Consider the following 71,804-nt stretch of genomic DNA (forward strand, 5'->3'; position numbering starts at 1 on the left):
ATTTAAACTGTGTGTTTTCTCTTGGGTGTTGTGGGTTTTTGTTCCGTGTCGGTATGTTAACCGTTGGACTTCACGAGTCGTGTTTTGTTTGTATTTAGAAACTTTAATTAAATAAAGTCATGTTTCTTTCACACGCTGCGCCTTGGTCTACTACTCCTTACCCAGACGATCGTGACAGTGGGAAATGGTCGGTGGGGACTTAAAGAACAATCATGTCAAATTTGTTTATATGTTGTGATGTCATTAATGACAGTGGAACAACATAACTGTATCTCTGGGGGTGTACACTTCCCAGTTATGAGGTTTGCATCTAATTGTTGTATAAAATGAATGATTAAGTATAATAATACTTTTGTGAAGATAACAATGTGATTTTAGCATTCCAGATGAGATGATTGTTTTCCATATTGGTTTGTTCTCAGTCAGTGGCCATGCCCAGATGAGCACAAACATGATGGAACGTAACATTTTACCCCGAGGGCATAAAAAGCCTTGAAAAACAAATTAACATTAGACCAGGAAGCCCCACAGCTTAAAATGGTTGAATTTCTACCAGACCAGCAGAGGTAAAGCGTGAGCTAAACGTTACAAAATGGTTAAACTCTACAGACCAGCCGACATGCAGCGTGAGCTGAATATGGCAAAATGGTGAAACTCTGAAACGCTCAACCTCTACACGAGGTGAAGAAGAAGACAATGCACTAGACCTTATCATTTCAGTCTGCAGCTGGCATGTATAGTCGTCTAGAGAACTTTCACTAAAGACACGAGTTGGGAAGGACAATCCCTCTCCGACAACCGTTGGTACATCAGAGGTATCCATCTAACCACCACTACGACCAGAAACTCTACCAAGGACATTGGGATCTCTGGTGGGCAAGCCAGTCCTACATCATCAACTCAACTATCGGGGACAGCTACACGTAAATACATGTTGCATTTCCAATCAGAATGAGCGGCTATTGAGTTCTAAGCATTTGTATTTCCGTGAGCGTAGTTTCCAAAGTAACAATGATATTTTGAATCTCTGTCTCTCTCTTCCACTCTGACCCTCCTTCTATGCAAGCATTCATGCTATTGTTCATCCAGTCCACTAGGGACCTGTTCTCATTATTACGTTAGTAATCAATAACCTGTGTGTGTGTGTGTATTCTGTGTTATTATCTAGTTAGTTAGTAAATAAATAATTAAGCCAATTTGTGTATTGCTGATTCATAAATAAGGTTAGGGTTATTGCAGGTTCAAGGATTATGTGACGTTCAGAATGAGACTGATAAGAGGTAATTATTTAATAAGTGACTGTTATCGATATATAACATATATATCTTCTAAGAGTTTAATTCGGAAGATGGTAACTCGTTAAACAACTTATATTCCGTGGTGCCCCAAATTCCTAATGAGTTAATTGTTACATGATTAATTTAATCGAGTGACAATTAACCATAGTTAGTTGATTCGATAAATAACAGTCACCCTATTAATGAAAGTCATGTCACGACATAGGAAATAAATGTATTTGCTTCACAAAATTGAAATGCAATTTTGGATTGACCAATATTTTCAAATACATGCAACTTAAAAGTTTTATTTCACGAAATTTTGATTTGAAATCTTCTGGACATCAGGGCAGTCTTGAGGGAATCTTATTTGAATCAGAAAATGATATTCATATGATAGGTAAGCTATACAAATCCTTGCAGAGAGCTTATCCAACTGACAATCTCTTAGAAAAAGTATTAACTATTGGAAGCAAGACTTAAAAAGAATTGATATTGGCACAAGTTGGAGGGAATGTTGGAACATACTTAACAAAATTACAGATAACGAAAATGTATGCTTAATCCAGTATTATCTAATGTATAGAATTTATTATAAACTGGGTGGTTCCAGCCCTGAATGCTGATTGGCTGACAGCCGTGGTATATCAGACCGTATACTACGGGTATGAAAAAATCAACATTTTTACTGCTCTAATTACGTTGGTAACCAATTTATATTAGCAATAAGGCACCTCTGGGGTTTGTGGTATATGGCCAATATACCACGGCTAAGGGCTGTGTCCAGGCACTCCGCAATGCGTCATGCTTAAGAACAGCCCTTAGCTGTGGTATATTGGCCATATACCACATCCCCTCGTGCATTATTGCTTAATTATACAAGATACAAAATTCACAAATTCCATAGCACAATGGCATTGTGCTGGGTTAAGTGTAAAACTAACAATGAGTTATTAATCCATGCCTCATGTGAATGTTATAAAGTCAAACAATTATGTGCGGAGTTAGAAAGTTGTCTGTCAGAAGTATTACAATGTAAATGTACTTTTAATCCTTCTGTCTGCATATTTCAAGACATGGCATATAAGGGTGTAGTGAGATACCCAGATGGGTTGGAAGACCCCTTTCTTGTCAACCATCTTGAAAAAAACGTATACTTAAAAACTGGAAATCAACCAGTCCTCTGTCTTCCTCTGTCTCTTGGAGTATATTTTTAATACAATGGAAAGGTCAAATGCTTTATTATCTACATTTTGAAAGTGTGTGGGCGACTGAGGGAAACATGAGGCCATGCAGCGGAGGTTGATGCAGCGCTGGAGATAGGGGGGTGAGCTTGTGAGTCTGGGCAGGTGTGAGGCAGTTGATGTGTGTGTGATGTCGTTTGTATGTGTATGTTTTGTCTTTAAAAATTACATAAAATCTTTAAAAAATACAAATAAATAATGATTAATGAGTACAAAGATATTTTAAGTGACCGGGACTGCACAATAACAAAGTGATGCTGGACTAGCGACGTTCCACAGATGTCGCAGCCACATTAATGTCCAGAAGTAGAAGCAGTGGTGGAAAAAGTTCCCAATTGTCATACTTGAGTAAAAGTAAAGATACCTTAATAGACAATGACTCAAGTAAAAGTGAATGCCACCCAGTAACATACTACTTGAGTAAAAGTCTAAAAGTATTTGGTTTTAAATATACTTAAGTATCAAAAGTAAAAGTATAAACCATTTCAAATTCCTTATATTTTTTATTGAAGGATAGCCAGGGGCACACTCCAACACTCAGACACAATTTACAAATGAAGCATTTGTGTTTAGTGAGTCCGCCAGAGGCAGTGGGGATGACCAGGGATGTTCTCTTGATAAGTGTGTGAATTGGACCATTTCCTGTCAAAATGTACCGAGTACTTTTGGGTGTCAGGAAAAATGTAAGGAGTATAAAGTACATTATTTTCTTTAGGAATGTAGTGAAGTAAAAGTAAAAGTTGGCAAAAATATAAATGGTAAAGTACAGATACACCAAAAACTACCTAAGTAGTACTTTTAAATATTTTTACTTAAGTACTTTATACCACTGAGTAGAAGGGGTTCTAATGACTTTGAACGGGAGCTAATGAATGTTTCGCCCAGTGATGTAGTCCCCTGTGCTCGAGTCAAGAGTACAAGTTGGAGTCACCAATGGTCGACTCACCGAGTTGAGTTATGAGTCCCTATGAATGAAGTCCCAGTGCTCGAGTCCTGGTCCAAGTGCTCCAGTCTGAGTCACTGGGTCCACATTACCACAAAATAAAGATATAGTGTAGTGGCAAGAGGGATTTACTCAAATTGTTTACTATCCCTTTTCCTTTCTTTCTGTGGCACCAAATGTTTGCATATAGGCTACTGGTAATGTTACCAGGGCCACGTTCAGTTGCAAAACCTTCTTGAATGTTGTTGATAGAAATTCCATGAATAGAGCCAACGTTATTCCTTATTCAACATGTCAGAGGCATGTTTGTTCTACATAGAATATTTATATCTAAACGTTCCAAAATGTTGCGTCCTCCTGAACGCACCCCAGGTTGTTAGCTAATGAGGTAACATGCCTGAACAAGGTGTAGCCTACACTACTGGTTAACGGTGCGGTCTGCAAGTAGCCTAGTTTTAGAACGGCCCGTGATATGCCTTATGAATGTAAAATGCGATCCGCCAATGCACGATATAAAATAAAAAAAACGCCTGAACAAGGTGTAGCCTACACTACTGGTTAACGGTGCGGTCTGCAAGTAGCCTAGTTTTAGAACGGCCCGCGATATGGCTTATGAATGTAAAATGCGATCCGCCAATGCACGATATAAAATAAAAAAAACGTAGCACTGGTATTATGGGTCATAGAATCACAACGTTTTCTCCGAGGAAAAGAGGGAGACTTGGCTAGTTCGTTGGCTACAGAACCTGGCTATGAAAAGCAGGAAAGTGCGAAGGTTGATAGAGACTACAAATTCAAAAAGTTTCTACACTCAAGGGAGAGAAACATAGCTAGACTGTTGTTTTACTATTAAACGTAATGCTGCTATTGTTTTTAATTTCGTAAAGCATCTTGTGTTTCTTAAGCAGGCTGCTGTTGACTGGTTAGCTACGGGGAAGCAAGAGAGTCGCCTATATGCGATGTGTATACTCGGAGGCGTCTGCTCACTCTCATCGCTTGCTCCCCCGCAGCTCGCCAGCTGATGTAGGTTAAACTGTGTGTGCCGGGTGTGGCGCATCCTTCCCACTGCTGAACAGAACTGCGTTTTTAATTGTGCTTATCACTGAAAAGCTCTCAATCTCTCCAAAACCCCTTGTCCAGTCCACTCAGTAGTCAGATTTTAGTCACAGAGATAATTTTATTTTTTTATCAACTGAAAGGAAAAATGATTTTAGTTTAGTTCTAGGTTTTTCTGGGTCTATTTAGTCTTTTATAGTCTTGTCAATTGCCATTGACGAATATTTGAGTCACTGTTTCTGTTTACGAAATTAACACTGCTCGTAGACCTGGGCATAGCCATACAACATGACATCATCCTGGGCATGGGGTTGCCATACAACACTGTGAGAAAGAAGGGAAAAAAGCTTTGGTTACAAACATAAAGGTACATGCACAGAACACATTTATGGATAAACACTGGAATAGAGAGAAGAGGTGGGGGAGAGGTAGAGGGTAGAGTAGGAGAAAGGAGAGATAGAGAGAGAGAGAGGTTGAAGGTGGAGTGGGGGAGTGGGAGTGAGGTAGAGAGTAGGGTGGGGGAGAGGAGAAAGAGGGGATGAATGTGGAGTAAGGGAGAGGTAGAGGGTAGGATGGGGGAGAGAGAGAGGTTTCGATGGTGGAGTGGTGGAGAGGAGGGTCGATGATGGGATGGGGGTACGGTACCTACTAAATGTAGCGTCATGGCAGTCTTGCCTGTGGCACATTCCCTTAATGCATCTGACCAAGGCCTGCACAGTGTAAAGATTGTAAACAGAGTTGTTTTTTTCCCAGTGTCCTCTGCAGGCTTGAGACTGAAGCTCAGCTGGTTCTCAACACGCTGCTTGCCAGGTCACTATGCTCTCTGTGTCCCATGAGCTATGAGAGAGGAAAAGAGAGATTGACAGACAGACCAACAGACAGACAGGGAGAAGAGGCAATACAGGGTTTTGAGTGAAACACGTGGACCGTAACGAAAGAATACCGGTAGTTGTCTTGCAAATAAGTTAGGACCTTAACAGTGTCCTTTGGGGCACTCTTTTTAGAACATTGACATTAAACAATGTTATCACTAGATGGAGCTGGAGGGGATAGCTGCCGTTTTACGGGATCCTGACTAATTGTGCTATTTTGTGTTTATTTTTTGCTTTGATTTGAACTATTTTTGTACATGTAATGTTTACGCCATCGTTTCCTATGACCAAAAATAACAAAGGATACCTGACGAGTGGATAATCCGCCTTTACCCTCTGTTCTACTGGCAAATGTGCAATCACATGAACAGAATTAACTGGATGAGCTCCATTCGAGACTATTCTATAAAATGGGACATTAAAAACTGTAATATAATATGTTTCACCGAGTCGAGGCTGAACAATAACATGGATAATATATAGTTAGCTGGGTTTTCCGTGCAGCGGCAAGACAGAACAGCCGCCTCTGGTAAGATCGGGGGGTGGGGTGTGTCTCTTTGTCAACAGCAGCTAGTGCGCAATCTCTAATATTATGGAAGTCTCAAGGTTTTGCTCGCCTGAGATAGAGTACCTCATGATAAGCTGTAGACCACACTATTTACCGAAAGAGAGTTTTCATCTATATTAGCTATCTATTTACCACCACAAATCGATGCTGGCACTAATCCCATAGTGGCTGGGGATTTTAATGCAGAAAACTGAAATCGGTTTTACCTTATTTCTACCAGTGCGAAACTTGAGGAAAAAGAACTCTAGATCACCTTTACACAGAGACTCATACAAAGCACCATTTGGCAAATCTTACCATAACTCTATCCTGATTCCTGCTTACCAGCAAAAACTTCAACAGGATGTACCAGTGACACGCTCAATACGGAAGTGGTCAGATGAAGCCGATTCTAAGCTACAGGACTATTTCGCAAGCACAGACTGGAACAAACACACACACGCATATCTTCCGGGATTCATCCGATGGCATTGAGGAGTTAAACACATCAGTCACCGGCTTCATTAATAAGTGCATCGACGACGTCGTCTTCACAGTGACCGTACGTACACTACCGTTCAAAAGTTTGGGGTCACTTAGAAATGTCCTTGTTTTCCATGAAAAATACATTTAATGAGTTTGAATAGAAAATATAGCAAAATGCATAGGAAATGTAGTCATTGACAAGGTTAGAAATAATGATTTTTAAAGGAAATAATAATTGTGTCCTTCAAACTGTGCTTTCGTCAAAGAATCCTCCATTTGCAGCAATTACAGCCTTGCAGACCTTTGGCATTCTAGTTGTCAATTTGTTGAGGTAATCTGAAGAGATTTCACCCCATGCTTCCTGAAGCACTTCTTACGTACCATACGGTCAAGCTGTTCCCACAACAGCTCAATAGGGTTGAGATCCGGTGACTGTGCTGGCCACTCCATCATAGACAGAATACCAGCTGACTGCTTCTTTTCTAAATAGTTATTGCATAGTTTGGAGCTGTGCTTTGGGTCATTGTCCTGTTGTAGGAGGAAATTGGCTCCAATCAAACGCTGTCCACAGGGTATGGCATGGCGTTGCAAAATGGAGTGATAGCCTTCCGTCTTCAAGATCCCTTTTACCCTGTACAAATCTCCCACTTTACCACCACCAAAGCACCCCCAGACCATCGCATTGCCTCCACCATGCTTGACAGATGGCATCAAGCACTCCTCCAGCATCTTTTCATTTGGTCTGCGTCTCACAAATGTTCTTCTTTGTGATCCGAACACCTCAAACATCGATTCGTCTGTCCATAACACTTTTTTCTAATGTTCCTCTGTCCAGTGTCTGTGTTCTTTTGCCCATCTTAATCTTTTATTTTTATTGGCCAGTCTGAGATACAGTGGGGAAAAAAAGAATTTAGTCAGCCACCAATTGTGCAAGTTCTCCCACTTAAAAAGATGAGAGAGGCCTGTAATCTTCATCATAGGTACACGTCAACTATGACAGACAAAATGAGAAAAAGAAATCCCAAAAATCACATTGTAGGATTTTTAATGAATTTATTTGCAAATTATGGTGGAAAATAAGTATTTGGTCAATAACAAAAGTTTCTCAATACTTTGTTATATACCCTTTGTTGGCAATGACACAGGTCAAACGTTTTCTGTAAGTCTTCACAAGGTTTTCACACACTGTTGCTGGTATTTTGGCCCATTCCTCCATGCAGATCTCCTCTAGAGCAGTGATGTTTTGGGGCTGTCGCTGGGCAACACAGACTTTCAACTCCCTCCGAAGATTTTCTATGAGGTTGAGATCTGGAGACTGGCTAGGCCACTCCAGGACCTTGAAATGCTTCTTACGAAGCCACTCCTTCGTTGCCCGGGCGGTGTGTTTGGGATCATTGTCATGCTGAAAGTCCCATCCACGTTTCATCTTCAATGCCCTTGCTGATGGAAGGAGGTTTTCACTCAAAATCTCACGATACATGGCCCCATTCATTCTTTCCTTTACACGGATCAGTCGTCCTGGTCCCTTTGCAGAAAAACAGCCCCAAAGCATGATATTTCCACCCCCATGCTTCACAGTAGGTATGGTGTTCTTTGGATGCAACTCAGCATTCTTTGTCCTCCAAACACGACGAGTTGAGTTTTTACCAAAAAGTTCTATTTGGTTTCATCTGACCATATGACATTCTCCCAATCCTCTTCTGGATCATCCAAATGCACTCTAGCAAACTTCAGACGGGCCTGGACATGTACTGGCTTAAGCAGGGGACACGTCTGGCACTGCAGGATTTGAGTCCCTGGCGGCGTAGTGTGTTACTGATGGTAGGCTTTGTTACTTTGGTCCCAGCTCTCTGCAGGTCATTCACTAGGTCCCCCTGTGTGGTTCTGGGATTTTTGCTCACCGTTCTTGTGATCATTTTGACCCCACGGGTGAGATCTTGCGTGGAGCCCCAGATCGAGGGAGATTATCAGTGGTCTTGTATGTCTTCCATTTCCTAATAATTGCTCCCACAGTTAATTTCTTCAAACCAAGCTGCTTACCTATTGCAGATTCAGTCTTCCCCAGCCTGGTGCAGGTCTACAATTTTGTTTCTGGTGTCCTTTGACAGCTCTTTGGTCTTGGCCATAGTGGAGTTTGGAGTGTGACTGTTTGAGGTTGTGGACAGGTGTCTTTTATACTGATAACAAGTTCAAACAGGTGCCATTAATACAGGTAACGAGTGGAGGACAGAGGAGCCTCTTAAAAAAAGAAGTTACAGGTCTGTGAGAGCCAGAAATCTTGCTTGTTTGTAGGTGACCAAATACTTATTTTCCACCATAATTTGCAAATAAATTCATTAAAAATCCTACAATGTGATTTTCTGGATTTTTTTTTCTCAATTTGTCTGTCATAGTTGACGTGTACCTATGATGAAAACTACAGGCCTCTCTCATCTTTTTAAGTGGGAGAACTTGCACAATTGGTGGCTGACTAAATACTTTTTTCCCCCACTGTATGGCTTTTTCTTTGCAACTCTGCCTAGAAGGTCAGCATCCCGGAGTCGCCTCTTCACTGTTGACATTGAGACTGGTGTTTTGCGGGTACAATTTAATGAAGCTGCCAGTTGAGGACCTGTGAGGCGTCTGTTTCTCAAACTAGACACTCTAATGTATTTGTCATCTTGCTCAGTTGTGCACTGGGCCCTCCCACTCCTCTTTCTATTCTGGTTAGAGCCAGTTTGCGTTGTTCTGTGAAGGGAGTAGTACACAGCATTGTACGAGATCTTTAGTTTCTTGGCAATTTCTCGCATGGAATAGCCTTCATTTCTCAGAACAAAAATAGACTGACGAGTTTCAGAAGAAAGTTATTTGTTTCTGGCCATTTTGAGCCTTTAATCAAACCCACAATTGCTGATGCTCCAGAACTCAACTAGTCTCAAGAAGGCCCGTTTTATTGCTTCTTTAATCAGCACAACAGTTTTCAGCTGTGCTAACATAATTGCAAAAGGGTTCTCTAATGATCAATTAGCCTTTTAAAATGATACACAACGTGCCATTGGAACACAGGACTGATGATTGCTGATAATGGGCCTCTGTACGCCTATGTAGATATTCCATTAAAAATCAAACGTTTCCAGCTACAATAGCCATTTACAACATTAACAATGTCTACACTGTATTTCTGATCAATTTGATGTTATTTTAATGGACAAAAAATTTGCTTTTCTTTCGATAACAAGGACATTTCTAAGTGACCCCAAACTTTTGAACGGTAGTGTACGTATCCCAACCAGAAGTCCAGCCACACAGGCAACATCTGCACTGAGCTAAAGGCTAGAGCTGCCACTTTCAAGGAGCGGGACACTAATCCGGACGCTTATAATAAATCCCACTATGCCCATACAGGACTAAGATCGAATCCTACTACTCTGGCTTTGACGCTCTTCGGATGTGGCAGGGCTTGCAAACTATCACGGATTACAAAGGGAAACCCAGTCATGAGCTGCCCAGTGACGCGAGCCAACCAAACAAGCTAAATGCCTTCTATGCTCGCTTCGAGGCAAGTAACACAGCACCAGCTATTCCGGACTACTGTGTAATCACGCTCTCCGTAGCCGATGTGAGTAAGACAGGTTAACATTCACAAGACTGCAGGGCCAGACAGATTACTAGGACGCATACTCAAAGCATGTGCTGACCAGCTGGCAAGTGTCTTCACTGACATTTTCAACCTCTTCCTGACCCAGTCTGTAATACCTACATGTTTCAAGCAGACCACCATAGTCCATGTGCTCAAGAACGTCTATGTAACCTGCCTAAATGTCTACCGTTCCATAGCACTCACATCTGTAGCCATGAAATGCTTTGAAAGGCTGGTCATGGCTCACATCAACACCATCATCCCAGAAACCCTGGACCACTCCTATTCACATACTGCCCCAACAGATCCACAGATGATCTCACATACACAAATCTACAACATAGTACACCCATCCCAAAGACGACGTTTTAACCCTGGACCATACCATCCTGACCATCTTCTAACCCTGGACCGTACTATCCGAAAGACAACCGTCTAACCCTGGACCGTACCAGCCTGACGTCCTTCTAACACTGAACCGTACCATCCTGATGACCTTCTAATCCTGGACTGTACCACCCTGACCACCTTCTAACCCTGGACCGTAACATCTTGTCATCATACAGGTGAAACAGTCTTTGAGTATACAAATGATGTAGTAAAATATCAACACATCAAGTAAGTCTCACTCCACTTTTAAAATCCAAACACCTAATTTCCCATACTGGTTTGATTATTTTCCATAAGTAAATTACAGTATATATTTCATAAATATGGTTAGATTATTTTCCGTAGGTAAATTACAGTAGATATTTGATAAATATGGTTTGATTATTTTTCCATAAGTAAATTACAGTATATATTTGATAAATATGGTTAATCATGTGGTAAACTACAGTCATTATGTGTAATTAATTGGGTCAGTCTTTAAATCTGGTAATTCTATAACTACAAGTATGATGTTAGTGTTGATCTTTGTATGTATTATAAAATTAATGTTTTTTTTTAACAGATGTTTTTTTCTGTAAGTAATAGTTAATGTGTATTGATCATTATGTTTGTTGGTTGTTTGTTGATTTGGTAGACCTAATAACTAGCACATGAATTACATAATTATTGTGTGTAAGTCGTACCAATAACAGCTCACTTAACCTTATTTTCATCGTATTTTTATCATTTTACAAAATAGATCAACATCCTAATGACAGATATTTGACGTTTTCCATTTCTACAAATAGGAATGTTAAGGAAATGTTAAGAAATGTTTTTTTTCTTTTAAAATGCGTACTTGTAATATTTATTTAAAAAAATACTAACCAACCCTAAGTTATTTCCCTCCTTACTGTTAGGTGACATACACTGAGTATACAAAACATTAACAACACCTGCTCTTTCCATGTCATAGACTGACCAGGTGAATCTTGGTAAAAGCTATGATCCCTTATTGATGTCACTTGTTAAATGTCACTATTTTGACATATTGTAATTAGACCATGTTGCTTATATAAATATATATATACTGACTCACTGTCACTCAGTTGGTTATAAGCAAGTTTTTTCTTTTATTTTTTATCTAAACATTGAAGATATAAATGTATTTGCCTTTTGCAGATTCTAAAGATAAATATATTGGAATTCTTCGCAGGAGCTCTAGCACATTCAGTAGCTTATATAGTTTCAGTTCAAACAATCAATACATCTAATTAAAAATATCATGCATGTTTTAGAGAAAAGACAATACTGCAAATATAAATAAATATTAAGAACACTTATTCTATGTGTCCAATGATTGCTTTGTTGTAATAATCATCAATGAAGTCAAAAAGTCAAAAACCCATGTCCCTTGACGCAGATTGACATTTATTGGGATGAGTCTTGTCCTCGAGGCAATGCTGAGGGGTTTCCCCTAGATGGGCCAGCCGCGAAGTTAAAACTGGCTATATTGTAATTGTATGATATATTTGGACAAGAGGCTATTCAACAGTGGAATAGAACTGACTGCTGTCTACACAGAGACATATGCTGAAACACACTTTGCCATCACTCTTTCAATTATTCCATGTATAATTCTCACGTATGATTCCAGGTGTATCTGATCTTTCACTGTAATCTTTCAAAAGGTTTTCTGCTTGGCCATAAAGACCCTTAGCTTCATTGTAGACAGCACTAGCTGCTTTCTCTGCTGCCTCCTGTACTGTCTCTGCCTCCTCTGCTGCAGTAGCTCCTACTATCCCTCCTCTTACCGCTCCTGCTGTTGCGGCGGTTCCAGCAACAACTCCTACAGCTATGCCTATCCCTGAACCCACTCCCATGGTCGCCCCTGTCTCTGCTGCAAGTGCTGGTCCTGCTACCTCCGCCGCGACTGTTGGCACTGTTTTCATTGAAGCTGCCATCTGACGTTTGACTAAATGAACCAGGGGTTTTGTAGCGAGTGTGAGTGGGATCCCTGTCACCAGTGCCACCCCAAGGAACGCTCCTACCACTACACCTGTTGTTATCCCTGAGAGTTTGATCAGGAGCTTCTTTCTCGCTCTTTCTTTAGCCTGTTTTCTCATCTCTTCCTCTGACATCTGGCCTTTTAACTCCTTCCTAAGACTCTCTATCTCTGCTTGTATTAATCTCTCTGCCTCATGCAGCATCTCGTTGGTGTAGCATCCTCCTCTGTTCTCTCTCACCATCTTCTCTATGGTGTTGAGTAGCTCTGCTACTTGGTACTGGTTGCTGTGCTGACCCTGCTGATTGGTGTTCCAGTATTTGTTGTCGATGACGTGACAACGGCCACCACATTTCTCCACAAGCTTGTTCAGTTCATCATTCTGTTGGACAAACTTCTCAATGGTCAAACCATTGAGCTGGTCACCATGAGTGAAGAGGACTGTGGCATATTTGAAGGCCTCTGGAGAAAAATATTTCTCAATTTTCGCTACAGCTTCTTTTTCGTGGACTGTATACCGTTCCACTTTCAGTACAATGAGAAAGGCATGCGGCCCCGGAGCACACTCTGTTATACATTTGACTATTTTAGGTTTCAGCTCCTCTTTAGGGATGTCAGTGTCAAAGAATCCAGGTGTGTCAATCAGGGTGATGTTTCTTCCTTTGATGTTCTTGGTCTGCGCTTCACATATTTGTGTTGGGCGGAGGTGGAGGAACTGTCTACGAAATACATCATCTTGTCCGAAGATTGTGTTTCCAGCACTGCTTTTACCTCCTCCGGTTTTCCCAGCAGCACAATCCTGATGTCTATAGGGACGGTTCATAATTATAACTTGAACTGGATCAATCATATAGAAATAATGTATATGATTTAAAGGTGGGGGTGAATTTTTGTAACTCACCTTGCTCTGGTCGAGCACCCAATACGAACCCTCTGAGATGCAAAGCATTCTGGGCAGTCTGAAAAGCCTGTCGATTAGAACAAACAATACAACTGCAATGAAGGATTGTGACTGTTATTATTAAACAAATCTGTAGTTATGGATGTTTTACACAGTATTATATAATGGCTTCAGAGAATCTGAAATGTGATTGGCTGAAACATATGAAACCTATTGTCACGATACCAACATTGTACAAACGATACGATATTAGGCCAAGTATCACGATACCAAGTAGTATCGCGATACCACGGTGGAAAATCAGTGGCATAGCATCCTGTTCGCCCCGTTCCCCGGACACTTGTTAACGTTTTCTATACGTTCTCCAAAAACCTGTCACTAAAATTCACACTGTACTCAATTACATTTTACTTTACACTGTTCAGTGTATAATAGAATACTGCATATAATGGCTAATTTGCTCATATTTCCAAAGGCCTACCTGTGATTTGGCTGGAGGAATGGGAGGAAGGAATGTACATGCATAATGATCTGCATGTCATTGTATCAGTAAGGAGAAAACACTGCATGAAACCTTCTTTACTCTTCAATTAACACAGACACACACACTCTCCCTCCATTCCTTACACACTCTCTCTGTCACCCTCACTCTCAGAAACACAGCACACCACTCTCTCTCTCTCTCCCACAAACACACATACACACCACTCTCTCTCTCTCTCCCACAAACACACATACACACCACTCTCTCTCTCTCTCCCACAAACACACATACACACCACTCTCTCTCTCTCTCCCACAAACACACATACACACCACTCTCTCTCTCTCTCCCACAAACACACATACACACCACTCTCTCTCTCTCTCCCACAAACACACATACACACACCACTCTCTCTCTCTCCACAAACACACATACACACCACTCTCTCTCTCTCTCCCACAAACACACATACACACCACTCTCTCTCTCTCCCACAAACACACATACACACCACTCTCTCGCTCTCTCCCACAAACACACATACACACCACTCTCTCTCTCTCTCCCACAAACACACATACACACCACTCTCTCGCTCTCTCCCACAAACACACATACACACACTGCTCCCAACTTTTACAACATTAGGCACCAAACAGAATTGAAGGAGCACCAGAAATAAATTGATTTTGATATTGTTGAGGCTTACAGGTTGTTAGCTAGCTAGGTAACACGACGGAACAACGTTGCTTGTTATCAAACCAATAATTAGCGACCCGGGATTAGTTTAAAATGGCCCGCGACATGGTTTTAGAAATTATATAAATTGTGTGCGACTCCCAATAGAAAGAAATCTCCTAAAATATGGGTCATATTTTTTTAACCGTTTAGGCTGGAGATAAGCCATTTTCTTTGCTGTAAAGCTACAAGCATGCCTGTCCATTACCCTCTCTGACACTCAGAGTGTGATACTCTGGCTCCATGGACTTTGATTATTTGAGCCAGGGTTGTTCATTTTCATTGTTTGGGTGTATTTCTATGTTGGGTTTTGGGTGATTTTCTATGGTTGCATTTCTGTCACGTTTATTTCTAGGATTAGTCATATGACTCCCAATCGGAGGTAACGAGTGTCAGCTGTCGGCTCGTATCTCTGATTGGGAGCCATATTTAAACTTGTGGTTTCTCCTTGGTTTGTGGGTTTTTGTTCCATGTTTCTGTCAGTGTTACAGAGGACTTCTTACTATCGTCATTTGTTGTTTTTTGTGGTTGCTTTATTAAATAAAGTCATCATGTTTCACTCCACGCGCTGCGTATTGGTCCGCTTCTTCAGACGATCGTGACAGAAAAACCCACCATCAAAGGACCAAGCAGCGTGTCAAGCGGCAACAGGACCCAGCTCCAAAGGCTTCCTGGACATGGGAGGAGATTTGGACGGAAAGGGGTCCTGGAATTGGGAGGAGATCCTGGATGGGATGGATCGCCGTCCATGGAGCGAAACGGTGGAAGAGGCGACGGCAGAGAGGAGCAACGGCGTCAGCAGGGCCATCATCGTTGGAAGGACGAGAGGCAACCCCAAAAAGTTTTTGGGGGGCACAGGGCTTGGGCGACGGGGCTAACGGAGGCAGAGAAGGGGCGAATTCAAGAGGCCACCAGGTTCACGGGGGTCACTGGCCAAAGTAGGGAAAGGAGATGGAGGCACGGCGTGAGAGACTGAGGTGTGTATCCAGTCCGGTCCGGCCGTTCCAGTTCCGGGGTAGAGCCAGTGGTGTGTGCCTCCAGTACGGTCCGGCCTGTTCACGACCCCCTCGCACCAAGAGATACGGTGCGCCCGCCAGCCCGGCCCGGCCTGTTCCGGCCACTCGCACCGGGGGATACGGTGCGCCCAGCCCAGCCCGGCCTGTTCCGGCCACTCGCACCAGGGATACGGTGCGCCGCCAGCCCAGCCCGGCCTGTTCGGCCACTCGCACCAGGGATACGGTGCGCTTCGCCTAGCCCAGCCCGGCCTGTTCCGGCCACTCGCACCAGGGATACGGTGCGCCTCGCCAGCCCGGCCCGGCCTGTTCCGGCCACTCGCACCAGGGATACGGTGCGTGTCGCCAGCCCTTTCCCACCAGTGCCTACACCACGCCCAAGCCTCCTGTGTGTCTCCCGAGTCCTGTGCGTCCTGTTGTGCTCTCCGCACTAGGCTTAATGTGAGTCCCCAGGGTCCAGCATGCCCTGTTCCGGCTCTCCGCACTAGCCCTAATGTGCGTTCCCAGGGTCCAGCATGCCCTGTTGCTTCTCCCCGACACTAGCCCTGAGATGCGTGTCCTCAGCCCGGTACCTCCAGTTCGGCACCACGCATCAGGCCTACGGTGCGTCCCCGGGCCAAGCATGCCCTGTTGCTGCTTCCCGCACTAGCCCTGAGATGCGTGTCCTCAGCCCGGTACTCCTCCAGTTCCGGCACCACGCATCAGGCCTACGGTGCGTCCCCAGGGTCCAGCATGCCCTGTTGCTTCTCCCCGCACTAGCCCTGAGATGCGTGTCCTCAGCCCGGTACCTCCTGTTCCGGCATCACGCACCAGGCCTACGATGGCCTCGCGGCCAGAGTCTGCCGTCTGCCTGAGGTCTGAACTGTCCGTCTGCCAAGCGCCGCAGGGAACTGCCCGTCTGTACTGAGCCTGCAAAGCCGCCCGTCTGCCATGAGCCTTCAGAGCCGTCCGCCAGACCGGAGCGCTAGAGCTCTCCGCCAGACAGGAGCAGCCGGAGCCTTCCATGAGACAGGAGCAGCCAGAGCCTTCGCCAGACAGGATCAGCCAGAGCCTTCCGTCAGACAGGATCAGCCAGAGCCTTCCGCCAGACAGGATCAGCCAGAGCCTTCCGCCAGACAGGATCGGCCAGAGCCTTCCGCCAGACAGGATCAGCCAGAGCCTTCCCGCCAGACAGGATCAGCCAGAGCCTTCCGCCAGACAGGATCAGCCAGAGCCTTGCCAGCCAGGATCCGCCAGAGCCGTCCAGCCAGGATCCGCCAGAGCCGTCCAGCCAGGATCCGCCAGAGCCGTCCAGCCAGGATCCGCCAGAGCCAGCCAGCCAGGATCCGCCATTCAGTCCGGTGCTGCCCCTTAGTCAGGTACTGTCCCTTAGTCCGGTGCTGCCTTTAGTCCGGTGCTGCCCCTTGGTCCGGTGCCGCCCCTTAATCCAGTGGGGTTTAATTGGGGGTGGTCAGGTGGAGGGCCTACGGAAGCGGATAGTGACTAAGGTGGGGGTGGGGACCACGACCTGGGCCAGAGCCGCCACCATGGACAGACGCCACCCAGACCCTCCCTAGACTGTATGCTGGTGCGCCCGGAGTGCGCACCTTAGGGGGTACTGTGATACTCTGGCTCCATGGACTTTGATTATTTGAGCCAGGGTTGTTCATTTTCATTGTTTGGGTGTATTTCTATGTTTGGGTTTGGGTGATTTTCTAGGTTGCATTTCTGTCACGTTTATTTCTAGGATTAGTCATATGACTCCCCAATCGGAGGTAACGAGTGTCAGCTGTCGGCTCGTTATCTCTGATTGGGAGCCATATTTAAACTGTGTGGTTTCTCCTTGGTTTGTGGGTTTTTGTTCCATGTTTCTGTCAGTGTTACAGAGGACTTCACTATCGTCATTTGTTGTTTTTTGTGGTTGCTTTATTAAATAAAGTCATCATGTTCACTCCACGCGCTGCGTATTGGTCCGCTTCTTCAGACGATCGTGACACAGAGGCTGCATGACAGTGAACTTGCAAAGTCTACTCAGACTGGTCTGTGCTCTTGGTTATAACAGGCGATGAAATTATACAATGTAACAACATTGCTCGCTTTGCACGCTGCTCCAATGTAATAAGTGTACATATCTAACAACAGAAGACTCATCAGGGTCTGGGTCTGCATCCCCGCTCGCCATCACGGCTAAATTATATATTTTTTAACTGACGGAGGAATAGACGCGCATGAAGAGCGGACGGAGAGAAGCAGGTGAGTGAGGGCTGTTAGGGGATGCAGCTGGCTGATTACAGCTAACAAAGGTGATACGTGCATGAAAGAGAAGTGGATATTATTGGACCAGTGCTTACAAGAGACTAGTGGCTTTAGCTTCAATTCAACTGAATTTATGAACAAAACAGACTTTATCAACATTTTATAACAGGCGCCAGCAGGTTCTTTAGATTGGTAGGGCTGAAAAGGTCAGTAGTATTATATAACTAAGGTATTCTAAAATGTTAGTATAATAAGAATCATGACATTTTGGAACCGTGATATTACCGTGGTACCGGTATACCGTGCAACACTAATTTAAGTTAATGGACATTTTGTGTAATTCTTTGAGACCTTCTTAAACGTCCCTCTCACCTTGGTAGAATCTCTGTCATTGGGATGGACGACAATGCGGATAAGGAAGGGGGTTCTGCTCGCTCGGTTCTGCTCGTACCGACGGATCTCTTCTAGCAGAACCTGCGTTGCCACGTTTGAGGGAACTGGAGAACCTCACCAGTTCCAACTACAGGGAAGGCAACGGGCAGGAAGCCCCGGTTCTCACAAGAGGTCAGGACTTTCCTCACACCCTGCCTCAGAGCCTGAGAGAGGACCAAAGGTTAAGGGTTAATGGAGGTTCAAATGTCATAACACACACACACACACAAGGGGACACACCTGTACTGCTGGTCCTTGGGAGTTGTTGTCCCAGTGTGCACAGCTGAGGAAGAAGACACGGCCAGAGCTGAGACCAGACAGTCCATACACCAGGACGTTGTCACCAGGTGCAGTCTGTCCCCCTGATTCCCTCAGAAACGCTTTCATCAGCCCCGGTCCAGCTGCCTTCGACAAGACATTACCAACACGGGAGGAGAGAGGGTCACTACCAACCATGGGGGACACCAGGGCATCCACCTTCAGAGAGACACACAGAGAAGAGGAAAGAAAGAGATAAAGAAATAAAGACAGAAACAGAAAAAGGAAGAGAAAGTGTAAAAGAGAATGGGAACATTGAGTCAGTATGAAGTCAACATAATTCACAGAATGTTGTTGAATCAAGAATGTGGCCATGTCAGTGTCTCTCTCTCACCTGCTGCTTCTCTATGGTTCCCTGGATGATCTCCACCTGGACACAGACCTCTGGAGCGGCTGCTTCCCTTGCGGAGGCAGAAGTGGTGTCTCTGAGGAGCATGTGTAGTGGTAGTGGTGGTGCTGGACTCTCCCTCCCAACCAGAAAACTCCCTCTTACCCTGTAACAGCCTATCACAGGCCTCCTGCATGGCTTTCACTGCCTCTCCACTCACATCAATCAGAGTGACCTTGGTAAGGATGTGCTGTTCCCTCCCAAAGTCCCTCACTGCAGAGACTATGGCCTCAGAGCACACCTTCAGAGGAACGCCGAATATCCCTGAGCTGATGCAGGGCATGGCCAGGGTCTGAAGCTCCAGGGTCTCTGCCAGATCCAGGGCTGCCATTACTGTCTTCTCCAGCAGAGGGCGCTCATTCCCACCTACGCTTCCCCCTACTGGTCCCACCGCATGCAGCAGCATCTTACAAGGCAGATTCCCTCCTGTAGTCTCTACCACTGTACCTGTGGGTACTCTCCCTATCTGCCTAACCAGATCCCTGCTGGCCCGCTGTACCTCAGGCCCCCCAGCCCGGCTCAGAGCTGCAGCCACACCTCCAGCGTGATCCAGATCCTCATTGGCTGCGTTCACCAGTGCGTCCGCCTGTTCCTTGGTGATGTCACCCTGACAAACCAATACCCGCAGCCCTCCCTGGAGGCAATAGCTGGTGGCTGCGACCGTCTCCTCACATCTTGGTCCGGCGCCCGCTTCACCGACTACGCCACCATGGTTCTGTTGAGGGCGTCCCACAACTCTTCCACTGGACTGGTCTATCAGAAAGTCCCCGATCTCCTCCCTCAGCTCCTGAACCTGCTTCAGGTGGCCCAGCAGCTGCACTCTACACCCAGGACCGTACCTGGCCACCACCCGGCAGCTGCTCTGGTTCATCTCCTTCACCTTCTTCTCAAGATTGGACTTCAGTTCAGCTGGGAGGACACCGTTGGGCAGGTCAATCTTCTCCTCCCCAAACTCACCCAGCAGATCCTTCTCAGCCTGGTCCAGTTTCCCAGAGGAGAGGGCGAATAGACGGAGCTCTGTGTCCCCCAGCTCTACCTCCACCTGGCCTTCAAACCCCAGCAGGCTGCTCAGGTGCTCAGGCCTCCCATACTCCTTCCTCAGAAAGAACAGGAGGTGGAGGGACACCTCAGGCACCACCCGCTCCATCACCGTAGATATTTTATCTTGAACCAACTGTCTGGCTATCCGGACTTCACTTGAGAAGCCCTCCAGCACCATCTGAGCTGAGTCAAGGCGCGTCACCCTCACCCCTGGAACAACCTTACCTAGATCCTTCTCTATCACTTCCCCTAGAAGACGGAGCTTGGCCTGTCCCGGACGACAGATGGTGTTGATCTTCTGCTTACATAAGCTCAGACAATGAAGTACATGTTCTTGACCACCAGGTGGCAATGTCTCCACCGGGAGGGAGTGGCGAATCTAGAGATGGAAAACAATTGCAGGTTATTTGCAGGGTAATTCCACTGTGATACTGATTACCATACGTCATTATTTTTCTATTCAAATAGGTTTATGGATATATTATTGAATCCAGCTGCTTTCTGGGATATCTGATGATTCTCCATTGTAGTGACTGGGGTGGTATTTTTCTGTTTACTTTAACATGATTTTATTTAGTTAAAACTACTTTTTCCTCAATATTACAAAACCACACATTTATAACTCACAGACTGGCAAACATTCATGTGTGGGATAACAGTACAAATACAACAACAGTGCATTGACGTCTGTGTATTTTGACCTCTGATAGATTAATTATTAATGACTAATTATTACACCCTGAAACTGTGTATAATGTGTTAGAAATGTGTGAGTGTAGGACCAGTAAAGGCTATGGCATTGAGCCACTATTTAGCAATGTGAGTAAGAATTAGGCCAGACAACAAAGACAACTGAGAAACTAAGATAAAGAGGCCTCCCAATTTAGGGAGGGGAGAAACTGTTATGAAAACATGGTGCAGAATATTGTGAGAACAGCAATAACTGAGTAATGCAGGGAGTAGGGTATGTGTGTGTGTGTGTGTGTGTGTGTTTGTGTGTATGCATGTGTGTATATGTGTGTGTGTGTGTGAACTGATGGTCAGTAGAGCAGTTTTAGAGTGGAAAACTACAGCCCGCCTACAGAGGGAGGGATTTTTTTGTATGACGTATGAGTATAAAGATGGACTCTGAAATTGTGATGGCAGAATTCTCAATGAATAAATATCTCTGACTATGCAGACCGGGACTCTGGCCGTTACTTAAATCCCAAAAGACTTACAACCTTTTGGGAGACGCACAGAGACACTAAAATAGTTTGTTAAATAATTCACGTAACAGCTTGGTCCTTCTGAGCCGGACTCCAATACCCTGTTTCTGTCATTCCAGGTAACTCTGAAAACCGTCGACGGACGAATTATACATTCGTAAATAGAAAGTCCTGCCCTTTGACATTAAGGGTTAAAACAGGCCAGAGGACACCTGATTAATGACAGAGACGGTGACGGAATCCAAACCTACATTGAATCTCGGCTGCAAGGATAAGGTCAGTAGTCTTTATTCATTACTTGGTGAAATTGATTTGAGAACTTGCTAAAATATTGAAAAGTAGCAAATTGATCAATGCGTAGCCATTTTAAGTGAAATGTAGGGGACTGTCAGGAATTATCAAGATTACATTGTGAGGATAGACTCCTCCGTAGAGTAGGAGATAATTCTGGGGGACTAGTCAACCTGTTGGTGGGTCCGTAATGATTCACGGTAATAGGCCATTACCAAAAGAAACTACCCGGTGTTGAAATAGAAGGAACTATTAAAAGTACACCTATGGGATGTAACCTGTAAGAGATTATTGAACAGTCAACAAATAATCTGGGTTAAACAAATACAAAAAGTACACCAGAAGGAATTAAAATAGCATGTGTGAGAAATAGAATATTAGTCAAGTCAAAAGTCACAAACAACTGTAGATTTTGCTGTATCTCTATCCGTTCTGGAGCCTTATAAACTCCAGGTTACCGATATAACACCAATAATCATGTAAGGTTGTTTACGTGTGAGACCTAATGTTTGCTCAAAAGTCACATCTATGAATAATTCCAGGTGGTTGTATAGAGAGGGAGAACCCATTCCTGTTGTATGAGGACTGTCAGGAATTATCAAGATTGCATTGTGGGGATAAATCCCTCTGTAAAAGTATGAGATAATTCTGGGGACTAGTCAAGATTACATATACAGGAAGGGGTGATTCAGGTGTTGTTGTTTAAAGCTATTTTGAATTACTTGTTAAATTGACTTGTTATATAGAAGAGGTGGCTAAGGGATTTTAACAGTACCAACCATGGGGGCAAATCCTCACAAGAGGTCCCAGAATTTACTGGGGACGAGAAATACTTGATGTAATTAAAATGGAATCCAGGGATAGAAGAAATCTCCATTATGTAACCAGGTGGAGGGAGAGGTATGGTTTTGAGGATGTCTAGACGCAGATAAACTCGAATCCATGCTTAAACAGATACATAAGGTGTGTAAAGGAGAAATAAGCAGTGAGAGAGAGAGAGAGTAGGAGGGGCCAGTACCCACTGATAGCCTTCCCTAATCTATTGGCGGGAATGAAAGGGGGCCCCAGCAACCTTAGATGTATACAGTAATAATAATAATATGCCATTTAGCAGACAGGCCATGAACACAGAGGACGTGGCCAGAGCGGTAGAAGGAATGACCCACCCCAAAACAGGAATAGTAAGGTTTGGGCTGCCGTTAGAGGGCAGTGGGTTTCAGGGGATGCCCAGAGGACACTTTTGCCATGGGCCGATCACGGAGAGTATGTTGGGAAAATAACTGAATTGTGTAATAGCCTCAGGGTTCAATTCTTGGGCCGACACTTTTCTCCGTGTATATCAATGATGTCGCTCTTGCTGCTGGTGACTCTCAGATCCACCTCTACGCAGACGACACCATTTTGTATACATCTGGCCCTTCATTGGACACTGTGTTAACAAACCTCCAAACGAGCTTCAATGCCATACAACAATCCTTCAGTAGCCTCCAACTGCTCTTAAACACTAAGTAAAACTAAATGCATGCTTTTCAATCGAACGCTGCTGGCACCCGCCCACCCGACTAGAGTCACCACTCTCGACCGGGTCTGACCTAGAGTATGTGGACAACTACAAATACCTAGGTGTCTGGTTAGACTGTAAACTCAACTTCCAGACTCATAAAGAATCTCCAATCCAAAGTTAAATCTAGAATCGGCTTCCTATTTCGCAACAAAGCCTCCTTCACTCATGCTGCCAAACATGCCCTCGTAAAACTGACTATCCTACCGATCCTTGACTTCGGCGATGTCATTTACAAAATAGCCTCCAACACTCTACTCAGCAAATTGGATGTAGTCTATCACAGTGCCATCCGTTTTGTCTCCAAAGCCCCATACACTACCCACCACTGTGACCTGTACGCTCTTGTTGGCTGGTCCTCACTACATGTTCGTCGTCAAACCCACTGACTCCAGGCCATCTATAAATCACTGCTAGGCAAATCCCCGCCTTATCTTAGCTCATTGGTCACCATAGCAGCACCCACCCGTAGTCTGCGCTCCAGCAGAAATATCTCACTGCTCATTCCCAAAGCCAACACCTCCTTTGGCCGCCATTCCTTCCAGTTCTCTGCTGCCAATGACTGGAACGAATTGCAAAAATCTCTGAAGCTGGAGACTCTTATCTCCCTCAATAACTTTAAGCATCAGTTGTCAGAGCACCTTACCGATCACTGCACCTGTACACAGCCCATCTGAAATTAGCCCACCCAACAACCTCATCCCTATATTGTTATTTATTTTGCTCTTTTGCACCCCAGTATCTCTATTTGCACATAATCTCTTGCACATCTAGCATTCCAGTGTTAATACTATTGTAATTATTCTGCACTATAGCCTATTTATTGCCTTACCTCCATAACTTGCTACATTTGCACACACTGTATATATATTTTCTGTTGTATTTTTGACTTTATGTTTTTTTACCCCATATGTAACTCTGTGTTGTTTTTATTGCACTGCTTTGCTTTATCTTGGCCAGGTCGCAGTTGTAAATGAGAACCTGTTCTCAACTGGTTTACCTGGTTAAATAAAGGTGAAATAAAAAAAATAAAAAAAAGAGAGACATGCAATCCATCATGAGCAGAATTTTTTATTTTTTTATTTTTTTATTTCACCTTTATTTAACCAGGTAAGCCAACAGGCCCTCCGATTTGACACACTGAACTCTATCTGAGAAGTAGTTGGTGAACCAGGCGAGGCAGTCATTTGAGAAACCAAGGCTATTTAGTCTGCCAATAAGAATGCGGTGGTTGACAGAGTCGAAAGCCTTGGACAGGTCGATGAAGACGGCTGCACAGTACTGTCTATTATCAATCGCGGTTATAATATCGTTTAGGACCTTGAGCGTGGCTGAAGTGCACCCGTGACCAGCTCGGAACCGGATTGCATAGCGGAGAAGGTACGGTGGTATTCGAAATGGTCGGTGATCTGTTTGTTAACTTGGCTTTCAAATACTTTGAAAGGCAGGGCAGGATGGATATAGGTCTGTAGCAGTTTGGATCTAGAGTGTCACCCCCTTTGAAGAGGGGGATGACCGCAGCAGCTTTCCAATCTCTGGGGATCACAGACGTTATGAAAGAGAGGTTGAACAGACTAGTAATAGGGGGTTGCGACAATTTTCGCGGCTAGTTTTAGAAAGAAAGGGTCCAGATTGTCTAGCCCAGCTGATTTGTAGGGGTCCAGATTTTGCAGCGCTTTCAAAACATCAGCTGTCTGAATTTGTGTGAAGGAGAAGCGGGGGGCATGGGCAAGTTGCAGCAGAGGTGCAGAGTTGGTGGCCGGGTTAGTGGTAGCCAGATGGAAAGCATGGCCAGCTGTAGCAAAATGCTTGTTGAAATTCTCGATTATTGTAGATTTATCGGTGGTGATAGTGTTTCCTAGCCTCAGTGCAGTGGGCAGCTGGGAGGAAGTGCTCTTATTCTCCATGGACTTTACAGTGTCCCAAAACTTTTTGGAGTTAGTGCTACAGGATGCAAATTTCTGTTTGAAAAAGTTAGCCTTTGCTTTCCTGACTGCTTGTGTATATTGGTTCCTAACTTCCCTGAAAAGTTGCATATCGCGGGGGCTATTTGATGCTAATGCTGTACGCCACAGGATGTTTTTGTGCTGGTCAAGGGCAGTCAAGTCTGAGGAGAACCAGGGGCTATATCGGTTCTTAGTTCTGTATTTTTTGAATGGGGCATGTTTATTTAAGATTGAGAGGAAATTACTTTTAAGGAACAACCAGGCATCCTCTACTGACGGAATGAGATCTATATCCATCCAGGATACCTGGGCCAGGTCAATTAGGAAGGCCTGCTCGCTAAAGTGTTTTAGGGAGCGTTTGACAGTGATGAGGGGTGGTCGTTTGACCGCGGACCCGTTACGGACGCAGGCAATAAGGCAGTGACAGACAGGACAGAGCCAAGAAAGAAGAGGAAGATGCAGAGTACCTAATTGCCACTCTGGGAGAGATGGCGGGTAGAACTAGAAACTTAGGAGAGAGAGGAGATAAGGCAGGAAAGAGTGAAGGCCACGGGGGGGGGGGGGGGCTTTAACTGTAACAAGGGAGGGCACTTCGCCAAAGAATGTGAGGCCCCGTGTAAATACTGTGGCAAGATAGGCCATAACTTTTCCCGCTGCAAACATAAAGGAGAGGGCAAGAAGGGAAACCGGGAGAGAGAAAAGAGAAAAAGAGAGAAGAGCGAGAGAGAAGTCCATCCCCCAGCTTTGAGCGTGATGAAGAGGAAGATAAGGCGTGACTAGTCCTTGAGGGAGAAATAGTAGACTCTAGTGGGGGGAAGACTAAGGAACCCTTTGATCCAAATTGTGAGGTGTTTGAATTGGCTACTATTGACTTAGCACTTCAACAGGAACAGAAACCTTATTTGACATTGAGAGTAATGGGTAAGACAATTAAATTCCTTTGTGATACGGGAGCCTGCAGGACAGCAATCTGTGCCACAGACAAGCCAGATGGAGTCAGGATTGATGGGGAGAAAATCATAGTGCGATCTGCCTCTGGTCATCAATTTATTGAAAGGTTATCAGCCCCAATAACCCTGTAACGATCCCGGCAGTCTGAGTCGGGTCCTGTCTGTGGACTAGTTTTTCTGCTCGTGATCTCCAGTTTCCCGAGGGTTCTGGAACGCTCCGGGGAGCTCTCTTGAGTTCCGCACCTGCATCCCATCAGCAATCTGCACACCTGGTCCTGATCATCACCCTTCTTAGGCTCTGGCCTAACATCCATTCCCTGCCGGATCGTTAGCCATGAACAGTAGGTTTACCAGAGTATCAGTCTTAGAGCTTCTAGCGTTAGTTTTGTTGTTTTGCACCTTGTTGGTTTGTTGTTTACTTACCTCCGTTTGTTCCATCTGCAGTCACTCGTCCGGAACCTTCATCCAACCTCTGCCTGGTGGTCGGCGGCTGCCGAGCCATGATTGGATCAACCACTGCACCCCCAACAACTAATCAACGCCGCCCGCTCTGTTCCCTGGATTATTCAGCATCACTCTTGACTTTGTAAATAAACACTCACCTTCGTTTCAACTTACCTTGTCCTGGTCTGCTTCTGGGTTCTGGCTTTGTAACTCGTGACAGAACGATCCGCCAGTAATGAACCCAGCGGACCTGGACTCTGTTCGCCATGCCATTACCCATCAGGAGAAGATGTTGGGCCATCATAGCACGGAGCTACAGGAGATCGCGTTGGCAGTTCGGAACCTTTCTACCGGTCTGACGGAGGTCCAGAACCAGCGCAAGTTTCGGTGGAGGATCCACTACCGGTTTCACCCATCTCGCCTGCCGCGTCTGGAGCTGTGTCCTTCCGTGAGCCCAAGGTTCCGACGCCGGATAAATATGAGGGGAGCTGGGAAGATGCCGTTCTTTCCTTATGCAGTGTGGGTTAGTGTTCGATCTACAGCCCTACTCTTATGCCACAGACAAGGCTAGGATAGCCTTTGTGATTGAGTTGCTGCGTGGTCGAGCGCTGGAGTGGGCTTCAGCCGTTTGGGAACGACAAGACCCCTGCATGGCTTCATACCAGGGGTTCACGGCCGAGATGAGGAAGCTCTTCGACCATTCCGTCCGAGGAAGGGACGCAGCTAGGCGCCTGTTTTCGCTTCACCAAGGAACTCGCAGCGTGGCCCGACTTCGTGATCGAGTTCAAGACGTTGGCTGTGGAGAGTGGGTGGAATGAGGAGTCTCTGCAAGCGGCCTTTTACCAGGGTCTGTCGGAGCAGCTCAAGGATGAGTTGATCTCCTATCCGGAGCCTAGTGACCTGGACAGCTTGGTAGCCTTGTCTATTCGGGTGGATAATCGAGTCCGTGAGCGAAGGAGGGAGAAGCAATGGGGTCCGTCCAATCGATCAGCTTCTCAGGTTCCAGTCGGGTCGGGGATTGGACCAGAATACGTCGATCATCGTCCACCACACAGGAGTAGTGGAGAGGTCCTGTCTCCGATTCTGAACCAATGCAAGTAGGGCGGCACGGGTTAACCAAGGAGGAACGCCAACTCAGACGTAGGACTAACTGTTGCCTCTACTGTGGTGGTTCGGGACATTACCTCGCCACCTGTTCCCGGCGGTCGTCAAACTGCGCGGCTCGCTAAAGTTGGGAGGACTTTTAGCGAGCCAGTTTCGACCTCTCAATACCTCTGTCAGACCCCGTTTCCCGGCTACCCTTGTGAACAGGAATCAGAGCTTAGCGATTAACGCTTTTATCGATTCAGGTGCCGATGGAAGCTTTCTTGATGCCGAGTTGGTGGAACAGCTGGGGGCTTTCCAAGGAGCAATTGCCGGAAGCCATTGAGGCGACCACTCTGAACGGCAGTAGTCTGGCACGTATCACGATGAGGACTGAACCGGTTAAGATGCTGTTGTCGGGGAATCATTCGGAGATGATTTCATTCTTCATTCTGCCGTCTTCCCATGTTCCTCTGGTCCTTGGATACCCCTGGCTGAAGGAACACAATCCCACGTTCGATTGGGTGACGGGCAAGGTAACGAGTTGGAGCCTTGATTGTCATGCTAACTGTCTCAAGACTGCCTGTCCCCATTCGGTTCCCAGTCAGGTGATTGAGGCTAAACCCCAGATTTGTCCCTGGTTCCCGAGACATATCACGATTTGGGGGAAGTGTTCAGTAAGCAGAAGGCTCTGTCACTCCCTCCCCACCCGACCATATGATTGTGCCATCAACCTGTTCCCTGGAGCTGTCTACCCCAAGGGAAGGTTATACAGTATCTCCCGCCCTGAACGTGAGGCTTTGGAGACCTACATCAAGGAGTCCCCTAGCTGCTGGTCTCGTTCGTCCCTCGTCATCACCCCTGGGGGCAGGATTCTTCTTTGTGGGTAAGAAGGATGGCTCTCTTCGACCGTGTATTGATTATCGGGGGTTGAATGACATCACGGTCAAGAACAAGTATCCCCTGCCCTTGATGAGTTCTGCCTTCGACTCCTTACAGGGTGCTACGGTGTTCACCAAGCTAGACCTACGCAATGCGTATCACATGGTCCGGATCAGAGAGGGAGACGAGTGGTTGACGGGTTTCAATACACCGATGGGTCACTTCGAGTATCAGGTGATGCCGTTTGGACTGACCAATGCTCCAGCGGTATTCCAGAGTATGGTGAACGGCGTCCTGAGAGATATGATCGGTCTCTTTGTGTTTGTTTACCTGGATGACATTCTGATCTTCTCGAAGGAACCTTCCGACCACGTCCAGCATGTCCGGCAGGTTCTGCAGCGATTGTTGGAGAATCGCCTGTTCGTGAAGGCCGAGAAGTGCGAGTTTCACGCCCACACGACATCCTTTCTCGGGTACATCATCTCCAGGGGGAGATTAGGATGGACCAGGAGAAGGTTAGAGCGGTTCTGGAATGGGCCCAGCCCGGTGCGAGATTGCAGCTCCAGAGATTTTTGGGGTTTGCGAATTTCTACCGCAGATTCATCCGGGATTACAGCCGTGTGGCCGCTCCGTTAACTGCCTTGACTTCCAGTATCAGGAGCTTCAAGTGGAATCCGGAGGCGGATCGAGCGTTTCTGGATTTGAAGAGGCGAGTCACCAACGCACCGATTCTCTCTCAACCGGACACGGCCCGTCAGTTCGTCGTTGAAGTGGAGCCGCGTCTGATGTGGGAGTTGGCGCCATCCTGTCGCAGAGCGATGCTCCACGGACAGTAAACTCCATCCCTGCGCCTACTACTCTCGTCGCCTTTCGCCTGCGGAGAGGAATTACGATGTGGGTAACCGGGAGCTTCTCGCGGTGAAACTTGCCTTGGAGGAGTGGCGCCACTGGTTGGAGGGGCGGAGCAACCGTTTATTGTCTGGACTGACCACAAGAATCTTGCTTACGTGCAATCGGCTAGACGTCTCAACTCCCGTCAGGCCAGGTGGTCGTTGTTTTTCGGACGATTCAATTTTTCCCTGACGTTCCGACCTGGATCTAAGAACGGCAAGGCAGACGCCTTGTCTCGGATGTTCTCCAAGACGGAGGAGAGTGGGTCCAAGACCGAGACAATTCTCCCCCGGAACTGCGTCGTGGGAGCTGTTAGGTGGAAGATTGAGGAGGAGGTGATGGCGGCCCTTCGGGACGCAGCCCGGTCCGGTAACGGTCCACCCGGTCGGTTGTTTGTGCCTGAGTCGGTTCGTCCTGCGGTCCTCAAATGGTCCCACGCCAGCAAGATGGCTTGTCACCCTGGCGTGGCTCGGACGATGGCGTTTCTTCGCAGAGCGTTTTGGTGGCCTGCCATGGCCGAGGATACTCGGGGTTATGTTGCTGCCTGTCCAGTGTGTGCGCAGAATAAGAGTACCAATCGGACCAGCTCTGGACTACTTCACCCCCTTCCTATTCCCGGCGACCATGGTCGCATCTGGCCCTGGACTTTGTCACTGGGTTGCCCGCTTCTGAGGGGAACACGGTCGTTCTGACTATCGTGGACAGATTCAGCAAGTTCGCCCACTTTGTGCCAATTGCCAAGCTTCCTCTGCCTCGGAGACGTCCGAGATCCTGGTTAGGAGGTTTTCAGGGTCCACGGGTTGCCCAGTGATATCGTTTCCGACCGTGGCCCTCGGTTTACCTCTGCTGTCTGGAAGTCCTTCTGTTTGGCCATTGGAGCTACAGTCAGTCTCACATCTGGTTTTCACCCCCAATCTAATGGTCAGGCGGAGAGAGCCAACCAGAAGATGGAATCCACGCTACGCTGCCTGGCCTCTTCCAACCCCACCTCCTGGGTCTCTCAGTTGCCTTGGGTTGAGTATGCCCACAATACTCTCCCTACATCTGCCACTGGGATGTCTCCCTTCCAGTGCCTGTATGGCTACCAACCTCCCTTGTTCCCTTCTCAGGAGAAGGAGCTCTCAGTGCCTTCTGTTCAGGCCCATATTCGTCGTTGCCACCGGACCTGGCATCGGGCCAGAAAGGCACTCCTTAGAGTTTCGGACCGGTATCAGCTCCAGGCGAATCGTCGCCGGATCCCCGCTCCCACCTATACCATCGGAGATAGGGTCTGGTTGGCCACACGGGATCTTCCCTTTACGGACTGAGTCTAGGAAGTTGTTACCGAAGTTCATTGGTCCGTTTGTGGTGGAGAAGGTGATCAATCCAGTGGCAGTTCGACTCAAACTACCGAGGACGCTCAGAGTCCATCCCACCTTTCATGTCTCCTGCCTCAAGCCTGTTTTCCTCAGTCCTCTGTTGCCTCCTCCGCTCCTCCTCCTCCTCCTCGGATGATCGGAGGTGGTCCTGCCTACACGGTGCGGCGCATCATGGATTCCAGACGGCGGGGCCGGGGTTTCCAGTATCTCGTGGACTGGGAGGGGTATGGTCCTGAAGAGAGGAGTTGGATTCCGCGGCGACAGATCCTAGATGCTGACCTCATTCGTGACTTCTACCGCCTCCATCCTGGCGCTCCGGGGGAGTCCGCCCGGTGGCGTTCGTCGGAGGGGGGGTACTGTAACGATCCCGGCAGTCTGAGTCGGGTCCTGTCTGTGGACTAGTTTTTCTGCTCGTGATCTCCAGTTTCCCGAGGGTTCTGGAACGCTCCGGGGAGCTCTCTTGAGTTCCGCACCTGCATCCCATCAGCAATCTGCACACCTGGTCCTGATCATCACCCTTCTTAGGCTCTGGCCTAACATCCATTCCCTGCCGGATCGTTAGCCATGAACAGTAGGTTTACCAGAGTATCAGTCTTAGAGCTTCTAGCGTTAGTTTTGTTGTTTTGCACCTTGTTGGTTTGTTGTTTACTTACCTCCGTTTTGTTCCATCTGCAGTCACTCGTCCGGAACCTTCATCCAACCTCTGCCTGGTGGTCGGCGGCTGCCGAGCCATGATTGGATCAACCACTGCACCCCCAACAACTAATCAACGCCGCCCGCTCTGTTCCCTGGATTATTCAGCATCACTCTTGACTTTGTAAATAAACACTCACCTTCGTTTCAACTTACCTTGTCCTGGTCTGCTTCTGGGTTCTGGCTTTGTAACTCGTGACAAACCCTAAAACATGACCAATCAGGATGAGAGGCAACCATTCCCATCCTGATATCTAAGCTGTGTCCGAATGAGAGGGGAATGAAAGTACACATAGTCAGAGACAATATGGTGGTCTGTGGGGAAGGGGAGCCATGTTATTGGTATAGGCAAGATTTGTTAAGGGGGGGAATAACTGATATTCCCCGAACCTTGATGGAACTTGCTGATGATGTAGTACCAGGCCCCACTAAAATGTCCCCCGATGACCTACACTGTACTCTCTGGTATAACAAACACCCAGGTCCAGATGCAATCTATGAGGAAGCATTATTTAAAACCACAGAAAGGACTATAGCCTTGAAATGGTTTCACTATGACAACACCCACGCAGCAGTGGAGGTGGAACTAGGGCCCCAAAGTTCAGGGAAAGATGGAGCCCACATGTGTCCCTAGCAAAGGAGCCAGCAGAGGACTGGAAAGACATGGGCCAGTGGGTATCCAAGGGTAAGAGGATCACTGATTGGGTCAATATTGTGAGTGGCGATCAACACAGCCCATCCACAGATAGTACATTTAGATGAGAATAGCAGATGCTGAGGAGAGAGGAATACCTGTTGACAGAACAACAGGAGTCAGACTTAAAAGAAGTTCCAGAGCATTTGTGGTCCCGGGGTCCAGCAGACATAGGATTAATAAAAGGGGGTAATTCCAGTACAGGTGATACCCAAATCTAATCATAGGCCATATCAGAAGCAATACCCTATGAAACCAGAAGCAATAAAAGGTTTGCAGTTTACCAAGAGCAGATTGGGAGGGACCTTGAGGGAGGGCCAATTCCCGGGGGAGATAGTGAGGCCAGAAACAAAGGTGCAGTGTCCTGGAAATCACAGTCTGTTTTGTTTTTTTCAGTTCTGCTGGGAGTACATTTGATGATGGGGTTTTGTGTTGAATTAGAGACAGTGAGACTATTAGTCAATACCTAGGAGAGAAGAGAGGTTACGGTAGCAAAGACAGACAAGAAGGAAATGGTAATAGTGGAGACAGGAGTGAGTGGAAGTGTTACAATTGTGACAAAACGGGACATTTTGCTAGAGAATGTGAGGAACCGTGTAGTTACTGTAAATATTTAGAATAATGGTAATGTTTGGTATACTATGGGATGGAATTTCAATTGCCTCTGAACTCTGTTTTAACTTTCTGGTGTTAATTAATCATCCACACTGGTAAATTCTAAAGGCATGAGAGGAGGACTTTAAGATATTTTTATTTATTGGTAAAATAAACTAAGGGATGGCAATTGGATGATAAATTACCAATATTACCTAAGTGATTGTTTAGGTAGGTGGTAATATTGACACATGGGCAGTGACATGTGTCAAAAGGAGGGATGGATGGTAGAACAGATTAGACAACACTTTGTTGCACATGGGATTACTAATTATTAAAAAATAATAATAATAACAAAAAAAGACTTTTGTTCAAGATGTGTTATCTGTGCTCAAAATAATCACCAGGGCAGACAAAGGGCACCTCAGGGTGAGTATCCTCCGGCTAAGTACCGTTTCCAACAATTGGAAATGGATTTTATAGAGTTATCACGGAGTGAAGGAAAGAAATTTAGAGTAACCCCAGATAAAGATGGGTTATCCCCCTTTGAGAAAGTGTTTGGAAGACCTTACAGAATGCCACAGTTGGCAGGACCAGACAGGCAGACATAGAACTAGAGAGCACCCTAGCAGAACACGTGAGAAGATAATTTATTAACCACACCCGTATGTCAGAGGTTTTGTTCCCCACAGGTGAACTAAAGGAGAAGGTGACCCACTCTATCTAACCAGGAGACTGGTGAGCATCCAGTCCCTAAAAGAAGAAAAACTGGAAGCAGGCCTGTTGGGAAGGGCCCTACCAAGTCCTATTGGTTACTGCCTTTGCCAGCAGAATAGCTGAGAGATCCATCTGGGTGCATGTCACACACTGCAAAAAGGTAAACCCAGTTACACCTGACGAACAAACACAGAGTTAGGAGAAAGAACCGATCACCATTAGGGCTCGGGGGTTGGCTCCTTAACGAAGATTCCCTTACCCTGTCTGATCATCCCTGTGTGAGTTCGATAGAAGGTGAAGCAATGGGTTGGCCTCTGGCGTCTGACATGTTCTCAGGGCGAGGGTGGGGATTCACAGGTCTCCTGACGGTAGGTAGCTGTCTGATTGTGGGGGCCATATTCCTAACACACTCAGGCCCTCCTGATCAGCCAGAAGTAGTAGTTAACCTAACACAAGTTGATAAAATAATACCTGAGCACAGTCTACGAAGGCATAGGAGACAGCTAGACGTAGGGAAAGGGGAAGTACTAGGGACTTTAGGGAAGGACATCACCATATGTATGTCACCATGTACATCCTGGGACTATGTAGTTGCTCATACCAAGCGGGGGGGGATATGTCAATCTCCATACACAGTTTAGGGACAGTTGTAGTATTGTGAAAGCAGGGAATTACCAGAAAATGGCAGTGCGACCCATATAAGGGTAGGTACTGTCTGAAAGTCTGAATTACGCTAAAACAGGTTACAGACCTGAACAAGTGAGATATCCTCTTCAACTGGGGCACCCTATAGAGTAAACCTCTCTGAGGGAGGTACTGAGACCGGGGCTGTGGTGAAGATAGTGCAAACTATAGACCTGAAGGAAGTAGTACAGGTGGAGACGGGGTGTAGAAATCTTGACCTGTGGTTGGAATGGATTCAGTATATGGCAAGAACTATGTCTAAAGAGGACTGTTATGCCTGTGGGACAGCCAAACCAAGGTTAACAACTACTCCGTTCCCCTTGACAGGCTTTAACTCTCTGTCAGGTTTATCCTCCATGATTAAATTGTTCAAGCCACCTGGGAATGTGGTGATGGAGTCTTGTAGTAACTTGCACTATCTGTATCCCCCGATAACAAAGTCACCCCGACCTAGGTTGCCTCCATTTGAAGTCAGGGGATTCTTATTGTTTTTCTAGGACTAGTAAGATAGGATACAGGGTAGGGCATCTTAGCTCCTGCTCCCACACAGAGAATGTCACAACTAAAGAGACCATGACTAATCTCTCCTCTTTGTTGCAGCCGGAGGCTTTTAGGAGCCAAAACCAGGCCCGTGCTGACATCTGGTGGTTGTGTGGTGATAACAGATTGTGAACTCACCTACATACGCAAACAATGGTGAGTTGTCGCGTAGAAAGTAGGACCTCCTCCTGGGATCCTTTGATGAAAGGATATATATTGATGGGATAGGAGTACCTCGAGGGGTTCCAGAAGAATTCAAAGCTAGGAATCAGATCGCAGCTGGGTTTGAATCAAGTCTTTTCTGGTGGTCAACAATTAATAAAAGCGTAGATTGGATAAATTATATGTACTATTGTCACGCCCTGGCTCTAGGGACTCTTTTATGTTGAGCCAGGGTGTGTAGAGTCTATGTTTTGTGTTCCTTGTTTCAGTTTCTAGTTCATGTGTATCTATGTTGGCCGGGGTGGTTCTCAATCAGAGGCAACGAGAATCAGCTGTTGCTTGTTGTCTCTGATTGGGAACCATACTTAGGCAGCCTGTTTGGCACAGTGTATTGTGGGATCTTGTTCCGTGTTGGTTTGTGTATGTACCCAAGGACTTCACGTATCGTTTTGTTGTTTTTGTTTGTGTGGTGAAATATAAATAAAAGATGTTCGCATTCCACGCTGCGCATTGGTCCACTCCTTTCGACGATCGTGACAACTATAACCAGCAAAGATTTATAAACCACACTCGTGATGCAATAAAGGGATTAGCTGAGCAGACAGCGGCAACTAGCTTAATGGCATGGCAGAATAGAATAGCTTTAGATATGCTTTTGGCTGAGCGGGGCGGAGTTTGTGTTCTGTTTGGATCTATGTGCTGTACTTTCATCCCCAAACAATACAGCACCGGACGGGTCCGTGACCAAAGCGCTTCAGGGACTAACCACGCTGGCGAACGAACTGGCTGAGAACTCTAGTATTGATAGTTAACTGAACGGTTGGTTTGATAACATATTTGGTAAATGGAAAACTATTGTTGTAACTATTCTGGGTGAAGTTATAGCTTCTATGGGTATACTTGTTCTTTGTGGATGTTGTCTTATTCCCTGTGTCCGAGGGTTGGTGAGCAAGGCGATGGAGAAGGCGGTTTCCCAACATATGGTGAGATACGGCCCAATCCCGGACTCTGACCTAAGGAATGAAGGTTATGACCTACCAGCCTTGGTGGAGGACGACGACGATCCAGTTTGAGACTGGATGTTTTCCTAGAACTATAAATCTCTAGTTTAAAAGTTATTGTAATGATCTTTTGTGTATTAAAGTCTCGTTTTAAGTATGATGTACTAGTTACCATTGCTAAAAAGTAACGTTACGCTTTTAATCATGGGGTAACCCTGATGAACCTGTAATGTTTTTATATGCAAACCAACTTATATACTTCAATGAGTGTGATTCATTTCTATAACAACATATATTTTGTATGTGTGTAATATTTAGTCAAAGGGTGGAATTGATAGATTAATTATTAATGACTAATTATTACACCCTGAAACTGTGTATAATGTGTTAGAAATGTGTGAGTGTAGGACCAGTAAAGGCTATGGCATTGAGCCACTATTTAGCAATGTGAGTAAGAGCTAGGCCAGACAACAAAGACAACTGATAAACTAAGATAAAGAGGCCTCCCAATTTAGGGAGGGGAGAAACTGTTATGAAAACATGGTGCAGAATATTGTGAGAATGGCAATAACTGAGTAATGCAGGGAGTAGGGTATGTGTGTGTGTGTGTGTGTGTGTGTATGTGTGCATGCATGTGTGTATATGTGTGTGTGTGTGAACTGATGGTCAGTAGAGCAGTTTTAGAGTGGAAAAATACAGCCCGCCTACAGAGGGGAGGGATTTTTTTGTATGACGTATGAGTATAAAAGATGGACTCTGAAATTGTGATGGCAGAATTCTCAATGAATAAATATCTCTGACTATGCAGACCGGGACTCTGGCCGTTACTTAAATCCCAAAAGACTTACAACCTTTTGGGAGACGCACAGAGACACTAAAATAGTTTGTTAAATAATTCACGTAACAACCTCTTACTATGGAAGATAAATGTCATTTCTAACAGGATATGGGACTCAGCGTGTACTGTGTAGGTGTGTCTGTTTAGTCTGGCCTCACCTCCTGACTGCTGACTGGAGAGGTTGTTGTGGGTGGAGGCTCCAGGCTGCCTCTCAGAGTGAGGGAGAGAGGTCCTCCAGGCATCTCCAACACATGATTAGGTTTCTGAAGTACCCTCTCCTGTACTGGAATAATTACAGAGTCATATTAAGTTGTTGTTGTTTTTGTAGTTGTAATGTAGTAGTAGTAGTAGTAGTAGTAGTAGTAATAATAACAACAATAACAACAATAATAACAATAATTATACGTTTTACTGTATTTATGAATCATTTTGCATTTAGTCCAGACCTTGAAGAGTTAGAGGCATAGGCCATAGACGCCTGAGCAATGGAGCAAACGTAGCAGCTGCTTCCCCACTTTCAAAATAGGTTGCAAACATATGTTTCTGCACCCCCACTTTCTTAACAGAAAAGTATTATATGATCCATTGGGTAATTTGTCGTTTTCAATGATTAGTCATGTTTTGAGCTAGTCTGTATTAAAATATATATGTCCATTTTATATATTATATAATAATTAACAGATTGCATTTTGCACCCCCTCCCCACGTCTCCTCAAGGTGAATAGTTTTACCCACTAGAAAGTTTTGCTTTGCTCCCACACCACTGTTTTGGTTCAGTGCTTTCTGTACTAGTTGCACACAATGATGTATATAACCCCTGGATTACTGATCCTATGTGTTGGCCATTGAGAGGCTTTGAAGCCACCAGTCGGCCATATTGGCATTCCCCAGTACGAGCAGTCCTCCATAGGAATACATGGAATTCTACAGTATTTCAATTAAATGTTTCAAGGACAAAATTACATGTATTTAAGTATTGTTGTTGTTGTAGTGGGGACAGGAACATTAGTACTCTCTAAAAATATACTTTAAGGAAACTGTTTTTATATACTTCTTCTTCTTTTTTTTCTTTTTAGCTCACATAATATAATTTAAAAGTATGCATTATTTATTTATATAATAGAATAAAAGTGTCAAAAACGAATGTAGACAATACTAAATTCATTTCTATATCTTCCAATATCATTGGTTGCACCGCTGGTGTTTAAAATGAAAAGGCACCTGCAAAATATTTGTTTTATCTATTTTGTTGTTACATTTGTATTGTTATTTTATGTCTTATGAGTTTTTTTAAATTAGGTGGGGAGAGAGGACGCGAGGAGTATGCAATTGAGATTCTCCCAATAAGTCTGAGTAGCCTTCCATCAGCCTACCAAAGGTTGCACCTTTGCAGAAAACTGCAGGTAGGCACTAAATCCACCATAGTTCGTTGGACAAAGCCTATGGGGAAATTAATTGAGTTTTTGTGAATCTTGAAGCATTTATGTAATCAAAAAAAGCTCATAAAGCACACTAAAGAGTTCATAATTCAAAATGGTCATGTTAACTGACTGATATTATCTCATACTATAGAACAAAACGTATAAGGCCTCTTAAGCCTGTGTTAACCTCAGACCTTATTTTCAGCATTCATACCAAAACCCTATTCTTTCTCAATTTATTTTCCCCATAGGAATGGTTGAAAGAACCAGAAGTAACTCATTTCCGGGTTTTGGGACTACAAGCTGTTGAGCTCTATGAGTAGCTATCAAGTAGATAATAAGAAATAATCACTAGGCTTAATAATACAGTGCCTTCGGAAAGTATTCAGACCCCTTGACTTTTTCCACAATTTGTTACGTTACAGCCTTATTCTAAAATTGATTAAATTGTTTTTTTCCCCCTCATCAATCTACATACAATACACCATAATGACAAAGCAAAAACAGGTCTCTCCAGAGATGTTCGATCATGTTCAAGTCCGGGCTGTGGCTGGCCATTCAGAGACTTGTCCCGAAGCCACTCCTGTGTTGTCTTGGCTGTGTGCTTAGGGTCATTGTCCTGTTGGAAGGTGAACCTTCGCCCCAGTCTGAGGTCCTGAGTGCTCTGGAGCAGGTTTCCATCAAGGATCTCTCTGTACTTTGCTCTGTTCATCTTTCATTCGATCCTGAGTGTATCCCACTCCCTGCCGCTGAAAAACATCCCCACAGCATGATGCTGCCACCACCATGCTTCACTGTAGGAATGGTGCCAGGTTTCCTCCAGAAGTGATGCTTGGCGTTCAGGCCAAAGAGTTCAATCTTGGTTTCTTCAGACCATAGAATCTGGTTTCTCATGGTCTGAGAGTCCTTTTGGTGCCTTTTGGCAAACTCCAAGCGGGCTGTCATGTGCCTTTTACCGAGGAGTGGCTTCCGTCTGGCCACTCTACAATAAAGGCCTGATTGGTGGAGTGCTGCAGAGATGGTTATCCATCTGGAATGTTCTCCCATACCCCAAAGAGGAACTCTAGAGCTCTGTCAGAGTGACCATCAGGTTCTTGGTCACCTACCTGACCAAGGCCCTTCTCCCCCGATTGCTCAGTTTGGCCGGGCAGCGAGCTCTAGGAAGAGTCTTGGTGGTTCTTGGTGACCTTCAATGCTGCAGAAATTTTTTGGTACCCTTCCCCAGATCTGTGCCTAGACACTGAGCTCTATTAACAATTCCTTTGACCTCATGGCTTGTTTTTTGCTCTGACATGCACTGTCAACTGTAGGACCTTATATAGACAGGTGTGTGCCTTTCCAAATCATGTCCAATCAATTTAATTTACCACAGGTGGACTCCAATCAAGTTGTAGAAACATCTCAAGGAGGATCAATGGAAACAGGATGCACCTGAGCTCAATTTCGAGTCTCATAGCAAAGGTTCTGAATACTTATGTAAAGTTATTTTTAATAATTGTGCAAACATTTCTAAAAACCTTTTTTTGCTTTGTCATGATGTGGTATTGTGTGTAGATTGCTGAGGATGTTTTATGTATTTAATCCATATTAGAATAAGGCTGTAACGTAACAAAATGTGGAAAAGGTCAAGGGGTCTGAATACTTTCCGAAGGTACTGTACTGTGCTGCTGAGCCACGTAATTAAAATTCATGGGGAAACTGTGACAGTGCTTCAAACAATTGTGCCGTAAAAAAGTAAATGTTGGAGGAAAAGCATAACGGTCAAGTAAAGTGCTTGCTAAGACACTTTTGTTATTCCTAATACTTTTGATGATATTTCTGTTTTTTCACCATTTGTTGTCAAATATCTTAATCAATCATAATTAGTCGGAAGTCACTATGGCTAATCGATTGACAGTCCAAACTGTTATGTGTGTGTATGTCGATTTAATTTACTAATTGTCATGGGTTATTCTGGCCATATTCATAGCAGTTTGGCCTGTCAATCGATCACTGTGTGTGGGATTGTCAGGAGAGAAGCAGGATATTTGTGTGTTACAGAGTTGGTAGGGTTTCAGACCTGACATTTAACCACTATGGGTGGGTTTTTCAGGGAAGGGAGTAGAATGGTGATCTAGTCATTAAAACACATTTTGAATATCATATATTGTGGCAAAACCTAAGAAAAATAGTTGTGTGTTCTGTTCATTAATATGGATTCCCCCTGTGAATAGAATTGCAATAAATGGTTTTTAAAATTCTAAAACAATTTGCACCTACAAAGTCAGGCGCCTACGGCATAAACTAGAGGAGTTGTGATATGATCTATAAAGTCATATACTGTATGTACATCTATAACGTTCTTAATTAATCTTAAAAGTTATTAAAACGTCTTTGATTGATAAAGTACTGCTGAATTAATCAATATAGCCTAATGAAATGCCTAAGGAATGTATTTATACATGTCTGTCTGCATCCTGTCTATGTGAAAGTGAAACTTAAGACTACACCATATATATTTGTTGCATAACATAATGATTTAACATATCCTCATAGAAAGCTTGAATATTATTGTTTTATCCAAGTGTAGGCCTATTCAAAGAATACATATTAATCAAATAGGACATAGAATAAATAAAACAATTATGAAATGAAATTGTGAACCGGCTTTCACTATAAACCAAATTTCGAGTAGGCTATATGGTAAAAAAGGCACTCAATATCCGATCACTTCGACGAAACATTTTCATACCTTTCTGGTCAATAAACGCGATCTTGTAAACGTTGTCACCAACTGATTCTACTGGTCCACAATCTCCGCCACCGGATTTACGGCGAATTTCAAAGTACTTTTTGATCTTCTCTTTCTGTGATGTGTCCAGAGTCTGGCACTCGAAGAAAACAGGGTATTCCATATTATAAAGTAGCCTGACTATTACTTGTCGTTTAGAAAGACAAGTAAGTCGATCGAGGAGAATAAGGAAACAAAGAAATGGGGGAGCGTTGTCAAACGTTTTTATTTGCTTTGGGGCGGGGTGTGTGGTTTTTAAAGGGCACAGGGGAGGTTAGTGCGTTTTTTCCCTGGTTTACATGCAGTCTAACTGTCTATCCTGCCCTCTATCCAGATCTGCAATATGCTAATTGTTATGGGTTACATAGACCAAAAAGGTATGAAAATGTTTAGGTTAAGTGATCGGATATTGAGTGCCTTTTCTTTTTACCATAGCCTACTCGGTTCTTAAGTGAAAGTCTGCTCATAATTGAAAGTTGATTTTTTAAATATATATTTTTAGTCTATGGACTTTTTGATTAATATTTATTATTTGAATAGGCCTACACTTGGATAATACAATAATATTTAAACTTTCTATTCAATCAGAATGTATGTCAGACATATGCAACAATGAAATATGGTATAAGCTTAAGTTTCACTTTCACATAGCCAGGCTAACTAGCAATCATACCACACATAAAAGCGATCAAAGCTGCATACATTTTTTATATGAAACACAAGAACAAATAGGAATAGCTGATAGGCCAGCGGAAAGGCCAGGTGCATCATTGCACATAAAAGAACAGTGAAGACATTGAGACATGCAGCTCAAAAGCTCCCCTATTGATCTTGTTTAGGGACTGTAAAAAAGTCTGTCCTGCTCCACTCCTCTGTACCTAACTTCCCCTCACAGTCCCTTCATTTTCCCTTAAGTCCCGTTAGTTTGGCTGCTCAGCCTACCTCAGTTATCCCTCACCTCAATTGTTGTATTGGTAAACATAATCTTTTGCATGCACACGCTACCACAGAGTTTTATATAGTAGCCTTTATTAAGGTGTTTTATTGCGCTGCCATGGGCGAGCTTCTAGAGTTATCCCAGACAGTTCTAGGAGTCTGGCAGATTCTCACACTAGGCTGGAGAGTGCCATACATCTTTACCCTTTATCAATCCAAGTAATTCGTTTCTCTCTCTCTCCAAGAGGTGAATGCTTAAGTTTACGTTTAAATTGATGCTGTGTTTATAGCCTTTTATAGACATGTTGTAAGTGTAATGCCATTTGCCATTTATTCATGTACATATATGTATATTGCATAGTTATAAACCTGAACTAATACTGTTTACATGTGTGCTTATCTTTGTCTTATAGAACCACAACAATAAGATTCCAAGTCATTCGGAATTACCGAAATCATGTAAACATCTTCAAATGGAAACAGATGTGTCTGTGTGTGTGTGGTGGTGACTATCAAGAGTACAGTGATGGGCCTCAACATCATGTTCTAATCGGAGAGCACTATAGAGGACAGAACCAAACCAATCAGTTATAAGAATATAGCGGGTGAGGGCATTCACAGCCAATCGCTTAGACCGGTGAGGGCATACCAGGCTTCTAGCCGGATTTAGTGACCAACAGTTTTTTACATGGTCCATCATTTCTCCGGATTTAGCGACCAATAGTCTTTACATGGTCCTTCGTATTGCCGGAATCTGATTTGCTATAGTTGAGATGCTGGAGTACCCAGAAAAGGAGTTGTTTCCACGCCCCAAGATGCAGACGAGTTTTCCTGCATCCCTAAGACATATGAAACGCCTGTCACCACCCACCTCAGCCCACACCGCACCACGAAGCCGTCATACACCTGAGGAAGATGAGTTGCGAGGCCCTACACACCTCTCTCATCTAATAGACTACCAGCCCAGCTCCAGGCATCCTAAGTGGTCAGGGAGTGACCACACCCTTACCAGTTGGGAGCTGATGAGGGAATACGAGTACCTGCATCATGAGCAGCAAGAGATCAGAAGGGCGTACTCTATGTCCTCCCGGCCTGAGTCACCGCCGCGGGAGCACCGGTACCTCCACTACTCTCCTGACCACCACCGCTCTAGGCCTCCCCGGCTAGAGACATCGTCACCGTCACGGGAGCACCAGCACTGCCGGTACTCCCCTGAGAGGCACTACTCCAGGCCCTCCAGGCCTGATTGTTCACCACCTCCACGGGACCATTGGACCCACCACTACGTCCCGAAGGTGGCCCAGCTATTCAACAGATCTTTGTAGCTCCAGGCCCCCCCAGCTGGAGCCTACGTCGTATCTGCCAGAGTGTTGGGAGCACCCTTCCCCCCCTCAGTTTTATTGCTTCTTTAATCAGCACAACAATTTTAAGCTGTGCTAACATTATTGCAAAAGGGTTTTCTAATGATCAATTAGCCTTTTAAAATGATTAACTTGGATTAGCAAACACAACGTGCCATTGGAACACAGGACTAATGGTTGCTGATAATGGGCCTCTGTACACCTATGTAGATATTCCATTAAAAATCAGCTGTTTCCAGCTACAATAGCTATTTACAACATTAACAATGTCTACACTGTATTTCTGATCAATTTGATGTTATTTTAATGGACAAAAAAATGGATCTTCTTTCAAAAACAAGGACATTTCTAAGTGACCCCAAACTTTTGAATGGTAGTGTATGTGTATGCTGTTGTATTATTCTGTTTTAATTGTAATGTATACAGGGCTCTCTTGTAAAATAGATTTGTAATCTTTAATTTGACTCCCTGTTTAAATAAAGGTTAAATAAATAAATAGCCAGATAACATACAGTGGGCCAACTCATATACTGTTCTTCTGAAATACATTCTCTTCACATAATAATGTTGATTTAGACCTTCCTAAAATGAATAATAGGTTTATTGTTACGATGTATATTCAATTGATTTATTAGACTTTTTAAATGTAGATGTTCCAAAAGTGCACATCAGTGGCTTATATACAGCTTGTAAGAGTGGAGGCCTCCAGATGCTAAACAATTTTACGTTAATAAATTGTCAATTACAGTGAGACAAGCAGTCTTTTGCATGACAATAACCGGCTGACAAAATTTCATGACTGCCACAGCCCTATTTGTCACAATATCCCTTGATTTTTTACAAAACTATGAAAAAAGAAAAAATATATATACTAAATATTTGTTTATATATACAGTGAGGGAAAAAAGTATTTGATCCCCTGCTGATTTTGTACGTTTGCCCACTGACAAAGAAATGATCAGTCTATAATTTTAATGGTAGGTTTATTTGAATAGTGAGGGACAGAATAACAACAAAAAAATCCAGAAAAACGCATGTCAAAAATGTTATAAATTGATTTGCATTTTAATGAGGGAAAATACATATTTGACCCCCTCTCAATCAGAAAGATTTCTGGCTCCCAGGTGTCTTTTATACAGGTTACGAGCTGAGATTAGGAGCACACTCTTAAAGGGAGTGCTCCTAATCTCAGCTTGTTACCTGTATAAAAGACACCTGTCCACAGAAGCAATCAATCAATCAGATTCCAAACTCTCCACCATGGCCAAGACCAAAGAGTTCTCCAAGGATGTCAGGGACAAGATTGTAGACCTACACAAGGCTGGAATGGGCTACAAGACCATCGCCAAGCAGTTTGGTGAGTGACAACAGTTGGTGCGATTATTCGCAAATGGAAGAAACACAAAAGACCTGTCAATCTCCCTCGGCCTGGGGCTCCATGCAAGATCTCACCTCGTGGAGTTGCAATGATCATGAGAACGGTGAGGAATCAGCCCAGAACTACACGGGAGGATCTTGTCAATGATCTCAAGGCAGCTGGGACCATAGTCACCAAGAAAACAATTGGTAACACACTACGCCGTGAAGGACTGAAATCCTGCATCGCCCGCAAGGTCCCACTGTTCAAGAAAGCACATATACAGGGCCGTCTGAAGTTTGCCAATGAACATCTGAATGATTCAGAGGAGAACTGGGTGAAAGTGTTGTGGTCAGATGAGACCAAAATCGAGCTCTTTGGCATCAACTCAACTCGCCGTGTTTGGAGGAGGAGGAATGCTGCTTATCACCCCAAGAACACCATCCCCACCGTCAAACATAGAGGTGGAAACATTATGCTTTGGGGGGGTTTTTCTGCTAAGGGGACAGGATAACTTCACCGCATCAAAGGGACGATGGACGGGGCCATGTACTGTCAAATCTTGGGAGAGAACCTCCTTCCCTCAGCCAGGGCATTGAAAATGGGTCATGGATGGGTATTCCAGCATGACAATGACCCAAAACACACGGCCAAGGCAACAAAGGAGTAGCTCAAGAAGAAGCACATTAAGCTCCTGGAGTGGCCTAGCCAGTCTCCAGATCTTAATCCCATAGAAAATCTGTGGAGGGAGCTGAAGGTTCGAGTTGCCAAACGTCAGCCTCGAAACCTTAATGACTTGGAGAAGATCTGCAAAGAGGAGTGGAAGAAAATCCCTCCTGAGATGTGTGCAAACCTGGTGGCCAACTACAAGAAACGTCTGACTTCTGTGATTGCCAACAAGGGTTTTGCCACCAAGTACTAAGTCATGTTTTGCAGAAGGGTCAAATACTTATTTCCCTCATTAAAATGCAAATCAATTTATAACATTTTTGACATGAGTTTTTCTGGATTTTTTGTTGTTATTCTGTCTCTCACTGTTCAAATAAACCTATCAATAACATTATAGACTGATCATGTCTTTGTCAGTGGGCAAACGTACAAAATCAGCAGGGGATCAAATACTTTTTCCCCTCACTGTATATATATATATATATTTGGACAAGCAGCTACATATATTGGACAAGCAGCTATTCTACAGTGGTAAAAATAATAATAATATGCCATTTAGCAGACGCTTTTATCCAAAGCGACTTACAGTCATGCGTGCATACATTTTTTTGTGTATGGGTGGTCCCGGGGATCGAACCCACTACCTTGGCATTACAAGCGCCATGCTCTACCAGCTGAGCTACAGAACTGACTGTTGTCTACATAGTTATTAGATATTGAAACACATGTTGCCATCATGCAATGGTTTCAGGTATATCTCATCTACTTAGACTTACTGCACCCTGTCAAAAGGTTTTCTGCTTTTTCATAAAGACCCTTAGCTTCCTTGTAGACAGCACTAGCTGCTTTCTCTGCTGCCTCCTGTACTGTCTCTGCCTCCTCTGCTGCAGTTGCACCTACTATCCCTCCTATTACCGCTCCTGCTGTTGCGGCGGTTCCAGCAACAACTCCTACAGCTATGCCTATCCCTGCTCCTATGCCTATCCCTGAACCCACTCCCATGGTCGCCCCTGTCTCTGCTGCAAGTGCTGGTCCTGCTACCTCCGCCACAACTGCTGGCCCTGTCATTGAAGCTGCTATCTGACTTTTGACTAAATGGAGCAATGGTTGTGTAGCGAGTGTGAGTGGTAGCATTATCAGCATTGACACCCCAAGTAGAGCTCCTACCACTGCACCTGTTACAATCCCTGATAATTTGATCAGGAGCTTCTTTCTCGCTCTTTCTTTAGCCTGTTTTCTCATCTCTTCCTCTGACATCTGGCCTTTTAACTCCTTCCTAAGACTCTCCATCTCTGCTTGTATTAATCTCTCTGCCTCTTGGAGCATCTCGTTGGTGTAGCATCCTCCTCCGTTCTCTCTCACCATCTTCTCTATGGTGTTGAGTAGCTCTGCTACTTGGTACTGGTTGCTGTGCTGACCCTGCTGATTGGTGTTCCACTATTTGTTGTCAATGACGTGACAGCGGCCTCCACATTTCTCCACAAGCTTGTTCAGTTCATAATTCTGTTGGACAAACTTCTCAATGGTCAAACCATTGAGTTGTTCACCATGAGTGAAGAGGACTGTGGCATATTTGAAGGCCTCTGGTGAAAAATATTTCTCAATTTTCGCTACAGCTTCTTTTTCGTGAACTGTATACCGTTCCACTTTCAGTACAATGAGAAAGGCATGCGGCCCCGGAGCACACTCTGTTATACATTTGACTATTTTAGGTTTCAGCTCCTCTTTAGGGATGTCAGTGTCAAATAATCCAGGTGTGTCAATCAGGGTGATGTTTCTTCCTTTGATGTTCTTGGTCTGCGCTTCACATATTTGTGTTGCGGAGGTGGAGGAACTGTCTACGAGAAATACATCATCTTGTCCGAAGATGGTGTTTCCAGCACTGCTTTTACCTCCTCCAGTTTTACCCAGCAGCACAATCCTGATGTCTATAGGGACGGTTCATAATTATAACTTGAACTGGATCAATCATATAGAAATAATGTATATGATTTAAAGGTGGGGGTGAAGTGTTGTAACTCACCTTGCTCTGGTCGAGCACCCAATATGAACCCTCTGAGATGCATAGCATTCTGGGCAGTCTGAAAAGCCTGTGGATTAGAACAAACAATACAACTGCAATGAAGGATTGTGACTGTTATTATTAAACAAATCTGCAATTATGGATGTTTTACACAGTATTATATAATGGCTTCAGAGAATCTGAAATGTGATTGGCTGAAACATATTAAACCTATTGTCACGATACCAATATTGTACAAACGATACAATACCAGGCCAAGTATCACGATACCAAGTAGTATCGCGATACCACGGTGGACAATCAGTGGCATAGCATCCTGTTCGCCCCGTCCCCCGGATGCTTGTTGACGTTTTCTGTCACTAAAATTCACTCTGTACTCAATACAATACATTACATTTTACTTCACACTGTTCAGTGTATAATAGAATACTGCATAGAATGGCTGATTTGCTCATATTTCCAAAGGCCTACCTGTGATTTGGCTGGAGGAATGGGAGGAAGGAATGTACATGCATAATGATCTGCATGTCATTGTATCAGTAAGGAGAAAACACTGCATGAAACCTTCTTTACTCTTCAATTAACACAGACACACACACTCTCCCTCCATTCCTTACACACTCTCTCTGTCACCCTCACTCTCAGAAACACAGCACACCACTCTCTCTCTCTCTCCCACAAACACACATACACACCACTCTCTCTCTCTCTCCCACAAACACACATACACACCACTCTCTCGCTCTCTCCCACAAACACACATACACACACTGCTCCCAACTTTTACAACATTAGGCACCAAACAGAATTGAAGGAGCACCAGAAATAAATGGATTTTGATATAGTTGAGGCTTACAGATTGTTAGCTAACTAGGTAACACGATGGAACAACGTTGCTTGTTATCAAACCAATAATTAGCGACCCGGGATTAGTTTAAAATGGCCCGCGACATGGTTTTAGAAATTATATAAAATGTGTGCTAATCCCAATAGAAAGAAATCTCCGGTAATATGGGTCATATTTTTTTAACCGTTTAGGCTGGAGATAAGCCATTTTCTTTGCTGTAAAGCTACAAGCATGCCTGTCCATTTTCCCTCTCTGACACTCAGAGGCTGCATGACAGTGAACTTGCAAAGTCTACTCAGACTGGTCTGTGCTCTTGGTTATAACAGGCGATGAAATTATACAATGTAACAACATTGCTCGCTTTGCACGCTACTCCAATGTAATAAGTGTACATATCTAACAACAGAAGACTCATCAGGGTCTGGGTCTGCATCCCCGCTCGCCATCACAGCTAAATTATATATTTTTTAACTGACGGAGGAATAGACGCGCATGAAGAGCGGACGGAGAGAAGCAGGTGAGTGAGGGCTGTTAGGGGATGCAGCTGGCTGATTACAGCTAACAAAGGTGATACGTGCATGAAAGAGAAGTGGATATTATTGGACCAGCACATACAAGAGACTAGTGGCTTTAGCTTAAATTCAACTGAATTTATGAACAAAACAGACTTTATAAACATTTTATAACAGGCGCAAGCAGGTTCTTTAGATTGGTATGGCTGAAAAGGTCAGTAGTATTATATAACTAAGGTATTCTAAAATGTTAGTATAATAAGAATCATGACATTTTGGAACCGTGATATTACCGTGGTACCGGTATACTGTGCAACACTAATTTAAGTTAATGGGCATTTTGTGTAATTGTTTGAGACCTTCTTTAAACGTCCCTCCTCACCTTGGTAGAATCTCTGTCATTGGGATGGACGACAATGCGGATAAGGAAGGGGGTTCTGCTCGCTCGGTTCTGCTCGTACCGACGGATCTCTTCTAGCAGAACCTGCGTTGCCACGTTGTGAGGGAACTGGAGAACCTCACCAGTTCCAACTACAGGGAAGGCAACGGAACGGAAGCCCCGGTTCTCACAAGAGGTCAGGACTTTCCTCACACCCTGCCTCAGAGCCTGAGAGAGGACCAAAGGTTAAGGGTTAATGGAGGTTCAAAGGTCAAAACACACACACACATACAAGGGGACACACCTGTACTGCTGGTCCCTGGGAGTTGTTGTCCCAGTGTGCACAGCTGAGGAAGAAGACACGGCCAGAGCCGAGACCAGACAGTCCATCCACCAGGACGTTGTCACCAGGTGCAGTCTGTCCCCCTGATTCCCTCAGAAACGCTGTCATCAGCGCCGGTCCATTTGCCTCCAACAAGACATTACCAACACGGGAGGAGAGAGGGTCACTACCAACCATGGGGGACACCAGGGCATCCACCTTCAGAGAGACAGACAGAGAAGAGGAAAGAAAGAGATAAAGAAAGAAAGAAAAAGGGTAACAGAAAAAGGAAGAGAAAGTGTAAAAGAGAATGGGAACATTGAGTCAGTATGAAGTCAACATAATTCACAGAATGTTGTTTAATCAAGAATGTGGCCATGTCAGTGTCTCTCTCTCACCTGCTGCTTCTCTATGGTTCCCTGGATGATCTCCACCTGGACACAGACCTCTGGAGCCGCTGCTCCCCTGGTGGAGGCAGAAGTGGTGTCTCTCTGAGGAGCATGTGTAGTGGTAGTGGTGGTGCTAGAATCTCCCTCCCAACCAGAAAACTCCCTCTTACCCTGTAACAGCCTATCACAGGCCTCCTGCATGGCTTTCACTGCCTCTCCACTCACATCAATCAGAGTGACCTTGGTAAGGATGTGCTGTTCCCTCCCAAAGTCCCTCACTGCAGAGACTATGGCCTCAGAGCACACCTTCAGAGGAACGCCAAATATCCCTGAGCTGATGCAGGGCATGGCCAGGGTCTGGAGCTCCAGGGTCTCTGCCAGATCCAGGGCTGCCATTACTGTCTTCTCCAGCAGAGGGCGCTCATTCCCACCTACGCTGCCACCTACTGGTCCCACCGCATGCAGCAGCATCTTACAAGGCAGATTCCCTCCTGTAGTCTCTACCACTGTACCTGTGGGTACTCTCCCTATCTGCCTAACCAGATCCCTGCTGGCCCGCTGTACCTCAGGTCCCCCCGCCCGGCTCAGAGCTGCAGCCACACCTCCAGCGTGATCCAGATCCTCATTGGCTGCGTTCACCAGTGCGTCCGCCTGTTCCTTGGTGATGTCACCCTGACAAACCACTACCCGCAGCCCTCCCTGGAGGCAATAGCTGGTGGCTGCGACCGTCTCCTCACATCTTGGTCCGGCGCCCGCTTCACCGACTTCGCCACCATGGTTCTGTTGAGGGCGTCCCACAACTCTTCCACTGGACTGGCCTATCAGAAAGTCCCCGATCTCCTCCCTCAGTTCCTGAACCTGCTTCAGGTGGCCCAGCAGCTGCACTCTACACCCAGGACCGTACCTGGCCACCACCCGGCGGCTTCTCTGGTTCATCTCCTTCACCTTCTTCTCAAGTTTGGACTTCAGTTCAGCTGGGAGGACACCGTTGGGCAGGTCAATCTTCTCCTCCCCAAACTCACCCAGCAGATCCTTCTCAGCCTGGTCCAGTTTCCCAGAGGAGAGGGCGAACAGACGGAGCTCTGTGTCCCCCAGCTCTACCTCCACCTGGCCTTCAAACGCCAGCAGGCTGCTCAGGTGCTCAGGCCTCCCATACTCCTTCCTCAGAAAGAACAGGAGGTGGAGGGACACCTCAGGCACCACTCGCTCCATCACCGTAGAGATTTTATCTTGAACCAACTGTCTGGCTATCCGGACTTCACTTGAGAAGCCCTCCAGCACCATCTGAGCTGAGTCAAGGCGCGTCACCCTCACCCCTGGAACAACCTCACCTAGATCCTTTTCTATCACTTCCCCTAGAAGACGGAGCTTGGCCTGTCCCGGACGACAGATGGTGTTGATCTTTTGCTTACATAAGCTCAGACAATGAAGTACATGTTCTTGACCGCCAGCTGGCAATGTCTCCACCGGGAGGGAGTGGCGAATCTAGAGATGGAAAACAATTGCAGGTTATTTGCAGGGTAATTCCACTGTGATACTGATTACAATAATACTGAAAAATACTTATTTTTCTACTTAAATATGTTTATGGATATATTATTGCATCCAGCTGCTTTCTGGGATATCTGATGATTCTCCATTGTAGTGACTGGGGTGGTATTTTTCAGTTTACTTTAACATGATTTAATTTGGTTAAAAATACTTTTTCCTCAATATTACAAAACCACACATTTATAACTCACAGACTGGCAAACATTCAAGTGTGGGCTAACAGTACAAATACAACAACAGTGCATTGATGTCTGTGTATTTTGACCTCTTATTATGGAAGATAAATGTCATTTCTAACAGGATATGGGACTCAGCGTGTACTGTATAGGTGTGTCTCTTTAGTCTGGCCTCACCTCCTGACTGCTGACTGAAGTGGTTGTTGAGGGTGGAGGCTCCAGGCTGCCTCTCAGAGTGAGGGAGAGAGGTCCCCCAGGCATCTCCAACACATGATTAGGTTTCTGAAGTACCCTCTCCTGTACTGAAAGAGTTAGAGTCACAATGAGTTGTTGTTGTTTTTGTTGTTGTAATGTAGTACTACTAGTAGTAGTAGTAGTAATAACAACAACAATAACAACAATAATAACAAAAAAATGTTTTAACTGTATTTATGAATCATTTTGCATTTAGTCCAGAACTTGAAGAGTTAGAGGCATAGGCCATAGACGCCTGAGCAATGGAGCAAACGTAGCAGCTGCTTCCCCACTTTCAAAATAGGTTGCAAACATATGTTTTTGCACCCCCACTTTCTTAACAGAAAAGTATTATGATCCATTGGGTAATTTGTCCTTTTCAATGATTAGTCATGTTTTGAGCTAGTCTGTATTAAAATATATAACCAGAAGTCAACCAGAAGTCAACCACCGCATTCTTATTGGCAGACTAAATAGCCTTGGTTTCTCAAATGACTGCCTCGCCTGGTTCACCAACTACTTCTCAGATAGAGTTCAGTGTGTCAAATCGGAGGGCCTGTTGTCTGGACCTATGGCAGTCTCTATGGGGGTGCCACAGGGTTCAATTCTTGGGCCGACACTTTTCTCCGTGTATATCAATGATGTCGCTCTTGCTGCTGGTGACTCTCAGATCCACCTCTACGCAGACGACACCATTTTGTATACATCTGGCCCTTCATTGGACACTGTGTTAACAAACCTCCAAACGAGCTTCAATGCCATACAACAATCCTTCAGTAGCCTTCAACTGCTCTTAAACACTAGTAAAACTAAATGCATGCTTTTCAATCGAACGCTGCTAGCACCCGCCCACCCGACTAGAATCACCACTCTCGACGGGTCTGACCTAGAGTATGTGGACAACTACAAATATCTAGGTGTCTGGTCAGACTGTAAACTCAACTTCCAGACTCACATAAAGAATCTCCAATCCAAAGTTAAATCTAGAATCGGCTTCCTATTTCGCAACAAAGCCTCCTTCACTCATGCTGCCAAACATGCCCTCGTAAAACTGACTATCCTACCGATCCTTGACTTCGGCGATGTCATTTACAAAATAGCCTCCAACACTCTACTCAGCAAATTGGATGTAGTCTATCACAGTGCCATCCGTTTTGTCTCCAAAGCCCCATACACTACCCACCACTGTGACCTGTACGCTCTTGTTGGCTGGTCCTCACTACATGTTCGTCGTCAAACCCACTGGCTCCAGGCCATCTATAAATCACTGCTAGACAAATCCCCGCCTTATCTTAGCTCATTGGTCACCATAGCAGCACCCACCCGTAGTCTGCGCTCCAGCAGGTATATCTCACTGGTCATTCCCAAAGCCAACACCTCCTTTGGCCGCCATTCCTTCCAGTTCTCTGCTGCCAATGACTGGAACGAATTGCAAAAATCTCTGAAGCTGGAGACTCTTATCTCCCTCAATAACTTTAAGCATCAGTTGTCAGAGCACCTTACCGATCACTGCACCTGTACACAGCCCATCTGAAATTAGCCCACCCAACTACCTCATCCCTATATTGTTATTTATTTTGCTCTTTTGCACCCCAGTATCTCTATTTGCACATAATCTCTTGCACATCTAGCATTCCAGTGTTAATACTATTGTAATTATTCTGCACTATAGCCTATTTATTGCCTTACCTCCATAACTTGCTACATTTGCACACACTGTATATATATTTTCTGTTGTATTTCTGACTTTATGTTTTTTTTTACCCCATATGTAACTCTGTGTTGTTTTTATTGCACTACTTTGCTTTATCTTGGCCAGGTCGCAGTTGTAAATGAGAACCTGTTCTCAACTGGCTTACCTGGTTAAATAAAGGTGAAATAAATAAATAAAAAAATATGTCATTTTTATATATTATATAATAACTAACAGATTGCATTTTGCACCCCCTCCCCACGTCGCCTCAAGGTGAATAGTTTTACCCACTGGAAAGTTTTGCTTTGCTCCTACATCACTGTTTTGGTTCAGTGCTTTCTGTACTAGTTGCACACAATGATGTATATAACCCCTGGATTACTGATCCTATGTGTTGGCCATTGAGAGGCTTTGAAGCCACCAGTCGGCCATATTGGCATTCCCCAGTACGAGCAGTCCTCCATAGGAATACATGGAATTCTACAGTATTTCAATTAAATGTTTCAAGGACAAAATTACATGTATTTAAGTATTGTTGTTGTTGTAGTGGGGACAGGAACATTAGTACTCTCTAAAAATATACTTTAAGGAAACTGTTTTTATATTCTTCTTCTTCTTTTTTTTTCTTTTTAGCTCACATAATATAATTTAAAAGTATGCATTATTTATTTATATAATAGAATAAAAGTGTCAAAAACGAATGTAGACAATACTAAATGCATTTCTATATCTTCCAATATCATTGGTTGCACCGCTGGTGTTTAAAATGAAAAGGCACCTGCAAAATATTTGTTTTACCTATTTTGTTGTTACATTTGTATTGTTATTTTATGTCTGATGCACGCAGGGTGTTGTTCAATATCATTTGAGCGACGTGCACCACAAGCCTGTAAGAACCATGATGAGCACGGAAATGTCTGATTAGGCTTTGCTGTATGCAGCCTCTGGGAGAATCTCAATTGCTTGCATCCTCTCTCCTCGCCTCCTTCTCAGAAACCATTGGAGGAGACGGTCAGAGGGGAGGGATCTCTGGCTTTCTCGTCCAGTGAGTTTTTTTAAATTAGGTGGGGAGAGAGGACGCGAGGAGTATGCAATTGAGATTCTCCCAATAAGTCTGAGTAGCCTTCCATCAGCCTACCAAAGGTTGCACCTTTGCAGAAAACTGCAGGTAGGCACTAAATCCACCATAGTTCGTTGGACAAAGCCTATGGGGAAATTAATTGAGTTTTTGTGAATCTTGAAGCATTTATGTAATCAAAAAAAGCTCATAAAGCACACTAAAGAGTTCATAATTCATAATGGTCATGTTAACTGACTGATATTATCTCATACTATAGAACAAAACGTATAAGGCCTCTTAAGCCTGTGTTAACCTCAGACCTTATTTTCAGCATTCATACCAAAAATCTATTCTTTCTCAATTTATTTTCCCCATAGGAATGGTTGAAAGAACCAGAAGTAACTCATTTCCGGGTTTTGGGACTACAAGCTGTTGAGCTCTATGAGTAGCTATCAAGTAGATAATAAGAAATAATCAGTAGGCTTAATAATACAGTGCCTTCGGAAAGTATTCAGACCCTTTGACTTTTTCCACATTTTGTTACGTTACAGCCTTATTCTAAAATTGATTAAATTGTTTTTTTCCCCCTCATCAATCTACATACAATACACCATAATGACAAAGCAAAAACAGGTCTCTCCAGAGATGTTCGATCATGTTCAAGTCCGGGCTGTGGCTGGCCATTCAGAGACTTGTCCCGAAGCCACTCCTGTGTTGTCTTGGCTGTGTGCTTAGGGTCATTGTCCTGTTGGAAGGTGAACCTTCGCCCCAGTCTGAGGTCCTGAGTGCTCTGGAGCAGGTTTCCATCAAGGATCTCTCTGTACTTTGCTCCGTTCATCTTTCACTCGATCCTGACTAGTCTCCCACTCCCTGCCGCTGAAAAACTTTCCCACAGCATTATGCTGCCACCACCATGCTTCACCGTAGGAATGGTGCCAGGTTTACTCCAGATGTGACGCTTGGCGTTCAGGCCAAAGAGTTCAATCTTGATTTCTTCAGACCAGAGAATCTGGTTTCTCATGGTCTGAGAGTCCTTTTGGTGCCTTTTGGCAAACTCCAAGCGGGCTGTCATGTGCCTTTTACCGAGGAGTGGCTTCCGTCTGGCCACTCTACAATAAAGGCCTGATTTGTGGAGTGCTGCAGAGATGGTTGTCCATCTGGAATGTTCTCCCATTCCCCAAAGAGGAACTCTAGAGCTCTGTCAGAGTGACCATCAGGTTCTTGGTCACCTACCTGACCAAGGCCCTTCTCCCCCGATTGCTCAGTTTGGCCGGGCAGCCAGTTGTAGGAAGAGTCTTGGTGGTTCTTGGTGACCTTCAATGCTGCAGAAATGTTTTGGTACCCTTCCCAAGATCTGTGCCTAGACACTGAGCTCTATTGACATTTCCTTTGACCTCATGGCTTGTTTTTTGCTCTGACATGCACTGTCAACTGTAGGACCTTATATAGACAGGTGTGTACCTTTCCAAATCATGTCCAATCAATTTAATTTACCACAGGTGGACTCCAATCAAGTTGTAGAAACATCTCAAGGAGGATCAATGGAAACAGGATGCACCTGAGCTCAATTTCGAGTCTCATAGCAAAGGGTCTGAATACTTATGTAAAGAAGGTATTTCTGTTTTTTATTTTTAATAATTGTGCAAACATTTCTAAAAACCTTTTTTTGCTTTGTCATGATGTGGTATTGTGTGTAGATTGCTGAGGATGTTTTATGTATTTAATCCATATTAGAATAAGGCTGTAACGTAACAAAATGTGGAAAAGGTCAAGGGGTCTGAATACTTTCCGAAGGTACTGTACTGTGCTGCTGAGCCACGTAATTAAAATTCATGGGGAAACTGTGACAGTGCTTCAAACAATTGTGCCGTAAAAAAGTAAATGTTGGAGGAAAAGCATAACGGTCAAGTAAAGTGCTTGCTAAGACACTTTTGTTATTCCTAATACTTTTGATGATATTTCTGTTTTTTCACCATTTGTTGTCAAATATCATAATCTATCATAATCAGTCAGAAGTCACTATGGCTAATTTGCATATACATTTAAAAAAAAATCTAAATGTAGATTTTTCGCTGTTTGGGTTTTTTATCTGGTTTTACAAAACAATGTATTTGCGTTCATAATCTTTGTCTTATTGCCAAAGTATAAATATAGTTTTTTATCTTATAAATGTAGGACGAAACATAGCAACGGAGCACTTTCACATCGGTTCGGTGGATGCTAGCTTGTAACACATCAGGCTTTTGCGGCACTATCTTAACTTCAAATCCCTCCCCTATTTTGAAATCATGAATGAATTACAACCTTGCTAGCTATATTTGATCATATATATTAATTCATTTGGATGGTTTTCCTGTTCGCCCAATCAAAGCTACTGTAGCATAGAATCCGCGGGAAAACAAAAAGTTTACCTCAGGCTACATTGTCTCTCGCTCTACTGTAAAAAAAACACCATAAATAGTCACACTCTCACTACTTCCCATACCTTACCTCACTAGGTAGCTTAGCTTGCTACTTCATCGATGGATTCCCGGGATAGATACATCGCTAGATTGGTAAATAGTAATATTGTGCTGGGAGCTGCTTCAGACAATCAGTGGCGTCAACTTACTGGCGACTACTTTTTGACACCTGAGCTGGAGAGCGTCTCTGTCACGATCGTCGTAGGGAATAGACCAAGGCGCAGCGTGATGAACGAACATGGTTAAACTTTATTATCTTTAGTGATAATAGACCACAATAAACAAAACAAGAAACGACTCGTGAAGTCCACGGTAACAATGACCAACACGGAACAAGAACCCACAAACACAAAGGGAAAACAGACAATTTAAATATGGCTCCCAATCAGAGACAACCAACGACAGCTGACACTCGTTGCCTCTGATTGGGAGTCACTCTACCCAACATAGAAATAAACACAACAGAATGAACACACCCTGGCTCAACATATAGAGTCCCAGAGCCAGGGTGTGACAGTACCCCCCTAAAGGCGCGGATCTGCGACCGCGCCTCAACTTGAACAAAACAGGGGGAGGGCTGGGTGGGCATACCTCCTGGCGGCGGTTCTGGCTCCGGCCTTGCCCACCACCCTCCAATAAACCCCCATAGCGCCCCTGGTCCAGTCTGGCCCCGCTGGCTGGAGCTGAACTGGACTTAGCAGGAGCGGTTAGCTTCAGCTCCGTAGTGGAGCAGTTGACCGGTACCTTACCAGGCACCGGTGACCCAGGCACGGTTGTGCTGGACTGACGACGCGCACCCCTGGCTTGGTGTGTGGAGGAGGAACGGGCCTTACCAGGCTGGACGACGCGCACCCCTGGCTTGGTGCGTGGAGGAGGAACGGGGCCTTACCAGGCTGACGACTCGCACCCCTGGCTTGGTGCGTGGAGGAGGAACGGGCCTTACCAGGCTGACGACGCACACCGTAGGCTTGGTGCAGTGGAGCAGGGACAGGCCGGGCTGGGCTGGCGACGCACCCCGTAGGCTTGGTGCGTGGAGCAGGGACAGGCCGGCCTGGGCTGGCGACGCACACCGTAGGCTTGGTGCGTGGAGCAGGGACCGGCCGGACCGGGCTGGCGACGCACACCGTAGGCTTGGTGCGTGGAGCAGGGACAGGCCGGACTGGGCTGGCGACGCACACCGTAAGCTTGGTGCGTAGAGCAGGGACAGGCCGGACTGGGCTGGCGACGCACACCGTAGGCTTGGTGCGTGGAGCAGGGACAGGCCGAACTGGGCTGGCGACGCACACCGTAGGCTTGGTGCGTGGAGCAGGGACAGGCCGGACCGGGCTGGCGACGCACACCGTAGGCTTGGTGCGTTGAGCAGGGACAGGCCGGACTGGGCTGGCGACGCACACCGTAGGCTTGGTGCGTGGAGCAGGGACAGGCCGGACTGGGCTGGCGACGCACACCGTAGGCTTGGTGCGTAGAGCAGGGACAGGCCGGACTGGGCTGGCGACGCACACCGTAGGCTTGGTGCGTGGAGCAGGGACAGGCCGGACCGGGCTGGCGACGCACACCGTAGGCTTGGTGCGTGGATCAGGGACAGGCCGGACCGGGCTGGCGACGCACACCGTAGGCTTGGTGCGTGGAGCAGGGACAGGCCGAACTGGGCTGGCGACGCACACCGTAGGCTTGGTGCGTGGAGCAGGGACAGGCCGGACCGGGCTGGCGACGCACACCGTAGGCTTGGTGCGAGGAGCAGGGACAGGCCGGACCGGGCTGGTGACACGCACCGTACACTTGGTGCGAGGGGCCGGAACAGGCCGGACCATACTGGGGACACACACCACTGGCTCTACCTCGGGATCTGGAACGGGCCGGACCGGACTGGTAACACACCCCAGTACCTCTCGCCGTGCCTCTACACCTTCCTTCCCTACTTTGACCAGTGGCCCCCGTAACCTGGTGGCCTTCTGAATCCGCCCCTTTTCTTCCTCCGTCAGCCCCGTCGTCCATGCCGTGTGCCCCCCCCTAAAACATTTCTGGGGTTGCCTCTCGCCTGTCCGACGTTGACACTGCTGACGCCGCTGCTCCTCTCTTGCCAGGGCCTTAATCCTAGCCCATGGCCCTTTTTCCCCGAGCATGTCCTCCCGGGACCACACTTTGCCCACCTGGGCCATCGCCAACCTCTCCATCTCCTTTCCCGGCACTTCCTCCCATGTCCAGTCCAAGATCTGCCCCCGGACACGCTGCTTGGTCCTTGTATGGTGGGTTTTTCTGTCACGATCGTCGTAGGGAATAGACCAAGGCGCAGCGTGATGAACGAACATGGTTAAACTTTATTATCTTTAGTGATAATAGAAACAACAATCAACAAAACAACAAACGACTCGTAACGTCCTCGGTAACAATGACCAAACCAACTGGAACAAAAACCCACAAACACAAAGGGAAAACAGACAGTTTAAATATGGCTCCCAATCAGAGACAACCAACGACAGCTGACACTCGTTGCCTCTGATTGGGAGTCACTCCAGCCAACATAGAAATAAACACAACAGAATGAACACAACCTGGCTCAACATATAGAGTCTCCCTCAGCGACTCCACAGACAGCACAGACACCGACTCAGACGCAGTCGAGACCGAGCCCCTTGAGGAGGCAACTGAGGAAGACCATCCATTAATGGTGGATCCGTCAATTACGGTACTTCAGTCGGTCGAGGGGGAATATGTCAGTGATGCTGGGCAAGAAATGTAAAAGGCTTGCGAGTTCAGGTGCACTTGCAAGTCCAACGAAGGGAAGCCCTGCTAAATGTTTTTTACCCCTGAGGAGATGGTCAAGAGACATGACAAGATTAATTAACTCAACACTGTTAAGTGCTTGCCATTCAACTATTTAGTCAAGTTTAGTTGGCAGTGAGTGAGTTATGTGCGTGTGTGTGTGTGTGTGTGTGTCTGTGTGATGAGTCACAAGTAGATTGACTGACTAGCTAGCTAGCTAGTGTATTAAAGCCAAGTGTGTGTGTGTGTGTCTGTGTGTGTCTGAGGGTGTGTCTGAGTGTGTGTGAGAGTGAGTGAATGTGTGGTATGGGGAAAAGAGAGAAAGAGAAAAGTGGGGGATGTGTAGCCCAAGCAACCTATCTAGCTTTTAACTTATAGGACCTGTATGTGTGTGTTTATTATGGATCCCCATTAGCTGCTGCCAAGGCATCAAATATGTATGCATCAAATAAGTTTAAAAAATGTTCATGGTGAAACTGTGAGAGAGAGAGAGAGAGAGAGAGAGAGAGAGAGAGAGAGAGAGAGAGAGAGAGAGAGAGAGAGAGAGAGAGAGAGAGAGAGAGAGAGAGAGAGAGAGAGAGAGAGAGAGAGAGAGAGAGTGTGTAGCCCATAAAACATTTGCAGTAATTTATGGGACCTGTGTGTGTGTGTGTGTCGATTTAATTTACTCATTGTCATGGGTTATTCTGGCCACATTCTTAACAGTTTGGCCTGTCAATCGATCACTGTGGGTGGGATTGTCAGGAGAGAAGCAGGATATTTGTGTGTTACAGAGTTGGTAGGGTTTCAGACCTGACATTTAACCACTATGGGTGGGGTTTTCAGGGAAGGGAGTAGAATGGTGATCTAGTCATTAAAACACATTTTGAATATCATATATTGTGGCAAAACCTAAGAAAAATAGTTCTGTGTTCTGTTCATAAATATGGATTCCCCCTGTGAATAGAATTGCAATAAATGGTTTTTAAAATTCTAAAACAATTTGCACCTACAAAGTCAGGCGCCTACGGCATAAACTAGAGGAGTGTACAGTGTATTCCATATTATAAAGTAGCCTGACTATTACTTGTCGTTTAGAAAGACAAGTAAGTCGATCGAGGAGAATAAGGAAACAAAGAAAATAGGGAGCGTTGTCAAACGTTTTTTTTTTGCTTTGGGGCGGGTTGTGTGGTTTTTAAAGGGCACAGGGGAGGTTAGTGCGTTTTTTCCCTGGTTTACATGCAGTCTAACTGTCTATCCTGCCCTCTATCCAGATCTGCAATATGCTAATTGTTATGGGTTACATAGACCAAAAAGGTATGAAAATGTTTAGGTTAAGTGATCGGATATTGAGTGCCTTTTCTTTTTACCATAGCCTACTCGGTTCTTAAGTGAAAGTCTGCTCATAATTGAAAGTTGATTTTTTAAATACAGTGGGGCAAAAAAGTATTTAGTCAGCCACCAATTGTGCAAGTTCTCCCACTTAAAAAGATGAGAGAGGCCTGTAATTTTCATCATAGGTACACGTCAACTATGACAGACAAATTGAGAAAAAAAAATCCAGAAAATCCCATTGTAGGATTTTTAATGAATTTATTGGCATATGATGGTGGAAAATAAGTATTTGGTCAATAACAAAAGTTTCTCAATACTTTGTTATATACCCTTTGTTGGCAATGACACAGGTCAAACGTTTTCTGTAAGTCTTCACAAGGTTTTCACACACTGTTGCTGGTATTTTGGCCCATTCCTCCATGCAGATCTCCTCTAGAGCAGTGATGTTTTGGGGCTGTCGCTGGGCAACACAGACTTTCAACTCCCTCCAAATATTTTCTATGGGGTTGAGATCTGGAGACTGGCTAGGCCACTCCAGGACCTTGAAATGCTTCTTACAAGCCACTCCTTCGTTGCCCGGGCGGTGTGTTTGGGATCATTGTCATGCTGAAAGACCCAGCCACGTTTCATCTTCAATGCCCTTGCTGATGGAAGGAGGGTTTCACTCAAAATCTCACGATACATGGCCCCATTCATTCTTTCCTTTACACGGATCAGTCGTCCTGGTCCCTTTGCAGAAAAACAGCCCCAAAGCATGATGTTTCCAACCCCATGCTTCACAGTAGGTATGGTGTTCTTTGGATGCAACTCAGCATTCTTTTGTCCTCCAAACATGACGAGTTGAGTTTTTACCAAAAAGTTATATTTTGGTTTCATCTGACCATATGACATTCTCCCAATCCTCTTCTGGATCATCCAAATGCACTTCAGACGGGCCTGGACATGTACTGGCTTAAGCAGGGGACACGTCTCGCACTGCAGGATTTGAGTCCCTGAGCGGCGTAGTGTGTTACTGATGGTTGGCTTTGTTACTTTGGTCCCAGCTCTCAGCAGGTCATTCACTAGGTCCCCCCCGGTGGTTCTGGGATTTTTGCTCACCGTTCTTGTGATCATTTTGACCCCACGGGGTGAGATCTTGCATGGAGCCCCAGATCGAGGGAGATTATCAGTGGTTTTGTATGTCTTCCATTTCCTAATAATTGCTCCCACAGTTGATTTCTTCAAACCTAGCTGCTTACCTGTTGCAGATTCAGTCTTCCCAGCCTGGTGCAGGTCTACAATTTTGTTTTTGGTGTCCTTTGACAGCTCTTTGGTCTTGGCCATTGTGAAGTTTGGAGTGTGACTGTTTGAGGTAGTGGACAGGTGTCTTTTATACTGATAACAAGTTCAAACAGTGCCATTAATACAGGTAACGAGTGGAGGACAGAGGAGCCTCTTAAAGAAGAAGTTACAGGTCTGTGAGAGCCAGAAATCTTGCTTGTTTGTAGGTGACCAAATACTTATTTTCCACCATAATTTGCAAATCAATTCATTAAAAATCCTACAATGGGATTTTCTGGATTTTTTTTTCTCAATTTGTCTGTCATAGTTGACGTGTACCTATGATGAAAATTACAGGCCTCTCTCATCTTTTTAAGTGGGAGAACTTGCACAATTGGTGGCTGACTAAATACTTTTTTGCCCCACTGTATATATTTTTAGTCTATGGACTTTTTGATTAATATTTATTATTTGAATAGGCCTACACTTGGATAATACAATAATATTTAAACTTTCTAAGAAGATCTGTTCAATCAGAATGTATGTCAGACATATGCAACAATTAAATATGGTATAAGTGTGACAGGTTAAAGGACATATTCATAGCCTGTTATACACTAAAAAGTATTAGTAAGTTCATGGTATGTAAGGATCTTAAAATATCTAAGGTTAAAAAGAGAATGCATCCAGTACTAGTTCATAGAGATTGATAAAATGCATAAATGTGTTTAAAATCCGTCAAGAGTCAAAGGGTTAATATTGTAAGAGGAATGTGTAAATGTTATATTGACTACTTTATTTTGTGGTGCCTAATTTAAGGGTAAAAGTGTTCATCTGTGATCTACTAAATGCTCTTAATCTATGAGCCTGAGATCGATTGCTCTGGTCTCCACCCAACTTCCTGGGGGAATCGCGGTCTTTTTCTCATTACACTAAATTTGTCAGTGAGGAAACATAACTGCGCTCACGTTCGTGATTATTTCTCCCCTTTTTCAGGGGTGTAACATTTTGGAGGCTCCGCTGAGATTGCTGCTCAGATGTCCGGCTTCCACATCCTGGTCGCTGAATTCCGAGCCAGCTAAATCCCTACATAACAACCCAGGCAGGCTGCAGTGAGGAAAGTGTTGCTGTTCGAGGGGAGCTGGAAGTTGGGGGGTTAAGTACGTGTCAACTGAGGCCGTTGAGAGACCATCAGAGACAGTAAGGACCATCTAATTCAGAGTCAACTCCTGCACAGTAAAGGTTCCTCCTGTCCTGTCAACATGACAACCGCCTTGGAAGAACTACAGGAAGAGGTAGTAGGAGAATTGCAAACCCTGACTAAAGACAAGTTACTAGACGTATGTGATTTCCTTGACATATCAGGCGAACAGAGAAGAGTTGTTCAAGACAAATCCCGCATATCATTGATGACTCACATTATGATGTTCCTTGAAAGAGAGGAAGTTGCAGAGTTAGAAGATGGCGGCATGTCGGAATTATTGCTACTTAAAGACAAAATGACAGAGATGATCAGTGGCATAGATAGCAAGACAGGGCAAACTGACCATGATATTGAAACAGCCAGAACACATCACAGAATAGAGGGACTGAGAACTGTAACCCCACAACAAGGGGTGGGAACTGAGCAGAGTACTGCAGACCAAGCCAGTGATTCTCTGCGCCAGCCCCAACCCCCTGCCCATCTTCAGAGGAGCATGCAGCTCTCACCCAGTGCACAGCCCGGCTCATACTGGCGCAAAGAGTTAAAAATTTCTGGTCAGATAGGTGAACCGGGCCAGAAAGATAAACTGACTTTTTTCCAGCCTTGCCCATCAGATTGAGAATGGACTTAACAGAGGCTATCCTGAGGTAGAAATAGTAGACGCAGTAATCAGGGCTATTTCTCCAGGCTCACAGCTACGCAGCTACTTGGAAGGTAAACCCCAGCTAACTCTTCCCACACTTAGATGCATCCTGCGTTCCCACTTCCAAGAGAAGAGTGCAACAGAGCTTTACAAACAGCTAGCTTCAGAAGCACAGCATAGCAAGGAGACCCCTCAAAGCTTCCTGATGCGCGTCTTAGATTTGAGGCAGAAAGTACTATTTGCGTCCCAGGAGTCAGAATCAGGGCTTAAGTATGACCCTGCTCTAGTCCAGCGCATGTGTTTACACACAGTCCTTACAGGTCTCCAGAGTGACAGTATCAGGATAGACATGCAGCCTCTCCTGCTTGATAGCGAAACATCAGATGAGGTTTTGCTAGAGAAGCTTAACATTGCTTGTGCTAATGAGTTAGAAAGACGAAACAAAAAAGCGTTTTAATGCCCCACAGCCTGCTACAACTGTAAGTGTAGTCCAGTTAGAAGATACGCCATCTGCAAAGTGTCCTGTGAAGGAAGCCAAAGCTAAGATACCCGCGAGAACTATTAACAGAGTTGGCTGAACTTAAGACAGGTGTAGCTTCCCTAAAAGGTCTCAGTGCAGAGATTGCTCAGATTAAGGAGACATTACAGCAGCCTATGTTTCAGTCATCGCCTTATGCCCATGCCCCACTTCCAGTTAGGAGGCCAGATAGGGACCCCCAGCCACCTGTTTCCCAGCAGCAGTATTACAGCAACCACAGTCAGCCCCAAGCACCTGACCCTGCGCAGTATCAATATGCACCTAACCTGTATACCAACCGCTCTGCTCAAGCTCCAAGGAGGTGTTTTGTCTGCCAGCAGGCCAGAACAGATGCACGCTGCACACACTGCTTCCGATGTGGGAGTGGGGAACATTTTCAAGCTGGATGTAAAATCCGGGGGAGTCAGACCATCCAAAGAGGCCCCTTTAAACGGGGAAGGGTTACCGCTGAGGGACAAGTGTTAACCGTAGCTACCAAAAAGTCCCAGAAATGTGCAAATTGTGCCAGAGAAGATTCATTTGAGAACCTGAAACAATGTTCATCATGTAAAGAGACACTGTACTGTTCCAAAGGATGTCAAAACCAACATTGGACTAAACATAAGGAAAAATGCACTCACCTGAAAATGGACTCTACCTGTGAAAAGCTTTCCTGTACAGAAGAAAATGCCCACTCTTTACCATCCCTAGCTCAAGGTTGCCACCCCCCATAAGGTCACCTCGCTAGTCGGTAGACAGTGCCTTGTTGAGTGTCACCTGAATCGCCACCACCTCCAAGCTCTATGGGACACAGGCTCTCAGGTATCGGTCATTGATGAACGATGGAAAGCGGAATCTCTCCCAAACGCAAGGCTGAGGGATGTTTCAGAAATTCTGGACTCACCTGATGATCTAAGATTGACGGCAGCAAATGGGACTGAAATGCCGTACCTGGGATGGATTGAAACAACTTTTTCGGCTAGCCTCTGAAACTGACCAAACGAAGGAACTGATCATCCCAGTGCTGGTAATGAAAGGCTGTCACCTATCTCATCCCATCATAGGTTTCAATGTTATTGAGCACATCCTGACAATGACCGAAAAGACTAAACGGTACAGTACAGTGAAAAAAGCTTTCCCAAGCCTCAAAAGAAATAAGGTGAGGGCTTTTATACAGGCTGTTAGCGCAGAACAGACAGATGAATACGCGGTGAAGACCAAGAAAGAGAAGGTTGCTGTACCAAAACACAGTAGCATTCAGATTGAGTGCCGGGTAGCTTCCCAGCCTTTCAAAGATGACATGACAATGCTTTTCCAGCCAGACCTGAACCCGCAGTGGCCAGATGAACTTGAGTTCTTTGACACACTAGTCAGAGTTAAGAAAGGTGTTTTTCCAGTTGTCATGCTTGATGTCTCTAACCCCACTGACCACGACATTGCCCTGCTAGGACGCACCATAATCGGTACAGTACAAACCATTATGACTGTGTTACCTGCCCAAGTCTTTGAAAAAGCTGTCACCCCAGCCACAGTGAATCACACTAGTGTTCAAACTCCATGTACTGCTACTGAACAGTGGGATCCACCAGTAGGTTTAAGTCACCTAACCGAAGAACAGAGAGAGGTTGTTAGGAAAATGCTTAGAGAAGAGTGTCACTCCTTCTCCAGATCAGACAATGACATTGGCTGCATTGAACGATTGAAAATGACTATTTCTCTAAAGGACTCTGAACCAGTCAAGCGCACATACATGTCAGTGCCCAGGCCACTGTATCAGGAGATGAAGGGTTACCTTCATGACCTCATAGCCCAGGGTTGGGTTAGGAAGTCAAACTCTTCATATTCTTCACCTGTCGTGTGCGTTAGGAAGAAGGACGGGACCCTCCGGTTGTGTATAGATTACAGAGACCTGAACAGAAAGACACATCCCGACCGCCAGCCCATCCCTCGGGTCCAGGACATCATGGACAGTTTAGGTGGTAATTCCTGGTTCTCCCTTTTAGATCAGGGAAAAGCATATCACCAAGGGTTCATCTCTGAAGAAAGCAGATCACTGACAGCATTTGTGACCCCATGGGGACTCTATGAGTGGATACGTATGCCATTCGGCCTCATGAACGCTCCTGCAGCTTTTCAGCGTTGCTATGGAGGAATGTTTGGAAGGGCTCCGGGACAACATCTGCATTCCTTATCTGGACGACACGCTAGTTTTCAGTAAAACTTTCGACAGCCATGTGAATGATGTGCAAAAGGTTTTGCAGCGTCTCAGAGAGTATGGCATCAAACTCAAGCCAAGTAAGTGTGATCTCTTTAAACCCCAGGTCCGTTATTTGGGCAGAATAGTGTCTGCAGACGGCAGCAAAGTTGACCCAGCCGATTTTGAAGCAGTAAGAGCATTGAAAGAGATCAGACCACAGACTGTGGGCCAGCTCAGAAAAAATGCTTGGTTTACTCACTTACTACAGACAGTACATCAAAGACTTTTCTAGGAGGGCCAGCTGTCTGTATGACCTCCTGAAAGCAGATTCAGAGAAATTACCTGACCACCCACGGAAAGCAAAAACAAAGAAAGTAAGTCATGGTGCCCTCAAACAAGCCAATCCTGTGGACTGACCAGCATCAACAGGCACTTGAACAGCTGATTGAGTGTCTGCTTCACCCACCAGTCTTAGGTTTCCCTGACTTCACTCAGCCATTTGTTGTACACACTGATGCGTCACACCAAGGCTTGGGAGCAGTTCTTTATCAAGAGCAAGATGGGAAGCTTAGGGTCATTGCTTATGGCTCTCGAACCTTAACAGCAGCTGAGAAGAACTATCACTACCACTCTGGCAAGCTAGAATTTCTAGCTCTAAAATGGGCAATCACTGATAAGTTCCATGATTATTTGTACTATGCTCCGACCTTCACTGTATACAGTGATAACAACCCGCTCAGCTACATTCTGTCTACTGCAAAACTGAACGCAACCACTTCCAGGTGGGTTGCAGAATTGGCTGATTTCCACTTTACAATAAAGTACAGGCCAGGCAGAGAGAACGGTGATGCAGATGCTTTGTCGAGGATGCCACTGGATGTAGAGTCACTGATGAGAGAATGTTCTGAGGAGCTTCCACCAGACACCATTGCCGCCACTATACAAGCAGTAGAGGTACAGAAAGAGCCTTTTGTGCCTTGGTCAATTTCAGCTGCATCTATGTCAGTATCAGCTGAAGGTGAGACAACTACAGCAACAATCAGCTCGATCCCAAAAAGAGGGGATAAGAGAGGCACAAGAGTCTGATCCGGTCATCCGTCCTGTGCTCGATTTCAAGCTGTCTGGTTCCAAACCGCCAGTTAAAGAGCAAAAGGAATTCAGTCCAAAGACAAAATGCCTATTCAGAGAATGGGACAAATTGACAATCGACAGTGATGGTATTCTTTACAGAATCACTACAGCCCGCAAGCAGTTAGTTCTACCAGAGCAGTACAAAGGTAAAGTGATGGAAGAGTTGCACAATAACATGGGACACCAAGGTACTGACCGCACTGTATCACTAGTACGTGACCGCTTCTTCTGGCCTTATATGCAATCTGACATTGAGCACTATGTGACTAAAACTTGTAGCTGTGTCAAGCAGAAAAAGCCAGGCCATGAAACAAGAGCTCCTCTGACAAATATTGTGACAACACAGCCATTTGAACTGGTATGTATAGATTTCCTCCATCTCGACAGATGCAAAGGGGGATATGAGTACATCCTCGTGATTGTTGATCATTTTACACGTTACACTCAAGCCTACGCCACCACATCAAAGTCAGGAAAAACTGCTGCAAATCTCATCTTCAATGACTTTGCCCTGAAGTTTGGGTTCCCTCCCGCATCCACCATGACCAAGGGGGAGAATTCGAAAATCAGTTGTTCCATCAGTTAAAGAAACTCAGTGGCATGGCGGGGTCCAGAACAACACCCTATCACCCGATGGGGAACGGTCAAGTGGAACGAATGAACAGAACATTGTTGCAAATGCTAAAGACACTAACTGAGACACAAAAGTCAAACTGGAAGGAGTCTCTAAACAAACTGGTTTATGCCTATAACTGCACCCGTTGCGAAGTGACTGGCTATTCACCATTTTATCTTCTGTTTGGGAGATCACCCAGGCTTCCAGTTGATATGTTCTTTGGATTGTGCACAGAGGCAGGTTCCAGTAACCAGCGAGGACTACGTGGAGAACTGGAAACGAGGAATGGAAGAAGCATACGCCATTGCAAATGAAAATGCTCAGAAAGCTGCTGAAAGAAGTAAAAGTACTATGACACTAAAGTTAGGAGTTCAGTGCTACAGCCTGGCGAGCGAGTTCTGATTAAAAACCTGACACCAAGAGGAGGACCAGGCAAACTCCGTAACTATTGGGAAGATCAAATTCACACAGTAGTGAGACAAATGGGTTCAGACCTGCCGATTTATGAGTTGAGACCAGAAAAGGGGTAGGGGACGCTCCCGGGTCCTGCACAGAAACCTGCTCATGTCCTGTGACCACTTACCTTTTGAGAGACAACCAGAAATGACTAAAGATGACAAAAGTAAGAAAAAGAGACATCAGCCTGGATCACAGCCTCTAGATTCTGATGAAGACAGCGGGGATGAATATGACCTTCATCATGAGCCGCTACAGGTCCCCACATTTCCTACAGTACCTGAGAGAGTATGCTGAACCAGCGAGAGAGTCGGGAAAACAGGCCCCACCAGTGAAACAAACAGTTGCGGTGCCAGTTCCTGATATGCTACCAGCACAGCCGCTTGTTGAAAATCAGCTGGAGGAGAAAACAACAGTTAAAGAACTGCCTGCTGAGGAGATGAACTTGCCTGCTGAAAATGTGCCTGATGATCGTCCACTAAGTGCCTTTCCTTCATTAACTGCTGCTGCTGAACCCTGAGGAACCAGCTTACCAGCTGCCACAAAGAGAGAGACACCCTCCAAGACGTATCACCTATGATCAGCTTGGTATCCCTTCCTGCTACAGTATACAGCCACAGCCACAGTTGTTCCCTGTCTACCCTGCACCAGGACTGGTTCCATGGCTGCCATCACTACAGCGATATTACCTTCAGCCACCCCTACATGTATGGACTTCAGCAAACTTGAGGCCACAGACAGAGTTGACATGTTTGACCATGGACTACTGACTGATTTCACAGACTTTCACAAGACAATTAGCAGACTATGCATATAGATCATTAAAACTGATGGACTGTTGACAATAGTATGAGAAAAGACTGCTTATGGACTGTTTATACAGCTGGTCAACAGATATGGACTGTGAATATAACTTCTTGGTTCTATTTGAACTGTGAACTTTGACCTCTGCTCAAGGACTATCTTACAGAAGAGGATTTTCTACGTCCAGTGCTTATAGACTGTTTAAGAAGATAATGTTGGTAATGTTGGGACAACATTTATTTTGTCGGGGAGAGTGTGACAGGTTAAAGGACATATTCATAGCCTGTTATACACTAAAAAGTATTAGTAAGTTCATGGTATGTAAGGATCTTAAAATATCTAAGGTTAAAAAGAGAATGCATCCAGTACTAGTTCATAGAGATTGATAAAATGCATAAATGTGTTTAAAATCCGTCAAGAGTCAAAGGGTTAATATTGTAAGAGGAATGTGTAAATGTTATATTGACTACTTTATTTTGTGGTGCCTAATTTAAGGGTAAAAGTGTTCATCTGTGATCTACTAAATGCTCTTAATCTATGAGCCTGAGATCGATTGCTCTGGTCTCCACCCAACTTCCTGGGGGAATCGCGGTCTTTTTCTCATTACACTAAATTTGTCAGTGAGGAAACATAACTGCGTCACGTTCGTGATTATTTCTCCCCTTTTTCAGGGGTGTAACATAAGCTTAAGTTTCACTTTCACATAGCCAGCTACATGTACACAGACAGACATGCACGAATGCATTTTCATTATATTGATTAATTCTATAGTACTTTATCAATCTAAAATTGAAGAAACCTTGTTTTATAATAGGCTAACTAGCAATCATACCACACATAAAAGCGATCAAAGCTGCATACATTTTTTTATATGAAACACAAGAACAAATAGGAATAGCTGATAGGCCAGCGGAAAGGCCAGGTGCATCATTGCACATAAAAGAACAGTGAAGACATTGAGACATGCAGCTCAAAAGCTCCCCTATTGATCTTGTTTAGGGACTGTAAAAAAGTCTGTCCTGCTCCACTCCTCTGTACCTAACTTCCCCTCACAGTCCCTTCATTTTCCCTTAAGTCCCGTTAGTTTGGCTGCTCAGCCTACCTCAGTTATCCCTCACCTCAATTGTTGTATTGGTAAACATAGTCTTTTGCATGCACACGCTACCACAGAGTTTTACATAGTAGCCTTTATTAAGGTGTTTTATTGCGCTGCCATGGGCGAGATTCTAGAGTTATCCCAGACAGTTCTAAGAGTCTGGCAGATTCTCACACAAGGCTGGAGAGTGCCATAAATCTTGACCCTTTATCAATCCAAGTAATTCGTTTCTCTCTCTCTCTCTCTCCAAGAGGTGAATGCTTAAGTTTACGTTTAAATTGATGCTGTGTTTATAGCCTTTTATAGACATGTTGTAAGTGTAATGCCATTTGTACAGTGAGGGAAAAAAGTATTTGATCCCCTGCTGATTTTGTACGTTTGCCCACTGACAAAGACATGATCAGTCTATAATTTTAATGGTAGGTTTATTTGAACAGTGAGAGACAGAATAACAACAAAAAAATCTAGAAAAACGCATGTCAAAAATGTTATTAATTGATTTGCATTTTAATGAGGGAAATAAGTATTTGACCCCTCTGCAAAACATGACTTAGTACTTGGTGGCAAAACCCTTGTTGGCAATCACAGAGGTCAGACGTTTCTTGTAGTTGGCCACCAGGTTTGCACACATCTCAGGAGGGATTTTGTTCCACTCCTTTTTGCAGATCTTCTCCAAGTCATTAAGGTTTCGAGGCTGACGTTTGGCAACTCGAACCTTCAGCTCCCTCCACAGATTTTCTATGGGATTAAGGTCTGGAGACTGGCTAGGCCACTCCAGGACCTTAATGTGCTTCTTCTTGAGCCACTCCTGTGTTGCCTTGGCCGTGTGTTTTGGGTCATTGTCATGCTGGAATACCCATCCACTACCCATTTTCAATGCCCTGGCTGAGGGAAGTAGGTTCTCACCCAAGATTTGACGGTACATGGCCCGTCCATCGTCCCTTTGATATGGTGAAGTTGTCCTGTCCCCTTAGCAGAAAAACAGCCCCAAAGCATAATGTTTCCACCTCCATGTTTGATGGTGGGGATGGTGATCTTGGTGTCATAGGCAGCATTCCTCCTCCTCCAAACACGGCGAGTTGAGTTGATGCCAAAGAGCTCCATTTTGGTCTCATTTGACCACAACACTTTCA

General features: G+C 45.0%; 3 protein-coding genes and 1 long non-coding RNA gene across 4 annotated transcripts; all 4 read right to left on the minus strand.

Annotated features, from left to right (window-relative positions):
- Positions 1 to 13,192: 13,192 nt before the first annotated feature.
- LOC123483161 lies at positions 13,193 to 18,272 on the minus strand. The gene is made up of 3 exons (XR_006658101.1): positions 18,165 to 18,272; positions 13,320 to 13,386; positions 13,193 to 13,224 (listed from the first exon to the last, which is right to left on the minus strand). It is a non-coding gene; the product is annotated as an uncharacterized LOC123483161 (long non-coding RNA).
- A 62-nt stretch (positions 18,273 to 18,334) lies between these two features.
- LOC121556251 lies at positions 18,335 to 40,918 on the minus strand. Its single transcript, XM_041870145.2, has 5 exons — positions 40,661 to 40,918; positions 36,667 to 36,791; positions 18,877 to 20,350; positions 18,465 to 18,701; positions 18,335 to 18,388 (listed from the first exon to the last, which is right to left on the minus strand). Exons 1-4 carry the CDS (start codon positions 40,821 to 40,823, stop codon positions 18,670 to 18,672), a joined length of 1,794 nt encoding a protein of 597 aa, XP_041726079.2. The 5' UTR covers positions 40,824 to 40,918; the 3' UTR covers positions 18,335 to 18,388; positions 18,465 to 18,669.
- A 4,772-nt stretch (positions 40,919 to 45,690) lies between these two features.
- Positions 45,691 to 49,019, minus strand: LOC121556246 (GTPase IMAP family member 9-like). The gene is made up of 3 exons (XM_041870141.2): positions 48,787 to 49,019; positions 47,046 to 47,112; positions 45,691 to 46,950 (listed from the first exon to the last, which is right to left on the minus strand). The coding sequence occupies exons 2-3, from the start codon at positions 47,086 to 47,088 to the stop codon at positions 46,460 to 46,462; spliced, it is 534 nt and encodes a 177-aa protein (XP_041726075.2). The 5' UTR covers positions 47,089 to 47,112; positions 48,787 to 49,019; the 3' UTR covers positions 45,691 to 46,459.
- Positions 49,020 to 49,054: 35 nt separating this feature from the next.
- Positions 49,055 to 50,706, minus strand: LOC123483168 (protein mono-ADP-ribosyltransferase PARP14-like). The gene is made up of 2 exons (XM_045212687.1): positions 49,504 to 50,706; positions 49,055 to 49,324 (listed from the first exon to the last, which is right to left on the minus strand). Exons 1-2 carry the CDS (start codon positions 50,704 to 50,706, stop codon positions 49,055 to 49,057), a joined length of 1,473 nt encoding a protein of 490 aa, XP_045068622.1.
- Positions 50,707 to 71,804: the final 21,098 nt, after the last annotated feature.

The sequence above is a fragment of the Coregonus clupeaformis genome, unplaced genomic scaffold (assembly GCF_020615455.1).
Source record: "Coregonus clupeaformis isolate EN_2021a unplaced genomic scaffold, ASM2061545v1 scaf0039, whole genome shotgun sequence".
In the NCBI taxonomy this organism is placed as follows: domain Eukaryota; kingdom Metazoa; phylum Chordata; class Actinopteri; order Salmoniformes; family Salmonidae; genus Coregonus; species Coregonus clupeaformis.

What these genes read in the sequence shown, in the direction of transcription:
- LOC121556251 (XM_041870145.2), bottom strand. Translation starts at nt 40,823, where the DNA reads ATGGAATACCCTGTTTTCTTCGAGTGCCAGACTCTGGACACATCACAG. An exon ending in CGCGTTTATTGACCAGAAAG is followed by an intron (nt 36,792 to 40,660) that starts GTATGAAAATGT and finishes TAATTATTCCAG; the next exon opens with TACAGGAGAGGGTACTTCAG. An exon ending in GAACCATAGAGAAGCAGCAG is followed by an intron (nt 18,702 to 18,876) that starts GTGAGAGAGAGA and finishes GTCTCTCTGAAG; the next exon opens with GTGGATGCCCTGGTGTCCCC.
- LOC121556246 (XM_041870141.2), bottom strand. Translation starts at nt 47,088, where the DNA reads ATGCATCTCAGAGGGTTCATATTGGGTGCTCGACCAGAGCAAG. An exon ending in GGGTGCTCGACCAGAGCAAG is followed by an intron (nt 46,951 to 47,045) that starts GTGAGTTACAAC and finishes CCGTCCCTATAG; the next exon opens with ACATCAGGATTGTGCTGCTG.
- LOC123483168 (XM_045212687.1), bottom strand. Translation starts at nt 50,706, where the DNA reads ATGGAGCGAGTGGTGCCTGAGGTGTCCCTCCACCTCCTGTTCTTTCTG. An exon ending in GAACCATAGAGAAGCAGCAG is followed by an intron (nt 49,325 to 49,503) that starts GTGAGAGAGAGA and finishes GTCTCTCTGAAG; the next exon opens with GTGGATGCCCTGGTGTCCCC.